Raw genomic sequence first — 72,089 nt, forward strand, 5'->3', positions numbered from 1 at the left:
ATTTGCGTGGTGTGAAACCAATTGAAATTCATCGACAGTTGAAGGAGACATGTGGTGATGGAGTTATGGATGTATCGAAAGTGCGTTCGTGGGTGCGACAGTTTAATGAAGGCAAAACATCGTGTGACTACAAACCGAAACAACCTCGGGCTCACATAAGCCGGTCTGACGACATGATCGAGAAAGTGGAGAGAATTATTTTGGGGGTTCGCCGAATGAATATTGAACAGATCGCCTCCAGAGTTGGCATTTCTGTGGGTTCTGTGCACACAATCCTGCATGACGACCTGAAAATGCGAAAAGTGTCATCCAGGTGGGTGCCACGAATGCTGACAGACGACCACACGGCTGCCTGTGTGGCATGTTGCCAAGCAATGTTGACGCGCAACGACAGCGTGAATGGGACTTTCTTTTCGTCGGTTGTGACAATGGATGAGACGTGGATGCCATATTTCAACCCAGAAACAAAGCGCCAGTCAGCTCAATGGAAGCCACCAAAAAAATTTCGTGTAACCGCCAGTGCTGAAAAAATGATGGTGTCCATGTTCTGGGACAGCGAGGGCGTAATCCTTACCAATCGCGTTCCAAAGGGCACTACGGTAACAGGTGCATCCCACGAAAATGTTTTGAAGAACAAATTCCTTCTTGCAATGCAACAGCAACGTCCGGGAAGGGCTGCGCGTGCTGTTTCACCAAGACAACGCACCCGCACATCGAGCTAACGTTACGCAACAGTTTCTTCGTGATAACAACTTTGAAGTGATTCCTCGTGCTCCCTACTCACCTGACCTGGCTCCAAGTGACTTTTGGCTTTTTCCAACAATGAAAGACTCTCTCCGTGGCCGCACATTCACCAGCCGTGCTGTCATTGCCTCAGCGATTTTCCAGTGGTCAAAACAGACTCCTAAAGAAGCCTTCGCCGCTGCCATGGAATCATGGCGTCAGCGTTGTGAAAAATGTATACGTCTGCAGGGCGATTACGTCGAGAAGTAACGCCAGTTTCATCGATTTCGGGTGAGTAGTTAACTAGAAAAAAAATCGGAGGCCTTAGAACTTGAATGCACCTCGTATGTCCACACACTACATTCGTAGTGTTCCTACCCAACACACTCATTCCTCGTGGATGACATTCTTACCAAGTCGCGTAAGAGTTCGGGTAATATGTGTGCATCCACACAGAAGAAGGTCATCGCCGGAATTGCCAGAACTATACACTTATATGGAGGTGTCCGAAAGTACAGACAGCATATCGATATATGTATATATTAGGAGTTATCGAAAGCTTTTGTCACCGCAGTGTATATCTTCCATTGCATCTTACTTTGCATGCTGTAAGTAGGAATGCTGTTCCACCGAGGTAGGGCGTTGCGGAGCTGTAAAGTCGGAGACAAGAGCAGTCTGAAGGCGGGTGGCGTACATTTATCGGAAGAAGACAAGGTTCCGATTTCGAATCTCTGTGAGGCACAGAGGATGCAAAATATTGGAAAACTGCGTGTTTTCTTCGCCGTTGGAAGACAGATTCACTCTAAAAGACACAAACATGCACCTTAGTCCCTGAAATATTACATAGGGCGACTGCCGGAGAGTCGGCAACATTGGCGACCGCCGGCTGGGGCTGACAGCTCTAATTAGATTCGCGTACCTCCCACCCAAATATGCGGGCTGCTCGCGAATACCTGGCTGGCGCCCGCGTCTCAAACGCTGCGCTCCGGGAGGCGCGCCCGCATGTTTGGACTCGATGCCCGCTGTTTGCGGAGCGAAGGCGGCCGCCGGTGAGCTGGGTTCACTAATGGGCCGCTGTTTGCGCAGCGGCAAGCGCGTGCGCGCAGAATGACTGCTCGTCGACCGCGGCCGTGGGTCAAACGGGGTCGCAGTGGACGCTTGCCCCGCATGTGGTCAGCTAGCGTCAGCACCGTGGAGGTAAGAATAAGGGGAGATGGCGCTACGTATCCCAGCCGTACTACGTTTCGAAGCCATGGGGGCGTGGCTCGCTGCCATGACACTCTGACTAAAACATTGCCAGTGTGCTATAGCGCTGCGTGTATTACAGTCGCTAATTGCACCATATACGCATGTAACGTCATCAGGTTGGTTCTTTCAAAGTTTTTGTTTAAAATAAAATCTCGTAAAGGCGAAATTCCGCGTTTCTTCTGATTAAAAATAGTTTTTAATGTAATATTACGAATAGCTAGCCTTCAATGTAAACGATACAATTTTGTTAATTCAGTAATAAACGTGTAGTTGTGGTCTTCAGTCCTGAGACTGGTTTGATGCAGCTCTCCATGCTACTCTATCCTGTGCAAGCTTCTTCATCTCCCAGTATCTACTGCAACCTACATCCTTCTGAATCTGCTTAGTGTATTCATCTCTTGGTCTCCCTCTACGATTTTTACCCTCCACACTGCCCTCCAATGCTAAATTTGTGATCCCTCGATGCCTCAGAACATGTCCTACCAACCGATCCCTTCTTCTAGTCAAGTTGTGCCACAAACTTCTCTTCTCCCCAATCCTATTCAATACCTCCTCATTAGTTACGTGATCTACCCACCTTATCTTCAGCATTCTTCTGTAGCACCACATTTCGAAAGCTTCTATTCTCTTCTTGTCCAAACTATTTACCGTCCATGTTTCACTTCCATACATGGCTACACTCCATACAAATACTTTCAGAAACGACTTCCTGACACCTAAATCTATATTCGATGTTAACAAATTTCTCTTCTTGAGAAACGCTTTCCTTGCCATTGCCAGTCTACATTTTATATCCTCTCTACTTCGACCATCATCGGTTATTTTACTCCCTAAATAGCAAAACTCCTTTACTACTTTAAGTGTCTCATTTCCTAATCTAATTCCCTCAGCATCACCCGACTTAATTTGACTACATTCCATTATCCTCGTTTTGCTTTTGTTGATGTTCATCTTATATCCTCCTTTCAAGACACTGTCCATTCCGTTCAACTGCTCTTCCAAGTCGTTTGCTGTCTCTGACAGGATTACGTGTATCACTAACTAAATAATAGAAACTGAAATCTAAGTTAGCTATACCCGCCCTCCAAAGCCCCATAAATACATCTTGTTTGTAATACGTACTGGGACATTGCAGTTACGTTACACTACTGGGAAACACTGTTCATTACCACCAATATTTACTGAAATGCGGTACATAGAATGGCAAATCTACACAGTGTCCTGTTTAGGCCTACACTTTACGCCAGTTAATGTAGTGTTAGCTTTTAATTTGGTGCATGATGAAGACAAAGTGAGTTACTCAACACTTCGATTATCGACGGTATGTACGTATTATACTGAAACGTGAACTTGAAAACTAAGAATTTAATTCTTTGAATTAACATACCTTTTGCAAATGTTTTGGGTGTGTAGGGAAAACTGATGGTACAGCATTTTCTCGGACCCTTACTGTTGAAAGGGAAGTTCGGTCTATGTCCTCTTCTCGGAAATGCTGAGAACATATTGTGCTCCATTTAGACGCACGCCAATTCTTCCTCCTCACGGCATTCTCCCACAGAGCTTTCCGACTTTCATTTTTAGGAAATCTAAAATCGTACAGGAGAAAAACACGCTATAGCACAAGTACCGATGTAGCACACGTTCATTCACAATGAAGTTGTACAATCACACTTAACGAGACAACTTACACATGTAATGTTATTCCCTTCGATTTCGCATCACAATCAGAACGATTCGTACATCCGAACACCACACAAGTCACCATAATAGCGCAAAATCCTTCCAAAAGCGAGCGACAAGCCTATGCACACAAGCTTACAGCAGCAATGTTTTGGTCGGATTGAGATGGCTCCCCTCGGCTTCACATAGCTTCACAACTGTGACGTCACGGCATCTCGCTCTATTCTTACCTCCATGGTCAGCACACACCTCAGGCTCGTGCATGACGTCAGTTCACACGTGACGACAAGCTTGACAAGCATGCGCGACCAAGTCTTTTGTGCAAAATGTACAGATGCCCGTCGCCTTCACATAGTGCAAGCATGCTATATACTGTTTTCACTGTGGCCAGGCGGCTCAAGGTCATTCGTCCCGCACTCCACAGCTCACGTGACCACTCCCTCCACAATAGGTTTTCCCCTTCGTCCCCGTGCAATATCAAACCCTTCTGCTATTATACAATCTCGAAGGCTGCATGGCGAATACAGGACGTGCTTGGATCAAGGAACAGTCGGAATTGTAGTTGTAAATTGTTGTAGTTGTGCTGGGAAAGTCCCTGAGCTTCAAGCGCTATAGAAAGCACAGAAGCTGAAATCGTTATAGGTATAGAAAGCTGGCTAAAGCCTGAAATAAGATCTGCAGAAATTTTTACGAAGTCTCAGACGGTGTTCAGGAAAGATTAGGCAGGATTGGTGGTGGAGTGTTTGTGTATGTTAGTAGTCGTTTATCTTGTAGTGAAATCGAAGTAGATACTCCGTGCGAATTGGTATGGGTGGAGGTTATACTTAACACCCGAACTAAATAATTGGCTCCTTCTACCGACCCCCAGACTCCGATAATATAGTTGCTGAACAGTTCAGAGAAAATTTGAGTCTCGTAACAAATAAATACCCCACTCATACGGTTATAGTTGGTGCGGACTTCAACCTTTCCTCGATATGTTGGCAAAAATACTTGTTCAGAACCGGTGGTAGGCAGAAAACATCTTCGTAAATGCTTTCTCCGAAAATTATTTCGAGCAGTTAGTCCACGAACCCACGCGAACTGTAAATGGTTGCGAAAACACACTTGACCTCTTATCCACAAACAATCCAGAGCTAATAGAGAGCATCACGACTGATACAGGGATTAGTGATCACAAGGTCGTTGTAGCTAGGCTCAATACCGTTTCTTCCAAATCCACCACAAACAAACGCAAAATAATTTTATTTAAAAAAGCGGATAAAGTGTCACTAGAAGCCTTCCTAAGAGACAATCTCCATTCCTTCCGAACTGACTATGCAAATGTAGACGTGATGTGGCTCAAATTCAAAGATATAGTAGCAACAGCAATTGAGAGGTTCATACCTCATAAATTGGTAAGAGATGGAACTGACCCCCCATGGTACACAAAACAGGTCCGAACGCTGTTGCAGAGGCAACGGAAAAAGTAAGCAAAGTTCAGAAGAACGCGAAATCTCGAAGATTGGCTAAAATTTACAGACGCGCGAAATTTGGCACGGACTTCAATGCGAGATGCCTTTAATAGGTTCCACAACGAAACATTGTCTCGAAATTTGGTAGAAAATCCGAAGAAATTCTGGTCGTATGTAAAGTACACAAGCGGCCAGACGCTGCGCAGTGCCGATGGTGCTGTTACCGACGACGGTGCCGCTAAAGCGGAGTTATTGAACGCAGTTTTCCGAAATTCCTTCACCAGGGAAGACGAATGGAATATCCGAGAATTTGAAACACGAACAGCTGCTAGCATGAGTTTCTTAGAAGTAGATACCTTAGGGGTTGCGAAGCAACTCAATCGCTTGATACGGTCAAGTCTTCAGGTCCAGATTGTATATCGATTAGATTCCTTTCACATTACGCTGATAAAATAGCTCCCAACTTAACAATCATATACAACCGCTCGCTCACCGATAGACCTGTACCTACAGATTGGAAAATTGCGCAGGTCGCACCAGTGTTTAAGAAGGGTAGTAGGAGTAATCCATCGAACTACAGACCTATATCATTCACGTCGGTTTGCAGTAGGGTTTTGGAGCATATACTGTATTCAAACATTATGAATCACCTCGAAGGGAACGATCTATTGATACGTAATCAGCATGGTTTCAGAAAACATCGTTCTTTATTCGCACGAAGTAATGGCCGCTATCGACAGGGGATCTCAAGTTGATTCTGTATTTCTAGATTTCCGGAAAGCTCTTGACACAGTTCCTCACAAGCGACTTCTCATTAAGCTGCAGGCCTATGGGGTATCGTCTCAGTTGTGCGACTGGATTCGTGATTTCCTGTCAGGAGGTCGCAGTTCGTAGTAATAGACGGCAAATCATCGAGTAAAACTGAGTGATATCAGGTGTTCTCCTGGGAAGCGTCCTGGGACCTCTGCTGTTCCTGATCTATATAAGTGACCTGGGTGACAATCTGAGCAGTTCTCTTAGACTGTTCGCAGATGATGCTGTAATTTACCGTATAGTAAGGTCATCCGAAGACCAGAATCAGTTGCAAAGCGATTTAGAAAAGATTGCTGTATGGTGTGGCAGGTGGCAGTTGTCGCTAAATAACGAAAAGTGTGAGGTAATCCACATGAGTTCCAAAAGAAATCCGTTGGAATTCGATTACTCGCTAAATAGTACAATTCTCAAAGCTGTCGATTCAACTAAGTACCTGGGTGTCAAAATTACGTTCAAATTCAGTTGGAAAGACCACATAGATAATATTGTGGGGAAGGCAAGCCAAAGGTTGCGTTTCATTGGCAGGACACTTAGAAGATGCAACAAGTCCACTAAAGAGACAGCTTACACTACACTCGTTCGTCCTCTGTTAGAATACTGCTGCGCGGTGTGGGATCCTTACCAGGTGGGATTGACGGAGGACATCGAAAGGGTGCAAAAAAGGGCAGCTCGTTTTGTATTATCACGTAATAGGGGAGAGAGTATGGCAGATATGATACGCGAGTTGGGATGTAAGTCATTAAAGCCACGTTTTTCGTCGAGGCGAGATCTATTTACGAAATTTCAGTCACCAACTTTCTCTTCCGAATGCGAAAATATATTGTTGAGCCCAACCTACATAGGAATGATCATCAAAATAAAATAAGAGAAATCAGAGCTCGAACAGAAAGATTTAGGTGTTCGTTTTTCCCGCGCGCTGTTCGGGAGTGGAATTGTAGAGAGATAGTATGATTGTGGTTCGATGAACCCTCTGCCAAGCACTTAAATGTGAATTGCAGAGTAATCATGTAGATGTAGATGTAGATGTAGAAGTGCGAGAGTGAGTCGATGCGTTTACGTTTTAATTCTGCATAATGTCGAACCTGAGTGGTATTAGGCGACAGTCTAAGGACGTTGTGTATAAAGTATATACTTCTTTTCCGGCCGGTGTGGCCGTGCGGTTCTAGGCTCGTCAGTCTGGAACCGCGAGACCGCTACGGTCGCAGGTTCGAATCCTGCCTCGGGCATGGATGTGTGTGATGTCCTTAGGTTAGTTAGGTTTAAGTAGTTCTAAGTTCTAGGGGACTGATGACCTCAGCTGTTAAGTCCCATAGTGCTCAGAGCCATTTGAACCATTTTGTATACTTCTTTCAAAGAGCTGAAAAACTCTCACGAAATGGCTTGTGATTTTTGTTTTCCGATATACTCACAGAAGCATGTCAGTTCTCCGTAAGAACGTTATACGATTTCCACAAAAACATATTGGGTGTACAACTTTCCTTCCGCCGTTTTGCAATAGACGGCAGTAGCGGCAACTGGCGTTCAGGTGGTTGGTCATAGGTGTAATACAATAACCTCAGGCATCTGTAAATATAATGCCATAAAAATATTAGTCGATTTGTGATTGCATCATAAGGTTATTCTCTGTGAAGTACGTCAACTTACGTACCCCTTTCTCGTCATTTGCGGTAAGTTTTAATTTTCTGCTTTAACATGAAGGAATCTGCGGCAGTGGCTCTTAAAATGCTGGGCAAGACCAATGGTGAGGGACTATTAGTAAAAGAACGTGCAGAGAATATTTTTATGTCGAACACCGGCATGGTGGTGAAGACGGAACGTTTTCATAGCTACTGAAACAGACGAAGGCAATCACAGGATATCATTATCGAAAGCAATTGATGCGTTCGAGCCCAGCACTTTTCGTTTGCATAAAATCTCAGGAAAACGTGGCTTCAAATATCAAAAAGCTAACGACGTTCGGAGATTTTTGCTAGAGAGATAAGATATTGTAGCCCCAAGAGCCTCATTTTTAAGAAGAATACCAGGGATAAGGAATGAGAATCATCCTCGTCCTATTATTTGCAACGACAACACTTGCGTCAGTCAAAACCACTTTAAAAGTCTTATCTGGCAGAATTCTAAAAGAAACGGTGGTCGAGAAATCCCGTCAGGTAAAGGATCACGTCTGATAATCTGTCATGCTGAATTGGCCAAATACGGTTTCATGGAGGGGGCGGTTCAAAAAATGGTTCAAATGGCTCTGAGCACTATGGGACTTAACGTCTATGGTCATCAGTCCTCTAGAACTTAGAACTACTTAAACCTAACTAACCTAAGGACGTCACACAACACCCAGTCATCACGAGGCAGAGAAGGAGGGGGCGGAATTGGCGTCTCAGTCTAAAAGCGATGTTGGTTATTGACAAGAGATGAATATCGTAGTGTTTAGGGAATGGTTTACACATCTCGTCCGAAACCTGGAACAAGGATGTGTGGTAGTCACAAAGAAGGCAGGCTGTCATTCCATGCTTAACAAAAAAGTTCCCAGCACAAATTCCAAGAAAGCCGACATTTTAGAATGGCTGCAAAGGAAAAGCATATTTCACGATTCCACACACACGATAGCCGAACTGCTTTACATTGTTAGGTAACGCAGCAGAAGTTATAGACGATATGGGCTTGATGATATAGCTGCAGAATTGGGACGGGAAGTAATGCGGCTTGCTTCACATAACTGTCAGCACAATCCCACTGAACTGATATGGGCTCAAGTAAAGCGAGAGGTAGCAGTCAAGAATTCTACAATTAAAATTAGAGACTTGAGAAAATTACTAGAGGACGCCATTAATCACGTGACAGTAGAAGATTGGCAGAAATGCGTTGCCCATGAGGAGCGAGCAGGAAGAAGACTTACGGAAGGAAGGCCTTCGATATGAACGCATTCAGGACATTGCAATAAATCTACGTGAAAACAGTGACGACATTTCCAGTCACAATAATAACGACTAAGGTATCGTTGATGACGTCTGCCCGCTATAATTTCTGTTTGGCAGCTTATATTTAAACTTTTCCTCTTCTTGCCCTTTATTAATTTAATTATTTTAGCATCATAATGTATAGAGTCGTGTATAAACTTACTGCAGCAATTTATGTTCTCTGAGTTGGGGACATTGTAGGTGTATTATATTGTAGTGACATTAGCACGTTTGTTGATTATAAATTCAGTTATTCAACATCTTTCCGTTATGTTTTGTACGAAATTGTTCTTCGTTACCTGCAAATTTTTGCCCTTTCACTCACATAATGTGATCTGCCCCTCGGCCTAAATACCGCGTAGGCTCTGGGACAGCACATTCACGATCCCCCAGTCGTTAGGTTACTGGCCCCATATCATCTTAAACTGCAGTGAACGTATGTGACAGTGGACGGCGGCAGGAATTCATGGTATGACCCTATGTTTATTAAGCCACTTGTACTAACAGGCAGTTACGAGGCAGCATTCTGAGGAAGGCTCTTGGTAATTTAAGAGACAAAATGCCGGCAATGTGCATTACTGTCCGACACGTAAGTGAGAGTTCATACCACAGTAGTGCGCTTATACCGACTAATACAGAAAAAGTGCTCCTGGTTTGTTTCCACAGAGCGGTTGCTAACGCAGGTCTGTGCGGTAGAGCTGTAGGCGAGTGTAGCTCATTCGACGATGAAGTCACTGCGTGCAGTTTACCAAGCGGTGAACACCCACTCATTGAAATTTGCTTCAAACAACCAGACAATGGACACAACACTCACAGTTGCGATCTGTCTAATTGTAATAATTGCTTCTGTGATTTGCAATAAGTTGCATTATTAATGTCACACAGACCATGTTTAGGACAAGGCAGCGGTATTTGACAGAGACTGCCTTTATTTTAAAGGCGTCATAATTTACACGTATAAAAAATCAGAATGAAAACTGCTCCTATCATAACAAAAAAAGACGAGTATGTAGTGAGCAGAGTTTGGGAGCTAGCTTTTCGACTTACCTGGCAGATATGAAGACATTTAAATCAAAACAGCTTGACATATTTGCAGTTTTTTACTTGTTAGTAAGCCGGCCGGAGTGGCCGTGCGGTTCTAGGCGCTACAGTCTGGAGCGGAGCGACCGCTACGGCCGCAGGTTCGAATCTTGCCTCGGGCATGGATGTGTGTGATGTCCTTAGGTTAGTTAGGTTTAATTAGTTCTAAGTTCTAGGCGACTGATGACCTCAGAAGTTAAGTCGCATAGTGCTCAGAGCCATTTGAACTTGTCAGTACTACTACCCATGGCATATAATATAATGCTTCGTGTCAAGTAAAGTAACATGATACGTGATGTTACGTCGTATAACACGACACGTGCCATCATGTCATCTAATGTATTTACTATGTCATATAATATGACACAAAGTGTCAAGTTTACGATACGTGCAACACCCCTCACCATAAATGTAACAGGGAGAGGCTTTGAAGAAGAAACGATCCCGCACGGAGAAAAAGTCAACTTCCCCAGACAGAAATCAAAAAATTGTTTAAGCGCCCCCCCCCCCCCCCCCCCAGGAACAAATCCACCCCTACAAAATTTTATCCTGCCAGAAACACTTTTTTAGCTATTACGTGTATGCTCTTCAGCCATATAATATTGTAAATTGTTTTCTATGGCGGGCGAATCTTTTGAAATTTGGTCACAGGGTCAGGGAATTCAGCCTATTAATCGCAAGATGCGGGTGCGTCAGCACCTTGCAGCTAATAGAGCTCACTGCGCTAGGTGAGTAGGTTGAAATCTTAAAAAAGAGGGAATATGTCAAGACGTCTACATTTAAATGTCTTTCAAGCTGCCAGATAAGTCGAATAGCTAGTTCTTTTCTTGTACATCTCTAACTCTGCCCAGAAGATGTTCGCCTTTTCTTGTGCTATGATAGGAGCATTTTTCATTCTGGTTCCCAGCTTCCACTCTACCATAATTTTGACATTAACCCGGGATACTTTGGCGACCGACGTACAGTTTTGTTGACTCAGGTGGTGACTGATCAGGTATACATTTTTAATTGACTTTCGAACCATGTTGCTTATGCCGTGGCAGCGTATAAAGCTTCCACAAAATAACATGACGATCATTAATTTCATGTATTTGTCTATCTTCTTAGAAAATTTGAACCGATTCACACAAATTTGAAACATAGAAGCGGCGCACGTTAGAAGAGGCACAAAAAGTGTTTTTTGCGCTTGAAATCTGAATTAAACTCTATTCTTGAAAGCGAAGTTTCAATTTTATCGTAACAATGAATTTTATTATTTGATACGTTTTAAACCGCTTCCGTTCGTTCAGTTCACATAAGATCGAATTTTCTGTGCTACATTTAACTTGCTGGAAACCATCGCAGATGTAACCGATGAAGATGGAGAACAAAAAATTTATTTTGACTTTATCCGTTTATCTGCCTCCGTTTAGATTGATTCGTACACGTTTAAAGTATAGAAGTTCCCAGAAAAACGCGTTTTTTCATATAAAATCAAAACGAAGCAAAATGTTTTTCACATCGTGAAAAGCAATCTTAAACCAAGGTCCGATACGCTGGTGGACCAAATCTGAACCATCAGTCTCGCTCCAGTCCGGAGTTATTTAAGGGTGACTGCTTTTGCACGTAAAATCCGAACGAGGATGATTATTGTTGCACTTTAAACCCGAAAGATGGACATAAAAATGGTGTCATTAGCGGAGCATTAGTTTCAGCCCAATTAAAACCTTTTGAAAATATAATTAATCGTTCTGCAGAATTTACCTGAACGCCAGCTCTTAAAACCTTTTGAAAATAGAATTAATCGTTCTGCAGAATTTACCTGAGCTCCAGCTCCGGTTCGCCAGCCAAACCTTGCTTAATATACCGTAGCAAGGCAGATGTTCGAATGGCTATACAAATGGCCACTGCTCTGGGCTAAACCAGAAACTCTTTACCCCATGTTCCTAGCTCAAATAGGCTCCGAGCAACCCCTCCCCCCCCCCCCCAAACCATGATACTGCGCGGGGCCCTTTCATACTTGTTACAACGCTTCCACGCTTTAACTATCGAAGTCCGCCGCCACTTTTTTCCGTCTGTATGTGAAGGCAACCTCAGGAACTACTGTGGCGATTTCAGTAACGGATAGACCGATTCACAACTAAAGATTGTGCATATAATTTACACTACTGGCAATTAAAATTGCTACACCAGCAAGATGACGTGCTACAGACGTGAAATTTAACCGACAGGAAGGAGATGCTGTGATATGTAAATTATTAGCTTTTCAGAGCATTCACACAAGGTTGGCGCCGGTGGCGACACCTAAAACGTGCTGACATGAGCAAAGTTTCCAACCAATTTCTCATACACAAACAGCAGTTGACCGGCGTTTCTTGGTGAAACGTTGTTGTGATGCCTCGTGTAAGGAGGAGAAATCCGTACCATCACGTTTTCGACTTTGATAAAGGTCGGATTGTAGCCTATCGAGATTGCGATTTATCGTATCACGACATTGCTGCTCGCGTTGGTCGAGATCCAACGACTGTTAGCAGAATATGGAATCGGTGGGTTCAGGAGGTAATACGGAACGCCGTGCTGGATCCCAACGGCCTTGTATTACTAGCAGTCGATGTGATAGGTATCTTATCCGCATGGCTGTAACGTATCGTGCAGCCACGTCTCGATCCCTGAGTCAACAGATGGGGACGTTTGCAACAACCATCTGCACGAACAGTTCGACGACGTTTGCAGCAGCATGGATTATCAGCTCGTCTCCGAGCTGATAGTCCATGCTGCGGTTACCCTTGACGCTGCATCACAGACAGGAGCGCCTACGATGGTGTACTCAACGACGTAGCTGGGTGCATGAATGGCAAAACGTCATTTTTTCGGATGAATCCAGGTTCTGTTTACAGCATCATGATGGTCGCATCCGTGTTTGGCGACATCGCGGTGAACGCACATTGGAAGCGTGTATTCGTCATCGCCATACTGGCGTATCACCCGGCTTGATGGTACGGGGTGCTATTGGTTACACGTCTCGGTCACCGCATTGACGGCGCTTTGAACAGTGGACGTTACATTTCAGATGTGTTACGACCCGTGGCTCTACCCTTCATTCGATCCCTGCGAAACCATACATTTCAGCAGTATAATGCACGACCACATGTTACAGGCCCTGTACGGGCCTTTCTGCATACAGAAAATATTCGAATGCTGCCCTGGCCAGCACATTCTCCAGATCTCTCACGAACTGAAAACGTCTGGTCAATGGTGGCCGAGCATCTGGCTCGTCACAATACGCCAGTCACTACTCTTGATGAACTGTAGTATCGTGTTGAAGCTGCATCGGCAGCTGTACCTGTACACGCCATCCACGCTCTGTTTGAATCAATGCCCAGGCCTTGAGGCCGTTATTACGGCCAGAGGTGGTTGTTCTGGGTACTGATTTCTCAGGATCTATGCACCCAAATTGTGTGAAAATGTAATTACATGTCAGTTCTAGTACAATATATTTGTCCAATGAATACTCGTTTACCATCTGGATTTCTTCTTGGTGTAGCAATTTTAAAGGCCAGTAGTGTATAATGACAGTAACGATGAGTATGTAATGCATGTATTGTTGTGTAGTCATATTTAATTGGCGTTTGGAGTAACATCTCGTGACAATGATGGTCAGCTAGAGAGCAGGCGGTATCTGGAAGGAAAAGCAGTAAAGTAAACACCAGGCAGCAGGAAACTTGAGTGGAGTCTGTAATATCTATCTGTACATACTAGAAAGTAAAATCCACCTGTGCTGTGTTCTGTCTGTTTGTGAAGGCTGATCTCTGGAATTACTGTAGGGATTTTGATACGGAAGGAACTGCTAACTGCTATCTGCTAACAGATAGTAGACTGATATGCGAGGAAGGTTTGTATGTACCATACAGCACCGATACGCCAGACAAGTCATCCGATCGTAGGTAGTGCTGGCCGTCCGAAGCCGGAAGACCGATAGCGGCTAGTCAGTCGACACTATTTACTAATTGGCTCTGGTTGATTTTCAGTTCCTTTTTTAAAATATTCCTACTTTCGTGTGTGGTACTGAAGAATAGCAGTCTGCATGTAGCACGGGATGGTTCGTAAAGCCACCGTTCGTGAACTAAAATTACATGTTCTAAACGTTCATACTTGGGAGTTGTCTGGTTCTAACACATTCAAAATAACTTTAAATTTCATCACACCTTTCTAATATGTAAGTTAATTGATACAGAGAAGCGATACCTCCAAGAGATGCACATATATCATTTTCACAACCTACTGGGTATTCTCCCTCCGCTTATGGTGTGTCATCAGAAAAACGTTTGGTGGCCAGCGTTATGGGATGCCATGTGATATACTGCGCCAAGAAAATCGAATTGCAACGCCGTGCAATATGTTAATTATATGTCATATGTTAGAAAAATTAATTAAATTATCTTCGTAACAACTTTCCTGCTGGCTGTTTGTGCGAGATCGAACAGAACACAAAGTCATGAATGACATTTTTCGTCACACAGGCAAAATAATTTCATCCCTCTTGTAGTTTTTTATTTTTTCGTGAAAGAGTTTTATCTACTCGCAGTGAAGTACGCATTACACTTATCTTTAAAGTTTCAGGATGTTCGAAGTTTTTTGTGTCAAATTCGTTAGTGCGTCTAGCTTCTTCCACGGCATATTTCCACGATTTGCTTCTAACACTTGTTTTTATTTTTTTCATAACCAATTAAGAATTTGCTTTTGAAAACTAGTCCATATATTATATCCAAAAATACTGAACTCCGGATTATTTTCTGGTTTATTATCAATATTTGCTATTTTCTCAGAAGCCGATGTGACTTTGACATGACAAGCACTATAATTATGTTGTTTAGAGAATTCTTTAAAGTAAATCCTCAGACTGGCAGTGATAAAGCAAGTGAGAGAGAGGAAAGGAATCAAACTTGTATTGAAAGGAGAGTTTAAGTGAGTGTCTTAGATAGGCACCGCGGAGTTCTACATATTAGAAAAATTTACTGTTATTGGATTGTCTTTCAAATGTATATCCTCGGATCTCGCACACACTTTAGATGACAACTATCAGAAGAACAGGCAAATATTTGTTTATTCATTACAGCCGATTGTCTTGAAACGACAAAGGACTTTTACAAATCTGACAATATTTATGGAAATCATTAAGACAATAATTTTAATGAACTTTTTTCTTTACTAAATATTGATTTACATTTACAGTATTTCTCACATTACTTTCCCTTTTTTATTTGATTCTGCTTCTATCACTCTAACATGTTTTTCTATTGCAGCTTTCTCTACTCTCAATCAGGTATTCCTTTCGTGTCACAGGAAAAGAGCCATAGGATCTGATCCTTCTCACGAGGACAGAATGGTTGCCGGATGTTTTTGACTTTTCTTCTGGCAGTATCATCTAGGACGAATATGAAGTAGTACAGACCTACGGCAAGTGATTACTTAATTGCTCTTGCTAAGTAGGAAGTGAAAGATAGAGAATAATAATAATGGCTGACAGTACGGAAAGTGTGGGAAATGGCGAGACGGCCCACATGCCTCTCCCTCGACACGGACGACCGGAAGTGGCCGCAATTAGACCGCAGCCAGCAGACCGCACAGAACGTACTCAGCGCGGCGTCTGTCTGGTCGCGTGAATAGATAAGGGGATAATTGCCCTTCAGTGACATCTGTCGCTAGACCTTACCGAGTCTACCAATTACACGTAATTCGCCTGCAATCGATGTGTAGGTCGCTTCCATATTCGCCAGAAGTTCATGAAGCGTCTTCCACACGTGCTCGAGATCTTACCATTCTCGAATGGTGTGCTGCTAAACATTAAGCAGATGAGGGCAATTGGTGTGAGAATAGTTACCTCCTGAGTTACATTTAAAAAGTAAAGACTGTTTAAAAATAAGTGCATTGTTCTATTTCAATGCCTCGGGGACACATTGCAGTGGAGATGATGCTGGTTTCAATGAAATTTTACGGTGATGACCGAAAACGCTATGATCACTCGCTTCATACCGCTTTTGCCGACCTTTGGAATGCAGTACATCAGTGATACGGCGTGTCATGGATTCAAATAGTCCTCGGTAGGTTTCCGGAGCCGTGTGGCACGAGATGCCATTGCACAGGTAACGCAATACCGATGCCGCCCGGTATACTCCCAGATGTGTTGCATCTGGTTCAGATCAGGCGCATTTAGTGGCCAATGCATCTAACAAGGGAACCTCCTCATCGCACCCCCCTCAGATTTAGTTATACGTTGGCACAGTGGATAGGCCTTGGAAAACTGAACACAGATCTATCGAGAAAACAGGAAGAAGTTGTGTGGAACTATGAAAAAATAAACAAAATATACAAACTGAGTAGTCCATGTGCAAGATAAGCAATATCAAAGATATAGTGCAGTGGTCCCGTGGTTAGCGTGAGCAGTTCCGGAACGGGAGGTCTTTGGTTCAAATCTCCCCACCAGTGAAAAATTTATTTTCTTTATTTTCGCAAAGTTATGATCTGTCCGTTCGTTCATTGACGTCTCTGTTCACTGTAATAAGTTTAGTGTCTGTGTTTTGCGACCGCACCGCAAAACCGTGCGATTAGTAGACGAAAGGACGTGCCTCTCCAATGGGAACAAAAAACATTTGATCGCAAGGTCATAGGTCAACCGATTCCTCAACAGGAAAACACGTCTGATATATTCTATACGACACTGGTGACGGCATGTGCGTCACATGACAGGAATATGTTGTCGACCCACCTAACTTGTACACTTGTCCAATGGGTAAAAAGATTCTTCTACCTTGCCCGATTTAGGTTTTCTTGTGGATATGATAATCACTTCCAAAAAAAAGTGATGAAAACATAAGAGTTTGTCACATAAACTAAAAATAAAAAAAACTAAATTTTCATTTGCGGGAAGACTTGAACCAAGGACCTCTCGTTCCGGAGCTGCTCACGCTAACCACGGGACCACGGCGCTCCTCAGCTAGCATTATCCATGATATTGCATATCTTGCGCATGGACTACTCAGTTTGAAGATTTTGCTTATTTTTTTATAATTCCACACAACTTCTTCCTGTTTTCTCGATTGATCTGTGTTCAGTTTTTCAAGGCCTATCCACTGTGCCAACTTATAACTAAATCTGAGGGGGGTGCGATGGGGAGGTTCCCTTGTAAGTAACATACTTACATGGATATGGTGTCTGTTCTTTCGGACATTGATGACCTGCAGCTGTATAGAACGAAATTAGAATTATATTAGTACCTTCAGCTGTTGACGGGCGTTGATATATATCACCGGGGACAGGTGCAAATGTGTGCCCCGACCGGGACTCGAACCCAGGATTTCCTGCGTATATGGTAGACGCTCTATCCATCTGAGCCACCGAGCACACGCCTCCCGCGAGACCCACATTCTCACCTTATATGTCCACACACTACATTAGTAGTGTCCTACCCCAACACACTCATTACTCGTGGAAGACATTCTTCCCAAGTCCCGTAAGAGATCGGGGAATATGTGTGCATCCGCACAGAAGAAGAAGGTCATGGCCGGTATTGCCAGAATATATATATGGTGTCTGTTCTTCCGAACTCATACGGGACTTGGAAAGAATGTTTTCCACGAGTAATGAGTGTGTTTGGGTGGGACACTACGAATGTAGTGCGTGGACACACAAGGTGGGAATGTGGGTCTCGCGAGAGGCGTGCGCGAGATAGTCCCTGCAGTCGCACTATCCTCTGTGCCCTCGGTGACTCGGATGGATAGAGCGTCTGCCATGTAAGCAGGAGATCCCAGGTTCGAGTCCCGGTCGGGGCACACATTTTCACCTGTACCCGTTGATATATATCAACGACCGTCAACAGATGAAGGTATTAATACACATCTAAGTAAGTCGACTATCATGCTCCTGAAACCACTGTAGCCCGATCCCTGTCACCTGACACGGACAGTTATCCCGCTGGTAGATGCCATCGTGATAGCAGAAGACATAAACTTTGGAAGGATACAAGTGGACCACAATAATGTTACAACAGTCCACAGATATCATGGTGCTTTCGATTGCTGCCACAGATCCTATGGAAACAAAGGCTGATGTCCCCCACAGCGTAATTCAGCTCACAACGTGACGCAGTGAATGTTTCGAGCAACCGATCGTCTGGATGACGACGTAACCGAGCACGACCATCGATCTGGTGTAACAAGAAACGAGATTCATAGACCAGACTACATGTTTCCATTGATCCATGGGTCCAGTCTGAATGGTCCCGCGCCCAATGAAATCGCAATTCACGATGTCGTTGGGTCGACAGGAAAAGACCTAGGTGTCGTCTGCTGCGGAGACCCATGGTCAACAATGTTCACTAAACAGTGTTCTCCAAAACACTTGCGCGTCCACGAGAATTGTCCTCCGTCGTCATATCTGCCACAGAACGCCGCCTAACCTTCTATACAGAGCGGGAAAGACTTCTGTCTCCATGTTCAGACTGGTGGAGTGGCCGTTCGACACCTTGTCACATACTCCTAGTGCCATAGTTTTTCAACCCATTATTGAATTTTCTGATTTTGAGAAGGCACAAGGAGCGATCTGTTTTACTACGTAAAAACATTCAAAATGGTTCAAATGGCTTTGAGAACTATGAGACTTAACATCTGAGGTCGTCAGTCCCCTACAACTTACAACTACTTAAATCTCACTAACCTATGGACATCACACACATCCATGTCCGAGGCGGGATTCGAACCTGCGACCGTTACGGTCGCGCGGCCCCAGACTGTAGCGTCTAGAGCCACACCGGCCGGCAAAAACATTCAAAAGCCAAGATCGTATACATATTTCTTACACCAACTGCGACATAGTCGCGTATAAAAACAGTGATCCAATACTGTCAAATGTTTTTTATTCCAGTCTTTGATCACAATAGCAATTCTTTAGACGATGACTATGTCGCAGTTAGTGAAACTAGTGCCATGTCTGGCTTACGATAGAGTCAAAAGGCTCTGTAAACTGACGCAGATTGTAGATCTGAGGATGGTTCAAATGGCTTTGAGCACTATGGGACTTAACATCTGAGGTCATCAGTCCCCTAGAACTTAGAACTACTGAAACCTAACTAACATAAGGACATCACACACATCCATGTCCGAGGCAGGATTCGAACCTGCGACCGTAGTGGTCGCTCGGCTCCAGACTGTAGCGCCTAGAACCGCATGGCCATTCCGGCCGGCGATCTGAGGATGGTCATTACGGACTGAAACCGGTCATCGTCTAAAGAATTGATATTGTGATCAAAGACTGGAATATAAAACATTTGACATATTTCTTTATTTAAAACAACCGGTTTCGACAGGCTTTACTATCATCTTCAGGTTTTAAAATCTTTTTGTTATCGAACGTGTTTATTTTAAGTTTGTCCTCACATGACGACTTGACGTGAGGTCCAGCTTAAGATGAACTCATTTCATAAAAAAAGATTTTGTGAGACCTGAAGATGACGGCAAACTCTGTCGTAATCGGTTGCTTTAAATAAACAAATGTGTATACGACCTTGGCTTTTGAATGTTTTTAGATCTTCCAATAAATGCTCACGACAACAAGACGTGACCAGCCGATCAGCTTCGACGATTCCGGATGCTCGTTCCCAGGGGTCGGGACGTAAAAATCTGCCGTTTGTCGAAGTCGCTTATGTCAATGGATTTCCACATTTGCGGTCGTATCGCCCCCAGAATGGCTCCTCGCTCGTCTCTGGTCCACTTACAAACTTCCCTCATAGCGTCACCAGGCGGCATTCAATTTCTGGGAACGCAGTGGTCATAGAGTTTTGGCTCGTTTGTGTATTTTTGTCGTGTTGGTGTATGTTTCAAACTAACGGAAAGTAAATGACAAGTCGAACTGCAGAAGCTTTTTAAAGCAATCATATTTGCTCGTACTTTGATCAGATTGTACCATCATGAAACTGTCAAGTAATAGAATCCCAGTATGTTGTCCTCGACGGCAAGTGTCCATCAGAGACAAGGGTATCGCCAGGAGTGTTCCAGGGAAGTGTGGTACGGCCGATGTTGTTCTCTACAGGGTGACAATCATTGAACTAACGTAAATTACTTACAAATTACGGCGTGCACACACTTTATTCAGAATGTAAACGTCACTACAGATATTCGGATTTAGGTTATGAAATGTGTTATCATTGGCGACGACGTACCGCAGACGAATAGCGAAATTCTGCATGACCCATTGAAGTATCGGAACATTGATGCTGTTCATGACCTCCTGAATGGCTATTTTCAGCTCAGGAGTGGTTTTGAGGGTTTTTGTCTATAATGTAGTCCCACAAAAAGGACGGAGAATATGGCGGCCAATCGAGACCCAAGCCAGTGGCCCCGGGGTACCCCAGAGCCAGAACGTGTTCCCCAAGCATTATTGTATCTATATTTCCGAACCGGGGTAACAACTTGTAAGTGGCTCCCCCCCGCCCCCCGCCCCCCCCCCCTCTCGAGCGTTTGAGATAGGAAGTAAAAAAATTTAAAAAACTCGATTTTTCGAAAATATTTTCATTTTGTGGCGAACATTTTTCTAAAGAATATATATATCTTCGAGGAAATGTAAGACATGTTATTTGGTCTTAAGTGTGCCAAAGTGCAGTGCCTCGCCTCTTCACACAGCATTCTTCTATCGCAAGTCACAATATTTCGCTCTGTGGAATTCAAACGTGTATATTTTGTTATAAAAGCCATAAACCTATATTCAGGCCAATGGAAATTAAAATTTCTTGTGGTGCCTCTCCTGCTTCCAGTCGGCCGGTTTGACATCCTGCTCTCCCTTAAAAAGCTCACAGTTAATACTGGATGGGTTCATTTGTAAGTAGGGGAGTAAGAACTCATCAGAAAATTTGCAATCTTTATTGGCTATTAGATAATAACATTCTCTTTTGCGTGACATAAAATTAAATGTAGGAAACGCCAAAGGTTGGTTGGTTGGTTTGGGGAAGGAGACCAGACAGCGTGGTCATCGGTCTCATCGGGTTAGGGAAGGATTGGGAAGAAAGTCGGCCGTGCCCTTTCAGAGGAACCATCCCGGAATTTGCCTGGAGTGATTTAGGGAAATCACGGAAAACCTAAATCAGGATGGCCGGACGCGGGATTGAACCGTCGTCCTCCCGAATGCGAGTCCAGTGTCTAACCACTGCGCCACCCCGCTCGGTCGAAACGCCAAAGCAGTACAGACAAGAGGCAAGCAAGATAGTACACATTTCTTCAATGCTTAGGCCACAGCATTTTTTTTTATCTTGCTACAGCTTTACACGGCGTGCTTTCCTTTCTGCGAAAGAATTTTTTTTTTACGTCGTCAAAGTTCGTCAAACGTTTTGCTACATTAGAAATCAAAATGTCGTTCTCTAATACTGAAAAAGCTGTTAATACAAGTCGTACCCAAGACTGGTGTGGTTTATCGATTTGATGACGACTGTTTTCTCACTGTCTGCCAAATAAAACGAAATAGGCCTTACTAATATTGCAGCAATTGTAACACACTCCAAATAAGCGAGACTGTTGTTACACAAATGCTCATTTTTATCTACCTCATTTACATAAATAACACGGGAGAATATAATTCACGCAGTACCTATATCAAATGTCCGTTAGGCCTACTACAAGCAAAAAGCTTTATCTCAGGAAATAGCTTCACATTTCATTCAAGTGCTGCAGTTTCTCAAGAGATTTATGATTATTAGTACGAAATTTTTATATAAATTTAGAATCGTCATATTCTTTCATATAATTTGTGTGATGTCCCCGTTTTTTCTTCTTCCTAGTTCCTCGTTCCTCGTTCACTAGTTCTGTAACTATTCCTGCCATTGTCAAGACTTATTCTCCGGTTAACTTCACTAAGCCTGCCAGAATCAGCAGTTTAGTTATACCGCGTTTATTCTCCGGTTAGGCATTATTACGTGTTCGGACAACGTTTTCCTCGCTATTCCGAGAACAGAACTTGATTGGTTGCTAACCGGGGACTGTACAACTGGCCCTTAGTAGCGTAGAGATCCGGCAAAAATTTTCCTGTCAAAATGTCATTTTCTTGGATACACCGAGGAGATTAATATGTAAATTTTCTTACTTCTTATTCCTGTTAGTCGTTTATTTCCACTCTGGTAATCTGAATCTATGGATTTCGCTAGAAATTATAACAACGCTGATCATTCGCATGCCCAATCATCCATATAAACAAACAGTGATTGACATTACCCGTTAGGGTTAATTCGGCTCAGCTCGTATAACTGCGTACCCTTTTGTCTGCAGAAAGTTTTTGTCATTTCTAGATGCGACGGGTATTCCCCTGACAGAGACATCACATACACTATGCACTCATTCAAAAATCAACTTATGATTCGTTCGGAAATCAACTTAGAGTGTGTTCAAAAATGAACACGGATGCTCTTCAAAATCATATGAATAATCGATAGACCAAAGGCGCTGGGCGCTGAATGCTAGACACTTTGTGAAAAAAGGTTTTTTGATTCGAGAATATGAATCTGGCGCCCCCTGAAACCTGAAATTTCCGCCTGCGGCAGGTACCCCGGTTTTCGCCCCCCCCCCCCCCTCTGCCCTAGATCCGGGTCCCTGCCCCAAAGTGATCCTCCAGGACATCAAACACCCTCCTCCTTCCATGGGGTCGAGTTCCGTCATTGTCATTTTTGACAATGGGGACGCAATCATATTCCAAAACCTTCACGTACCGTTCCGTAATCACCGCGCCATCACAGAATATCGTATTGATTATTCCATGACTGGACGTTGCATAGCACAGAGTCACCCGTTGAGGGTGAAGAGACTTCTCGATTGCGAAATGCGGACTCTCAGTCCCCCAAATGCGCCAATTTTGCTTATTGACGAACCCATCCAAATGAAAGTGGGATTCATCGCTAAACCGAGCCATGCGCTTACTAATTACCATCATGCCCCACGCTGAACTGTGCAGTTTGAACGTCCTAACGCTAACCGTTCAGAAGTTATGACGATTTCGTTTCATATAGTTCAATAATTGCCAACTTTTATTTACAAAAATGATTTGGCAGACAGGGTGAGGCGCATCCTGCGGTTGTTTGCTGATGATACTGCGGTGTACGGCATGGTGTGAAAGTTGAGTGACTGTAGAATCATACAAGACGAGTTAGACTAAATTTATAGTTGGCAGCTACTTCTAAATGTAGAAAAATGTAAGTTAATGCTGATGAATAAGGAAAACAAACGTATAATGTACGGATGCAGCAGTAGTAGTGTCTTGCTTGACACATTCACATAGATTAAATATCTGGGCGATACGTTACAAAGTTACATCAAATAGAACGGAGAGTGGTCGACTTCACTTGGGAGACTTTTAGGAAAATGTTACTTGTCTGTAAAGCAGACTGCATATAGGATGTTAGTGCGGCCTGTTATTGAGTATGCCCAAGTGTGTAGGATCCGCCTTGAGTTGGATTAAAGGGAGACATTGAAGCAATTCAGAGGCGAGCTGCTAGACTTGTTACCGGTAGGTTCGAACAAGACGCAAGTGTTGCGGAAATGCTTCGGGAATTCAAATGAGAATTCCTGGAGGTTATGAGACGTTGCTTCCGAGAAATACTATGGAGAAAGTTTAGAGAACTGGCATTTGAAGCTGACTGCCAACGATTCTACTGTCGCCAACGTACATTGCGAGTAAGGACCACGAAGATAAAGGACCACGAAGATGAGAAATTAGGGCTCGCTATATTTGCGAGTGGAGCAGGAAAGGAAATAACCAATAGTAGTGCAGGATACTCCCTACCACACGCCATACGGTGTATATGTAGAACTCTTTGTATCGAACAATTTGTCGTCGATGGAAAAATCAGTCGAAGTTGGTCACTGTTGATTAGGAGTCTGCACTTCGATTGTTATCATTTAAGAAACTGTTGGCCGAATTAAAAGGCGGATTAAAACAACAAAAGTTGTAAACATGGTGTTCTTGCGTGAATGGCTGACGCTAGAGATGTATCAGAAGAAAGAATGCGAAACGTTACACATGCCGATTTAAGTGTGATAAAATGAGAGGGGTACCGTGTTTGTTGAACAGAGCCTAAATGCGGAACGTATTTCAAGGTTTTGGCGGCTTTAAAATGGAGCAACGTAAATTTCATGTCCGATATTACTGTGCACGATACATATGTCTGCCATTGTGAAGGACGAAATCGATAACTTAGAGCAGTTTAAAATTTTAATTTTGCTGGCGTCCACTGGCTCAACGTGTTTTGAGAATGAAAACATGGTCCAAGTAGGCTGTATTCTTTTCATTATCTACGCGGTCTGCCAATTTCAACCCTGAGTCATTTTCAAGCTTCCAGCTTTATTTCTGTCCACATGTACCAGCGATATACACTCCTGGAAATTGAAATAAGAACACCGTGAATTCATTGTCCCAGGAAGGGGAAACTTTATTGACACATTCCTGGGGTCGAATACATCACATGATCACACTGACAGAACCACAGGCACATAGACACAGGCAACAGAGCATGCACAATGTCGGCACTAGTACAGTGTATTTCCACCTTTCGCAGCAATGCAGGCTGCTATTCTCCCATGGAGACGATCGCAGAGATGCTGGATGTAGTCCTGTGGAACGGCTTGCCATGCCATTTCCACCTGGCGCCTCAGTTGGACCAGCGTTCGTGCTGGACGTGCAGACCGCGTGAGACGACGCTTCATCCAGTCCCAAACATGCTCAATGGGGGACAGATCCGGAGATCTTGCTGGCCAGGGTAGTTGACTTACACCTTCTAGAGCACGTTGGGTGGCACGGGATACATGCGGACGTGCATTGTCCTGTTGGAACAGCAAGTTCCCTTGCCGGTCTAGGAATGGTAGAACGATGGGTTCGATGACGGTTTGGATGTACCGTGCACTATTCAGTGTCTCCTCGACGATCACCAGTGGTGTACGGCCAGTGTGGGAGATCGCTCCCCACACCATGATGCCGGGTGTTGGCCCTGTGTGCCTCGGTCGTATGCAGTCCTGATTGTGGCGCTCACCTGCACGGCGCCAAACACGCATACGACCATCATTGGCACCAAGGCAGAAGCGACTCTCATCGCTGAAGACGACACGTCTCCATTCGTCCCTCCATTCACGCCTGTCGCGACACCACTGGAGGCGGGCTGCACGATGTTGGGGCGTGAGCGGAAGACGGCCTAACGGTGTGCGGGACCGTAGCCCAGCTTCATGGAGACGGTTGCGAATGGTCCTCGCCGATACCCCAGGAGCAACAGTGTCCCTAATTTGCTGGGAAGTGGCGGTGCGGTCCCCTACGGCACTGCGTAGGATTCTACGGTCTTGGCGTGCATCCGTGCGTCGCTGCGGTCCGGTCCCAGGTCGACGGGCACGTGCACCTTCCGCCGACCACTGGCGACAACATCGATGTACTGTGGAGACCTCACGCCCCACGTGTTGAGCAATTCGGCGGTACGTCCACCCGGCCTCCCGCATGCCCACTATACGCCCTCGCTCAAAGTCCGTCAACTGCACATACGGTTCACGTCCACGCTGTCGCGGCATGCTACCAGTGTTAAAGACTGCGATGGAGCTCCGTATGCCACGGCAAACTGGCTGACACTGACGGCGGCGGTGCACAAATGCTGCGCAGCTAGCGCCATTCGACGGCCAACACCGCGGTTCCTGGTGTGTCCGCTGTGCCGTGCGTGTGATCATTGCTTGTACAGCCCTCTCGCAGTGTCCGGAGCAAGTATGGTGGGTCTGACACACCGGTGTCAATGTGTTCTTTTTTCCATTTCCAGGAGTGTATTACAATGTAAAATGAAGCTGGAAGCTTAAGATACGTCCTTGAAAATGACCCAAGATTGAAAATGGTCTATCGCACAGATAATAAAAAGAATACTGCCTACTTGGAGCAAGTTTCCATTCTCGTAACTTAGAGCAGTGGTCGTCAGACTTCTGTGCTCAAGAGCCAATACTAACACTGTGGGGCGATACCACACATGTACCGATTAGCGTGTCATGAACTCCTAATTGTCTATCTGTAGACAACTGGGTGCGATAATTCAATGGCCGGCCCGAAGTACTAAACGTTAAAAGTCGGCTTAATTCGGTACACATAGTGTCAACTGCGCCCTGTTTCAGATTTCTGCTACCCTCAGCGACCCCAAAGTTGTGACAATGTAATTGTGTGACGAAGTGTTAGTGTGTTGTCTGTGTGATTAATTGATTATAACAGTAACAGTATTTATACTTAAATGTATTATGCAGTAAGAGACAAGGTCAGAAATGTTTACTAAATATTTCGGGTGCCATTTTTCTTCTAATGACAATGTTGTGTTACAACAGCCTTAATTTAATTTCATACTCTTTGCTACAAATATGTACCGTATTTGAAGATGGCTGCCTCCACTACGGGCATTCACGAATTCATGTTAATTCCGTGTCAAGACTTATACCATAGCAGCAGATCGGTACGAGTCGCGCATGTCTGACTTAGAGGATTCTTATCCTTGTTTTCGAAAATCAAAACGGATAGAATATATATGCTGTACTAGAGACGGTGAAAGAAGGACCCTTACAGTTGCAGTGGGCTAGGCTTTTTTCCGCGTTTACCTCAACCAATCAAGTAGCTTTATGGAACACCACTGCTTTCATCTGCAAGCGTTTGCGCTGTCGAGAGTACAGCCTAGGTGCTAGGGGCAACGTACGCTTCAGACACGTAGCAGCCACCTGTACTCGTAAGAACTCGTCGATTCTCGAATATTTATCTAGCGTACCTGTGTCCGTAATGTGAGATTTCACGTTATCTGCTGCGTTTTTAAAGACAATCTTTATGCTACTGTATTTTCATAGCCATTTTTAAAGTAAAGCAACAGTTCTAGTGGAAATTATGTGAAGTTGCTTTAAGGCAAATATGAAGTACGAATGACCCAATATATCATTTAACAATACGTCTTTCAATTCAGCGTTCTTTCTGTATAAAAAGTGAACAGTTGGAAGCTGTTGTCAGAATTCCCGTAGTGTAAGGCAGCTGGAAAAATGTGGAAAAAGAATACACATCCGAGAACTGCAAACTTTTACGAGAACAACCAACAAACGTTCTGGTCTCTAGTGCCGCTGACACGAGCCAGTACACAAGATCACACAGGTGGCCTTATTCTCTGATGTTGTATTCGAATATTCGACGCCAGTCGATTCCAGTTCTCAAAAACACCTTGGAACCAAGAACTTCTCAGTTCTCGGATTACCCAGTACGAATTCAGCTCTTACCGTGATGTACGAAACAGCATTAAAAGCAATGGTTGAACCTCATCTAGCTTGCATCAGCGAAAACGAAGTCGATTACATTTGCTGGGAAAGTTATGGTGAATGTTCTCTGGGACACTGAAAAGATTCTTGCTATTGATTACATTCCAAAGAGTGAATGAATAAATGTCAAATATTTCGCATATCTTCTAGGCTAACTGGGTAAATAAATTCATCCAGAAGGCAAAAGTTTCTTTCGAATGGGAAAAACTGAGTGATTTGAAGTAGTTAATTTCGGAGAAAACGTGTTATCCACCTCTGAGTCCCATCTACCTTCAAACCTAAACAAATTTGCAGAGAAATTTGAGCCCAATGATGTAATTACTGTGCTGGTGATGGCAAGTGCATGGACTTAAAATGGAACTATGTTGATAACTCTCTCTGAAAAAAGTGAAAACTATGCACTGACAGTGAGATGAAATGCTTCAGGAAAACGTACTTGGCATGAGTTCTGCGATGGCAGTTTAGAAGTAGATAACAGTGCGTCCTCCAGTAACTAAGCCGCCCTCACAAGGTATGTGTTCCTCATCGTGAAACACGCCCCACTTGGTTTCCATCGTCACTGCTGCACGCTTGGAACCGAACGGGTACATCACATTCAAACTCTCCGGAACGTGAAATTCCATATTACGACGTCACAAAATTCGACGAACGCCTCGTCCACGTTCGCTATACGAGGTGCATTCAAGTTCTAAGGCCTCCAATTTTTTTCCCCGGACTGCAAAGAGAGCATTGTTTTAAAATGAGGCCTCGTTCATTGTCAATACGTCCAAGAGATGGCAACACCGTATGGCAGGTGGAATTTTACCGCCAGTGGCGAGAATGAGAACTGTTTTAAATACTTAAAATGGCGACGTTTTCCTTACTCGAACAGTGTGCAATCATTCGTTTTCTGAATTTGCGTGGTGTGAAACCAATTGAAATTCATCGACAGTTGAAGGAGACATGTGGTGATGGAGTTATGGATGTGTCGAAAGTGCGTTCGTGGGTGCGACAGTTTAATGAAGGCAGAACATCGTGTGACAACAAACCGAAACAACCTCGGGCCAGCACAAGCCGGTCTGACGACCTGATCGAGAAAGTGGAGAGAATTGTTTTGGGGGATCGCCGAATGACTGTTGAACAGATCGCCTCCAGAGTTGGCATTTCTGTGGGTTCTGTGCACACAATTCTGCATGACGACCTGAAAATGCGACAAGTGTCATCCAGGTGGGTGCCACAAATGCTGACGGACGACCACACGGCTGCCCGTGTGGCATGTTGCCAAGCAATGTTGACGCGCAACGACAGCACGAATGGGACTTTCTTTTCGTTGGTTGTGACAATGGATGAGACGTGGATGCCATTTTTCAATCCAGAAACAAAGCGCCAGTCAGTTCAATGGAAGCACATAGATTCACCGCCACCAAAAAAATTTCGGGTAACCGCCAGTGCTGAAAAAATGATGGCGTCCATGTTCTGGGACAGCGAGGGCGTAATCCTTACCCATTGCGTTCCAAAGGGCACTACGGTAACAGGTGCATCCTACGAAAATGTTTTGAAGAACAAATTCCTTCCTGCAATGCAACAGAAACGTCCGGGAAGGGCTGCGCGTGCTGTTTCACCAAGACAACGCACCCGCACATCGAGCTAACGTTACGCAAAAGTTTCTTCGTAATAACAACTTTGAAGTGATTCCTCATGCTCCCTACTCACCTGACCTGGCTCCTAGTGACTTTTGGCTTTTTCCAACAATGAAAGACAGTCTCCGTGGCCGCACATTCACCAGCCGTGCTGCTATTGCCTCAGCGATTTTTCAGTGGTCAAAACAGACTCGTATAGAAGCCTTCGCCGCTGCCATGGAATCATGGCGTCAGTGTTGTGAGAAATGTGTACGTCTGCAGGGCGATTACGTGGAGAAGTAACGCCAGTTTCATCGCTTTCGGGTGAGTAGTTAATTAGAAAAAAAATCGGAGGCCTTAGAACTTGAATGCACCTCGTAACGTTCGACGTGAGGAGAGCGTTAGCGCCAGTGACGGAAATTAAAGACCGCGAGAGTAACCTGCTGCTGATGCGTGATACCTGTGACAGTGGCCGACCACAGCGGGCGAGCCCAAAAGGACGCGGCCCCAACTGCGGGATGGACACGTTTCGCACGATCGCTGGCGTCGTCAGCAGCTCTCCCGGAAGGAGTGCGATTGGTGCGGATTGCAGAGCCGCGCCGCGCGTTTCGGTGCGTCGCTTTGTCGCCGCGGCAGCTCTGCCGGGGATCAATCGCGCTCTTCCTGTAATTATTCGCAACAGCGAGGCGCGGCACATTCCTCAGAAGCCCGTGACATCGCGCCGGGCTCTGCCGATGATTACAGGCGCGCGGTCAGCGTAAACCGAGCCGGTCCGAGCTCAGCGCGCCGGGGGATTACTGGTGCTCAGCGCCGGCCGCATTGTCTTACCAGCGTCCACCTGGCGCTGCCGCCGGCGGGCTCAATTCTCTTTGAATCACAAGCGGCCAAATCCACGGCTAATTGTAGTGGCGAGCCCGCGTCGCATCTGAGGGCGTTACGCTGACGGGGCATGTTCGCTTACCTTGCGAGGGCGGTAAGTACCCGTGTTCGAAGTTGGAAGCTGATGCCAGCCGCAACTATTAGACGATACGCTAAAACAAAAAGAGAAATTCGCAGCACCTTCCGCTCTTGAGCTAGTCATTCGTACAACTAAAAACACGTGCAATGTTCAGCCAGAACATTACGACCACCGAACTATTATCGACGTGAACCCTGCCAGGTGGTAGAAGCGCCACCGGCGATGTAGTTGTTAATAAAAAAGAAAAAGGAGAAGAAAAGAAAAGAAAAGTTTGTAAATGTGGGAAGAAATCATGAATAAAAAGTGGGTTTTAAAAATCGTTAATGACCGTGAAAAAGGGAAAGAATGAAATGCAAATCGGACTTCGTATTACAGAAAAGCTATCGGACTTCGTGATTCGGAAAAGCTGTTGTTGGGATGGTCCTTGTGGCGTTTTTGAGCAAAAGTTAAACCAATTTCCACTACAAAAATTATTGAAAAAGAACAGAGAATAACAAAATGTAACTGACAGGGGAAAATGGCGTAGATAAGAGTTCATCCTTTACCATGTTAACATGTCTTCTTTCGTGCAGCGTCCAGATCTTCAAAAATCTCCTACTTCATTTCTGCGTGAAAAGTCTGCTCCGAAAACTTGCAATAAGTTTCATTGTCGAGGAATTTCTAATGTATACAAAACCGTCTTGATATTAAATGCAATTTATTTTACGTTGCTTCCCTCCCCCAAATGTCATAACAACTTCCACAATATGTCTACACATTAACAAGTTTTTTTCGTCTTCATCAGATCACGTCTGCATTAAGCATCCGCTCTCGAGAGACAATAGATAGAAAAAAAGAGTTACAATTTTAGTATTTTCTTTGCCGTCGAGCGCTCATACCGCTGCGACGGTATAATTTATGTCTTAGGGAACGAGTGTAGCGCGGCGAAATTCAAAGTCCCGCTACAGCGAGGAATGATATAATGAGAAACACGCACGGCTCATCTATATATAGTTGCAGTCACGAACGATGGCGGTCGAGCTAAGGCTTGTTCCGCGCACCTTCGTCACGCATTCTCCGAAAGGCAATGAGCGTTAAGAAGCATTGTTAGCGCTCTGCTGTTAATGCCGTAACTAATGCCAGCATTAAACGTGATCGTAGCGAATTGTTTAGTGCATTTATATTCCATTAGTTGCGAGTGAAAGTCAGTGAGCATTCAGTAGCATTGTTAGCGCACTGCTGTTAATGCCGTAACTAATGCCAGCATTAAACGTGATCGTAGCGAATTGTTTAGTGCATTTATATTCCATTAGTTGCGAGTGAAAGTCAGTGAGCATTCAGTAGCATTGTTAGCGCACTGCTGTTAATGCCGTAACTAATGCCAGCATTAAACGTGATCGTAGCGAATTGTTTAGTGCATTTATATTCCATTAGATGCGAGTGAAAGTCAGTGAGCATTCAGTAGCATTGTTAGCGCACTGCTGTTAATGCCGTAACTAATGCCAGCATTAAACGTGATCGTAGCGAATTGTTTAGTGCATTTATATTCCATTAGTTGCGAGTGAAAGTCAGTGAGCATTCAGTAGCATTGTTAGCGCACTGCTGTTAATGCCGTAACTAATGCCAGCATTAAACGTGATCGTAGCGAATTGTTTAGTGCATTTATATTCCATTAGTTGCGAGTGAAAGTCAGTGAGCATTCAGTAGCATTGTTAGCGCACTGCTGTTAATGCCGTAACTAATGCCAGCATTAAACGTGATCGTAGCGAGTTGTTTAGTGAATTTGTATTCCAATAGTTGCGAGTGAAAGCCAATGAGCGTCCAGTAGCATTGTGAGCGCTCTGCTGTTAATGCCGTAACTAATGCCAGCGTTAAACGTGATAGTAGCGAGTATTTTGTGAATTTGTATTCCATTAGTTGCAAGTGAAAGCCAATGAGCGTTCAGTAGCATTGTGAGCGCTCTGCTGTTAATGCCGTCACTAATGCCACCATTAAACGTGATCGTAGCGAGTTGTTTAGTGCATTTATATTCCATTAGTTGCAAGTGAAAGTCAATGAGCGTTCAGTAGCCTTGTTAGCGCTCTGTTGTTAATCCTGTAACTAATGCCAGCATTAAACGTGATCGTAGCGAGCATTTTGTGAATTTCTATTCCATTAGTTACAAGTGAAAGCCAATGAGCGTTCTGTCATTGTTAGTGGTCTGATGTTAATGCCGTAACTAATCCCAGCATTAAACGTAATCGTAGCGAGTTGTTTAGTGTATTTCTATTCCATTTGTTTCGAGTTGTCATCGCTGATAGTGGTGGTAAGTCATAAATTCTGCAGAAGCAAGCCAAAGACAATTTGCAGGGTATACACTTTCTTCAACAGGAAAGCACGCGCTTGCGCGTACCGGATCTGTCATTTGGAATCGTCAATAATGTAGTCCCCGTCCCCGTCTACGGTCAGAAATCTCGGCATCCCTTAGGCTGACCGATTTTTCGTCAAGCGTTTATGTTAAAAAAAATTAATTAGCGTTGTTGCGAACGCACGTGTCGCCTCTGCCATTTCGCGCACTTTTGTTCGATAATCAGCGGTAGACATCCTTGGAGACCACCACCAAAAAAATGGATAAACCACCATGGTTAAATGCGTTCCTGAATATGTAACTGTTGTCACTGATTCCAGAAATCAGCATCCAGATCAATTTCAACTCTTCACACTTTTTCCCTCTGGCAGTAAAAGCGTCCAGTTTCGATTTCAACTCTTCACACGTTTTATATCCACAGCAAAATGTGAATCATTTAACGATACTGTAGTTTCTTCCATCTCAGAGGAAAACATGTAGCGCAAATCAGTGAAACGTCTACTACAGGAGTACAACAGCCCAGTGTATCCCCTATCCTTGAGAGCTTTGGCACGATCCCATGTTTCTATAAGGACGTCCCACCTTCCTTACATGTCAACAAACTTCAAATGCCTTTCAAGGGTAATTTAAACCGATTTCCCGTCCCAGACCTTGAGATTATTCCTGATCACCCTACCAATTTTAACCAGTTACACATCTTCATTTCGCAGTGAAGTTTCTACCCAACCCTTCCCTTAATAGCTGCAATTTGTCCTCCTCCTACCACCTTCTAGACCTTTCTCAGTACTCATCACATACCTTTTCTCATACCACATTCTCTCCAGTTTCATCTGGAACCGCCATTCTTGCAGATCTTGAAAACGGCACATATCATCTTATTAAACTCTGATAATCGATTATATTTCCGCCAGTATATATACAGGGTGAGTTATACGTAAAGTCGAAAACTAACGCAGATGAATTTATGCAAATGTATTTAAAGAGTACATTTTCTTATGTAGTTCCCAGGGCTATCGCGAAATGGAAACGACTGTAAAATAATTTTTTTGCAACATTTAGTTACATCTTCCACCTACTTCGCTACATAGCCGCCGTTCCGACTTTGACATTTATCGTAGCGTGGTACTTTCCCTCCAGTACTCTCGTCATAGATGGCAGCCAATGTAATTTCCGCCAATTCCCTACGCTGGTCTGCATCTCGTCTGTGCCAAAACGTTGTTCTCATAGCCAGCTGTTCATGTGAGCGAAAACGTGAAAAGCAGACGGAGCCAAGTCCGTGCTGTACGGTGAGTGATCAAACAGTTCCAAATGAAAACGCTGCGGGAGCAGTTTCGTTGCATTTGCAATATGCGGTCGAAATTTGTCATGAAGAAGGAAAAGCGTGGCGGTTACGTTATGTGGACTGCATGAAATCAGACGAAATCCCTCAACGAGATTTCACACTTTGCAGCGGGGCCGCTATTTTGAAGACACCTTTACGCGCTCGCTGTGAACTTAGAACTGAAAAGTGTGACGTGACGCGATAGATTGGCGTCCTAGAGACACTGTGCAACACTTCTACACAAAGCTTCACCGGATTTTAATATTACAACCAATCTAAAATTAAAAAAAAAAAAAAAAACAGAGTTCCTAATTGAGTTTGACTTTCACATAGAGAGTACTTCAACAATAAATTAAAGACTTCGGCCCGTCACAATTTACTAAGTGTACCTGTTATAGGCGTTCCGGTTGTCATCGTCGCATCTGAATGCTGCATCGGACGAAAAAGAGTTCTGTAACATTGCCAGACCATTTTGCAATCCTTCACAGCATTGTAAAAGTTGCTGCTCCAGCTTTGGATCATATCTGTGCCGGTGCTGTACACTTCACTTTTGGTGTGAACATAGACAGAAGTATGCAGAGGTCAGATAGACGCCAAAGAACAGGCCACACTCGACATACCCATCTCTGAACATACTGCCTCCTTAAATGTCGTCTTACATCAGCAGCAAAATGCGTCAATGCCCCACCAAACACGTAGGGGGGAGTGGTGTATCTGGACGATAGTGTACCACGGAAAACATTGCTCCCTGGTTGGTTCTTCAATGCCGTGACTAATTTTAGAAAAAAAATGTTCAAATTTGTGTGAAATCTTATGGGACTTAACTGCTAAGGTCATCAGTCCCTAATCTTATACACACACTACTTAACCTAAATTATCCTAAGGACAAACACACACACACCGAGGGAGGACTCGAACCCCCGCCGGAACCAGCCGCACAGTCCATGGCTGCAGCGCCTTAGACCGCTCGGCTAATGCCGCGCGGTGACTAATTTTAGAATCAGATGACGGAATCCGCACTAGAAACAGCCATAAGCAGTTTTCAGTATTTTATATTATTTGTTGTAATGATGATGTGCTTCGTGCAGCTTTCGTAAATATTTTGGTTTCTGCTGTATAATATACATTGGTGGAAGAAATAACTCAACACCAAAAATAATTAATGTAGAGTAATGAAATTTAGGGAATACATTTGTCTAGGCAACATATTTAAGTGATTAACATTGCAGGATCACAGGCTATTGTAACCGCGAAATAAACCATTGTAGATGTGAAATGCTGGTACAATAATAACCGGTGTAATCGCAAGTATAGTGCCTACATTCCTGCCGACTCTTTCTGCAATACCGCAGAAGGAACATCCAGCTTTTCGTAGCCGTATTACACGATCTCGTTCAAACTCAGTGAGATGCTGACAGTGGTGTCTTTGTCGTCTTAAAGGCTTAGTCTTGACTAACATCAACTCACGACGTCCAATACCAAAGGAAACTAACGCTCACGACAGTTACAGAGAGTATTTAAAAGCGGAACATCTTCTGTAACAAGTGCCGGTAGTAAATTGTAACATGCTGAAGTCATTAATGTCTTGTTAAAGTAATCAATGGATGAGAGCTGAGCTCAGTTACCGCCTTGAAAATCTGGCTAAGTTTTGCACAGATGTGTTGCACAGTGTATTTAGGATGCCCGTTTATGGTGTCACGTCACACTTTCCTGTTCTAAACGCACAATGAGCACATAAAGATATCCAGCAAATAGTGCCTCCTACCAAGTGTGAAATCCTGCTGAGGAGTCCCGCCTGATTTCGCGCGGCCCACGTAACGTAACTGTCACGTCTTTCCTTTTGCATGTCAATTGTCAGCCGCACACTGCAGGTCCAACAAAGACACTCCTGCAGCGTTTTCGATGGGAAGTGTTCGCTCACCAACCATACAGTCCTGAATTGACTTCTTCAGGTTTTCTTATGTACCCTCAATGAACCGATGTCTACTAGGACAGCATTTTGGCACAGACAACGAGCTGCAGACCGGCGTAGGGAATTGGCGGAAACCTCAGAAGGCTGCCTTCCGTGAGTGGGTATTGGAAAGTTGGTACCACACTACAACTAATGTCTAAGTCGGATGGCGACTATGTAGAGAAACAGGTGGAGAGGGTAGCTAAATGTTGCAAACAAAACGTTTTTGATTTTCATTGTGGTTTCCGTTTCGCTAGCGATCGCAGGTTAAAAAAATAAATAGTCCTCGTAGATGAGGACTTCATCACAAAGTATACTCTTCATTCTGTACTAACTAGAAAAAAATTTCATACCGAAGTCAACAGCGGCTCGAAAACCACATTCGCAGTTAAGTAGTGAAGGTTTTTGATGGCGCTGACCCACATTCATACAGTACTTTGTGGAAGAATACACCACATTTGACAGTACATTACTGTAATTTTCTTCTGTACAATTTAGATTTCGGCTTTGACGCCTTTATCGAGTACAATGCCAATAGCAGGAATATGTGAATAGTAAGAAACATAGTAAAACATTGAATTTTTTTAATATAAGATGCAAACTGATATAAAATTACTAGATATGCACTTCCTTCTTAGACCATTTACATCATTTTGCTGTGTACTGTACATGATAACTAATACACAGTTCCGCTTAACCTTGAAATAAATAGAACAAAATTAAAGTGTTGTAGCTTATTGACGATGACGTTGGTTTCTGGGGCGCTCAACATCGTGGTCATCAGTACCCGTACAAGTTCCCAATCTCTCCATTGCCGTCTCGTCACGTCTCGAATGATGAGATGATGATGAGGACAACACAAACAACCAGTCCCCGGGCGTAGAATACCCCTAGTCGGCCGGGAATCGAACGCAGCACATTATCGTAAAAGCACTTCGTGTCTGGTAAAGTCAGCCCAAAGCAGCTAAATACAAGACTAACACATGCCTTTAAGGTGTAACAATTAAAGTGATGCCAAAGAATGTAGAGTCTGAAATAGGAAAACGTAGAAGTATCAAAGATGTAAGCTTACTAGGATAAGGTGCGTCATCTGACATGCCTTTAAGAGGTAACAAAGACACGTCAAAGAATGTAGAGTCTAGAAGACCTGACATAGTAAAATGTAGAAGTATCAAAGATATAAGCTTACCAGGATTAGGTGTGTCATCTGACCATATGTGATTACCTTCGGAGGCGGCATTGTGAATCATCATCTTGGTAGTTACTTGTAAACAACAGTTCGTTAATAATATGAAGTGAACATACGTTATGTAGCATGAAGTAATCGAAGTCTGTCAGCAACATACTGAATAAGTACAGAAGCCAATGAATCGCACTTAGCGATATAGTAAGTACCAGTAATAATATAAAAAAGAGACTAAATATGACAATATGAGTGAAAACTCGGCAGGTTGGTGAGGGGGAAGGCGGGGTGGAGGGAAGGGTGTGGCGGGAGAAGGAATAAGAGTAGACATTATAGATACTATTGTTTGAAGGTCGTATAAGATGAAAAAAAGAGGAACAGAAAAGTGTGATTGCAACATCTATCCTTGCCAAGGCTATATGTGTCATCTTGAGAACCTACAGTGATCAGGCAGAACATTATGACCACCTACATAACAGCCGGTATATCCACCTTTGGCACGGATAACAATGTCGTGGCATGGAAGCAACGACACCTTCGTAGGTCGCTAGAGGGAGTTGGCACCGCATCTTCACACACAAAGTCACCTAATTCCCCTACATTACGGGGAGGAAGGCGACGAACTCTCACTTCAGGTTCAGTCACATGCCACATGCGTTGGATCGGGTTCAGATCTGGCGAGTTACACATCAACTGGAACTCGCCACTGTGTTCCTCGAACCTCTCCATCACACTCCTGGCCTTGTGACAAAGCACATGGCGTATTATATTGCTGAAAAAAGCCGCTTACGTCGGGATACAAGATCGTCATGAAGGATTGTACGTCGTCTGCAACCAGTTTATGATACTCCTTGGCCGTCATGGTGCCTTACACGAGCTCCACTGGACCCATGGATGCCCACATGAATGTTTCCCCGAGTGTAATGGAGTCGCAGCCAGCTTGTCACCATCCCACAGTACAGGTGTCAAGCAGCTGTTCCCCTGGAAGACGACGGATTCGCGACCTCCCATCGGCATGATGAAGATTTCGTGGCTCATCAGACCATGCAATGCTCTGCCACTGCGCCAATGTCCAGTGCCGGTGGTTACATGCTCATTTCAGGCGTAGTTGCCGATGTAATGTTAACATTGGAATATGCATGGGTCGTCCGCTGCGGAGGCTGTTCGTTAGGAGTGTTCGGTGCTCTGTGTTTTCAGACACACTTGTACTCTGCCCAGCATTAAAGTCTGATGTTAGTTCCGAAAGGAGACCGCTTATAAAACACTAATACAACCTATTCTTGAGTACTGCTCGAGCGTTTGGGATCCCTGTCAGGTCGGATTGAGGGAGGACATAGAAGCAAATCAGAGGCGGCCTGCTAGATTTGTTACTGGTAGGTTTGATCATCACGCGAGTGTTTCGGAAATGCTTCAGGAACTCGGGCGGGAGTCTCTGGAGGAAAGGAGGCGTTCTTTTCATGAATCGCTACTGAGGAAATTTAGAGAACCAGCATTTGAGGCTGACTGCAGTACAATTTTACTGCCGCCAACTTATATTTCGCGGAAAGACCACAGTGGAACATGCAGAGAAGATGCTAGTTGTGGTACGATGTAGCCTCCGCCATGCACCGTATGGTGGATTGCGGAGTATGTTTGTAGATATAGATGTAGGTGATGAAATCTGGGTGGCCAATTTGAACTACGAAAACAAGAGAGCATTATGGAGTCCCGACACAAAAGATAACTGAAGTCAAAAAAGTTCAAGACCATGCCATCAGCAGGCAAAGTCATGTTCACAGTGTTCTGAGATATTCAAGGTGTGATGAATTCGAAATTCATGCCTAAAGGCATTACCACGAACTCTGCAAGGTGCCGCGAGACTTTCGGAAAACTGAAAGCACGAATTCGAAGAGTTCGTCCACACATGGATCTCTCTTTCCTTCAGCATGTCAGTGCCAGACCACACACGAGTGCCGCGACATCTGCAACAATTCGCAGTTATGCCGACTTGGCCCCCTCTGATTTCATCTGTTTCCAGAACTTAAAGATCACCTTCGTGAACTTCACACTGATGATGAAGCAGAGGTGAGGTTGTAGCTCTATCAACAAACATTTTACAGTGATGGTATCAACAAACTGGTCTCACGGTGAGAAAAATGTGTGACAATGTCAGTAAGTAGAGACGTAGACATGCAGAATAAATATGTAGAGTGTTAATAACGGCTGTTTAAAAAAAATGTTTCACATTAAATATTAGAAGCCGTTACTTTGTCAGCACGTGTACTAGGTATTTAGCAAGAAAATTGTGTGAAACAACAATGGTTACCATGTGAAACGAATACAGGAATTTTTCAGAAGCCTTGCAGTATGTAGCACGTCGGTACATATCGACAGGCAAAGTTCCTGCTGTTTACTAAAATTACGCCTTTGTGAACGTTTCAGCACTTTCAAGGTTCTTTACCTCATATTCGTCGTTCTAAATGTGGTACTCTTCCGCTGCACTGTATAGTCGAATTTCCAAATTACGTGTTGTGTAAATACTTCGCATCAACCGTGACAATGCCAAGCGCGATATTCGGAACAAAGGGTTCTTATTATTTCTCGCACCGAGTGCTGGCATTAATCAGCTTAAAACTGTAATGGAAAAAAAAATCTGTCATTTTTGTGGAGTCGTTTTTTTCAGCAATTCACACTTGCAAATTAATCCGCGGTGCTCTATTGTGCGTTCTGTTCTAGGGAATAAGCGGCCGCGTCGCGGGCCAGCCGAAATAACAAGGGAGCGCTCGCTACGAGCGCGCCACCATCGATTCCGCCTTTCTGAACCGCGCCACGGTTCCGCGTCGTCGCCGTTCGGAAACAGGGGGGAAAAACCGTTGCGAAAGCTACCAATGGAAGGATTTTGTTTTTAATTATGCTGCAGCTGCGAGCATATTTAAATGTGGTTTGGCTATGGCTCGGGAAATGTACACTAAAGTGCCAAAGAAACTGGTATAGGCTTCCGTATTCAAATACAGAGATAGGTAAACAAGCAAAATACGGCGCTGCGGTCAGCAACCCCTATATAAGACAACAAGTGTCTGCCGCAGTTGCTAGAGACGCTGCTACAATGGCAGTTTATCAAGATCTAAGTGAGTTTGACCGTCGTGTTGTAGTCGGCGCACGAGCGATGGGATACAGCTCCTCCGAAGTAGCGATGAAGTGGTGTTTTTCCCGTACGACCATTTCACGAGTGTACATCTACATCAACATCTACATTTATACTTCGCAAGCCACCCAACGGTGTGTGGCGGAGGGCACTTTACGTGCCACGGTCATTACCTCCCTTTCCTGTTCCAGTCGCGTATGGTTCGCGGGAAAAACGACTGTCTGAAAGCCTCCGTGCGCGCTCTAATCTCTCCAATTTTACATTCGTGATCTACTCGGGAGGTATAAGTAGGGGGAAGCAATATATTCGGTACCTCATCCAGAATCGCACCCTCTCGAAACCTGGCGAGCAAGCTACACCGCGATACAGAGCGCCTCTCTTGCAGAGTCTGCCACTTGAGTTTGTTAAACATCTCCGTAACGCTATCACGGTTACGAAATAACCCTGTGACGAAACGCGCCGCTCTTCTTTGGATCTTCTCTATCTCCTCCGTCAACCCGATCTGGTACGGATCCAACACTGATGAGCAATACTTAAGTATAGGTCGAACGAGTGTTTTGTAAGCCACCTCCTTTGTTGATGGACTACATTTTCTAAGGACTCTCCCAATGAATCTCAACCTGGTACCCGCCTTACCAACAATTAATTTTATATGATCATTCCACTTCAAATCGTTCCGCACGCATACTCCCAGATATTTTACAGAAGTAACTGCTACCAGTGTCTGTTCCGCTATCATATAATCATACAATAAAGGATCCTTATTTCTATGTATTCGCAATACATTACATTTGTCTATGTTAAGGGTCAGTTGCCATTCCCTGCACCAAGTGTCTATCCGCTACAGATGTTCCTGCATTTCGCTACAATTTTCTAATGCTGCAACTTCTCTGTATATTACAGCATCATCCGCGACAAGCCGCATGGAACTTCCGACACTATCTACTAGGTCATTTATATATATTGTGAAAAGCAATGGTCCCATAACACTCCCCTGTGGCACGCCAGAGGTTACTTCAACGTCTGTAGACGTCTCTCCATTGATAACAACATGCTGTGTTCTGTTTGCTAAAAACTCTTCAATCCAGCCACACAGCTGGTCTGATATTCCGTAGGCTCTTACTTTGTTTATCAGGCGACAGTGCGGAACTGTATCGAACGCCTTCCGATAGTCAAGAAAAATAGTTTCTACCTGGGAGCCTGTATCTAATATTTTGTGGGTCTCATGAACAAATAAAGCGAGATGAGTCTCACACGATCGCTCTTTCCGGAATTCATGTTGATTCCTACATAGTAGATCCTGGGTTTCCAGAAACGACATGATACGCGAGCAAAAAACATGTTCTAAAATTCTACAACAGATCGACGTCAGAGATATAGGTCTATAGTTTTGCGCATCTGCTCGACGGCACTTCTTGAAGACTGGAACTACCTGTGCTCTTTTCCAATCATTTGGAACCTTCCGTTCCTCTAGAGACTTGCGGTACACGGCTGTTAGAAGGGGGGCAAGTTCTTTCGCGTACTCTGTGTAGAATCGAATTGGTATCCCGTCAGGTCCAGTGGACTTTCCTCTGTTGAGTGATTCCAGTTGCTTTTCTATTCCTTGGACACTTATTCGGATGTCAGCCATTTTTTCGTTTGTGCGAGGATTTAGAGAAGGAACTGCAAAGGACAAACCCACCTTTTACATCGCACCATGCCACTTTCGTTGCCGAGGGGTTTCCCTACAGCGTTTACGTGTTACAAATACAAGTGCCCTAAGTATGAAGCAGCTTTTAGCAAACATACTTCTTTCGGAAACATATTCATATTATAATAATTTAAAATTTGAACATACTCTTTTGATTTTTTTCATATATACATTACAAAACTCTAATTTTCTTGCCATACATCAAGGAGTTCAAACAACACAGAATGCACACTTCAGTTACTTAAAATAAACCTACTGCTAATCGATATATGTTACAAACCCTTTCGCAAATTGATGCAGATTTCAATGCTGGGCCATCAACAAGTGTCAGCGTGCGAACCATTCAACGAAACATCATTGATATGGGCTTCCGGAGCCGAAGGCCCACTTGTGTACCCTTCATGACTGCACGACACAAAGCTTTACGTCTCGCCTGGGCCCGTCAACACCGACATTGGACTGTTTATGACTGGAAACATTTTGCCTGGTCGGACGAGTCTCATTTCAAATTGTGTCGAGCGGATGGAAGTTTATGGGTATGGAGGCAACCTCATGAATCTATGGATCTTCCCTGTCAGCAGGGGGCTGTTCAAACTGATTGAAGCTCTATAATGGTGTGGGGCGTGTGCAGTTGGAGTGATATGGGACCATTTCTAGTCTAGATACGAATCTGACAGGTGACACGGACGTAAGCATTCTGTCTGATCACCTGAATCCATTCATGTCCATAGCGCATTACGACGGGCAATTCCAGCAGGACAGTGCCACACCCCACACGCCCAGAATTGCTACAGAGTGGCTCCAGGAACACTCTTCTGAGTTTAAACACTTTCGCTGCCCACCCAACTCCCCAGACATGAACATTATTGAGCATATCTGGGATGCCTTGCAGTGTGATGTTCGGAAGAGATCTGCACCCCTCCGCAATCTTACGGATTTATGGACAGTCCTGCAGGATTCATGTTGTTAGTTCCCCCTGGAACTATTCACACATCAGTCGAGTACTTGCCGCGTCGTGTTGCGGCACTTCTGCGTGCTAGCGGGAGGTCTTATGCGTTATTAGGCAGATGTACCAGTTTCTTTGGCTCTTCAGTGTATAAGCGTCAGTGGCGACTGGAAATATTCTCGTAGCTTGCTACCAAAAAATAGAATGTCTTTGCACCAGGCTATATTTGCAATCGCCATCATGCGTGTGAACGAATCCCGAAATGACAGTCAATCTTTTCCTGAGAAAACTTTCAAGTTTATTAGTTGCGCAAAGAGGAAAGACGAAATGGCGGCTCTTAAATGGGATAAAATAATCCTACGTAGCATACCAGTCTACGAGCGTCTTGTGAAGAGTTTTCGATGTGGCAGTGAAACAGAGGCCATCTCGTAGAAAAATCAGCTGTCCTCTTTTAGGTGAAGAGACTTGATGTAACGTTATGCACTGAGTAGAGTCTATACAGAAGTGTGATTCTGAAAAGTCTACGAGGGGTAGTCGTTAAGTTTTAATTTCACGTCAAAACAATAAACTTCCATAATTATTATTGCTTGTTTCCAGGTAAGTGTCTTCAGCTCTGGTGCACATTACTGTCTCCGCCTCACAGTACCATATCACTCCGCTAGAGGAACGAAAACAAGAGCGTCCGGTCCATTCATAAATTGCAGTATCGTGTGGTGTTTTCTGCTTTAGAAGCGGAACAACGATGGGCAATCTTTGCTCGGTTGTTGGAAGTATTAGGCAACAATGCACCACCGTATGACTTAATGGCAGGACAATACAGACCGAGGCAACAGGACAAGTGTTGCAGCTGCCTCAGATCACTCTATATACATACTACTTAACAAAGTGAATGAAGTACCCAGAAGACGCGGTGGACGGCAGCGTACAGACCATAGGTGGGTATGTAAATGGTTCAAATGGCTCTGAGCACTATGGGACTTAACTTCTGTGGTCATCAGTCTCCTAGAACTCAGAACTACTTAAAGCTAACTAACCTAAAGACATCACACACATCCGTGCCCGAGGCAGGATTCGAACCTGCGACCGTAGCGGTCGTGCGGTTCCAGACTGTAGTGCCTAGACCCGCTCGGCCACCCCGGCCGACGGGTATGTAAATGATTAAAGTTGCAATTCTCTGTGACAGGCAGAACGGCCACCAGACTGCATTAGTGATATACGTGATTATTTTTGACAGGGTATACTCATAAGAAACGTGAACATCCTCAGATAATGAGCGACCACTGTGAAGCACAAGGAGATGCCGCGTAGGTATGGGAGACCAGAGGCTCGTTGTGGGTCGCTGTTATCCAGACTTCTGGGGCACTCATATGTGACAATGGTCCGATGTTGGACTCGTCGTCGAATTCCCTGTCGATCGCATCTGAGCATCAAAACGATGAATCGTCGATTTGAGCACAAATTACATCGTAACCTCTTCACTTCTGCGCCTGCAATCCAAGTACATGTAATGGACTCCTCGCAACTTTCTGTGTCATCCGGCATCAGTGATCGGGGACTATCAGCACACGGACCAGGGAATTACTGTCCCATGTGTAAGCTGCCGTAAACACCACAGTCCAAACGGTTGCGTTTGGGCTGGTGCCGCGACCTGGAACCGTGGACAGCTGATGAATGGCGTCGCATTGTGTTCAGCAGTGACTCATGTTTCTGTGCTACCCCGGATGACCAACGTCGGCGGGTATGGTGGCGAGCTGGGGAGAGGTCCGATTCTTTCAGTGTTTTGGAGAGGCACCGCGGTGTTACTTCTGTCGCCAGGGTATGGGAAGCCATCGGGTATCATTTCAGGACTCGGCTGCTAGTGATTGAGGGAACTACGACGTCACAGACATCCTGTGTCCTGGTGCGCAGTCTCATGCGATGATATCATAGTGCCATAAACACGTATGCCTCTGACTGCGTGACGTTGAAGTACTCCAATAGCCAACTGGCTCACTATATCTGTCTTTGCGATTGAGGGAACTATGACGTCGCGGACATCCTGCGTCCTGGTGCTTGGAGTCTCATGCGACGGTATGATAGTGCCATTTTTCAGCAGGATAATGCTGAAAAACACGTACCTCTATTAATGCGTGATATTGAGGTACTCCAATGGTCAACAGGCTCACCAGATCTGTCTCTGATAAAAGGTGTATGGACCTAGCTCGAAGTGATGCACCTTTGATTTCAATCAAGACAGCGTAACAGAACTCGGATATCAAATTCGTTCCAGAGATAGTATCCAAGATATCAAGGCCCATTTACAACACTTTGACCAGGCGTACCTTGGAAAAAGATACAGAGGCTTTATGACGCCACGAGGCGGTGCAGTGTCACCCTGATGCTCTCATGTTGTAAACTGTAAATGTGAGTCCATATTGTAATCACTGAAATAATGCACGTACCCCCTTACACCGTGAAGTTTCATTTCGTTACCTCCTCATGCCTCACATTTTTTTGGCAGACACTGTATTCATGTACCATATTTACCGTGGACGAATGAAGGTGTATCACAAAGAAAAGAATAAAGAATGCAATCATCGGCGACGTGACTCCTAAAAGGGCTAATTTGAGGATGCTAACATTAGAGAAGAACTGGGAGCGAAAAACTTAAATGACTAGCTTATGTAATACAGCTACAACTGGAGAGACCAAGTCACAGAAATGGAAGACGACAGAATGATGAATCAGTAGTCAGTGGCCAGAAAATCTTCTGAAGGATCGAGGAAAAGTTGGAAAGATCAATAATTTCAAATAAGAGAATTTAACTGATAATTGTCTAACACATACAGAAAGAAGACAGTGACGGAATGAAGAGCAGACTGTAACTCTCAAGTAAAATACATGTGTCATCTAAGCACACTGGAATCGCATGGATGATCGTTCAAACCTCCGTTCCGGCACACAGATTTAGTCTTCCAAATCGCTTACAGTGGAACTGTGACGTTTCTTTTAAGAATGGCACCGTCGGTTTTCCTCTTTTATCATTCATCGACTGTACGTTAAAACCTAATCTTTCCCCCATCCTTACATTTCGACCATGACAAATCTCCGTACCTGTGCTCATCTTAAAATAGCTACCTTATTCATGCATGGACATTATAACGTGACTGCTTGCGCAAAAGGAGATATAAAACATTGTGCGAATTATGTTATTCAGTGACTTATAAGGTTATCCAGTAACCTTGACGCGCGATACCTCAAATAGTTGTAACAGACAGATTGTACGACAGGAAAGAAGAATTCTGTGGATAATATTCCTTAGGTACACCGAAAGACAATAACATAAGCAGATCAGTTAAAATGTATATACACGAAACCCTGTCGTGTAACGCCATCTCCGGGAGAAACCGAAAATTTTAAGATGAACATTGGACTGTGAGAATGAGATGACATTTCATCTATTTTATTTAACCTCGTCTTAGAGATGATCGATGGGAATTTACTAAACTAATTAATTACTAGACTTGCCTATGCAGATGACGTAACATTAATTAGTATATCCAAAACGGAATTAACCAGGATGATGCAAAATTATTACAAAAATTGCTGAGAAACTGGGATTACGTGTGAATGAAGAGAGGACTAAATATCTCGTCGTGTGCAAGAAAATCTGAAGCGATGCACCTTTTACTATAGATGTATTCATTTTTATGACAGCTGACCGCTTCAAGCACTTAGGGTGTTCCTTCAGAAACAACATCAGAGCTGATATAGAAATAGAGCGCCGTGTAGCAGCAGCAAACAAAATACTTACTAATTGTGTCAGTATCTTAAGAGAAAGACCACTTAGCATTCACTACAACATCTGCTTGTAGTAATCTATTTTGTGCCAGTAACATTACACGGATGTGAAACACTAAAATTCAGAAAAAAAGATGAAGGACGAGTGTTCGAAACGAAAATACTATCACTTTAGACGTGTAATTGATTAAAAAAACCATGAAATGGAGGATAAGGAAAAGTGAACAACTGCGAGAGCTGTACAAACAATATGATCGTTGAAGTTGACGGTTGAAGACTGAGCTGGACAGGAATGTAGCAAGAATGACAGAGAATAGATTACCAAGAATAGCATTCTGCAAGACGGTAAGTGGGATACACGAAGAGAAAGACACATAATCGGGTAGCGAGATAACAGTATTGTGGACACATCCAGGATTAACATCTGTAACGTCCCCTTTGAACAATTTATACATGACTGTGCTTAAACTGACACAATATTTTTTAGCGCAACGCAATCTGACTATCAAAGATCCCTGCAAAAGAATGACCCTGAGTAACATTAAACTGTACCTTTCACAAATCACTTACCTCACCAAAAATCTTCGTTACTCGAACTACTGCAATACAGCGAGCGCCACTACTGCCAGCTAAATAAAAGATTCAAATTACAGGAGGCACTAACTACTGATAGGGATAGTTAGCAAATGAAAGATATTAATAGAGAACAAACAATGTATTTACCTTAATAGTCACAATATATATAGCAGTTCATGACAAATTTCAAAACTCCGCCATCTCTCTTCCCACATCCACCACTGCTGGCGGCTCACCTCCAACTGCGCAACGCTACGCGCTGTTCACATCCAGCTGCCGCTGCCCAACACTGCAATGGCAGACAACAATGCAAACTAGCCACAGACTGCACACAGCACAGCCAATGATTTTCGTACAGAGCGCTACGTAACGTTGCCAATAAGAAAACATAAACAGCCTACTTACACATCAACTTCAGATGAACAAACAGTCCACTCGACAGAAAGAAACGGGAGAGGTTCGTAGAGTAGAGTATGGCCAATAAGACCCTGGCCACATACCGTAAGTCAGTGTGTTTTAATGGCTATAAAGATTCACACATCTCATTACACACACTACGTAACCGTAAAACTACCCATCAATGCCTGCCACATAGGAATCCGTGTCTCTGTTTTCCAATAACTGTTCAAAGTGGCGACCATTTGCCTCGATACGCAAATCGCATTCGCGTGCGACAGCAACCGCGGCAGTGATGGCAGCTTCCACATTTTGGCGAGTCGCCTGCGTTATCGTAACGATTCCGAGCTCACAACTTGATGGGGCAACAGTGACGCGTCCCAGCGTCTCCTCGTACTTGACTTTGCGCTACTCGCCGGTGCTGCTCCTGTTCGCTATTAATGTTCCTCTCCTGCGCAAACGCCTATACACATGCGTGCACTTCTGACGGCCTGGATGGCGTCTGTATGCAGATGACTGCGCTGTTCTGCTGCTCTTGCAGTACCTCACTCGGCACCGTACACGGGAACTGCGATTTTGGCGTACTGTATTTCTCTGCATTGCGAAACGGGGAGCAACACCACATTTCCACTCATGCAAAATGTATCAACGCAACGATGCACGTATCACGATCTACACTGAAACTGTAGGGAGCTTGGTTCTGAGAGTGGTAAGATGCTGAGACAAAATTTATTAAAAAAACAAAAAGCCTTTAATAATATTTATTTGCCTCAACGGCGTTTCAACATCGAGAAAGCAAACAAGTCAAAACAGGCGTTCAACAGCCACTATAAGATCGTTAATAATAGCGACAGTGACACTTACACGACATTCACCGAAAACGTTGCGTTTGTGCACGCGAATTTCATAGAAGATAAACACTAAAAGTGACGCCACTAAAAGTGCCCATGGGGGACAATATAATAGATATGGAGAAAGGCATCCGTCTGTTATCACTGAAATTGGGACAGAAACAGCCAGAATATCACGCAAAAAGAAGACACCTAACAGTAATTTGTCTAAGGCGGAAAGGAAGGCGCTGAGGGAAATCAGTTCGAATAAGAGTATCAATGTACTTTCAGCTGACCAGGGTAATGCCACAGTTTGATGAAGAGCTAAGATTACCACAAGAAGATTGGTAGCCGTTTGGATTCCGCTACGCATAAGATGCTTCAGAAGGATGCTACAACGAACGTTTTCAGAACCATCAATCAAAAGGTGAAACAGTCTTCCGACAGCAAAAAAGACCGCAGAACAGAAAGTTTCCACCCAGCCTACATCGCCTAACAAAGGTGCATAACGTTTCTCTGAGACCGACTGTGAGTACCGTAGGATCTCAAAAATGGTTCAAATGGCTCTGAGCACTATGGAACTCAACATCTTAGGTCATAAGTCCCCTAGAACTTAGAACTACTTAAACCTAACTAACTTAAGGACATCACACACACCCATGCCCGAGGCAGGATTCGAACCTGCGACCGTAGCAGTCCCGCGGTTCCGGACTGCAGCGCCAGAACCGCACGGCCACCGCGGCCGGCACCGTAGGATCTCCCATCCATGAGGTGGTCCGATATCTCGCCTCTTTGCTGCAGCCGTATGTAGATAGAACTCACTGTTACATTGAAAACTACTTGACTTTTACTGAAAAACTGGAAATTTACGTCAGCGGAAGTCATATTCTTATCAACTTTGATGTAGTGACCCTGTTTCGAAATGGTTCAGATGGCTCTAAGCTCTCTGGGACTTAACACCTGATGTCATCAGTCCCCTACATTTAGAACTACTTAAACCTAACTAACCTAAGAACATCACATGAATCCATGCCCGAGGCATGATTCGAACCTGCGACCGTAGCAGCAGCGCGATTCCGGACTGAAGCGCATAGAACCGCTCGGTTACAGCAGCCGGCGTCCCTGTTTACCATGATTCCTGTAAACGGAGCTATTTCATACATAGCAAACATTTAGCCGGCTGACGTAGTGGCTTCATTTAGACACGGCCATACTACAACGTATTTTCAGTACAACAATGAATTTTACCAACAAATCATCTGGTTGGCCAAGGGCAGCCCTCTTAGTGCAGTTGTTGCCGATTTATGTATGGAGTTCTTCGAACGATGGGCGCTGCAGACGGCCAATAAAAGACCAGCTAAATAGTTCCGCTATAATGACAATACTTTTGTAGTATGGGCTCACGATGTAGAGGAGTTGGAATTCTTCTCGGCGCATCTCAATGGTATTCATCCAAAGATACGGTTTTACGATGGAGAAAGAGAGCAATGGTCAATTTCAATTTTCTGGATGCATCTATAATCAAACGGATGGACGGAACACCGGGTATACGGAAAGGACACACGCAATCATCGATACCTACACAAGGAACCAAACCATCAACCCAGACAAAAAAAGGGTGTCAATGAAATCTTGGTGGACAGAGCCAACAAAATCTGTGAGTCAGTTTATCAGCAAGATGAATTAAATCACTTACTGTCGGCTTTCAAGAAAAATGTATATTCTAGTAAAGAAGAGCGATCGAACTCCCCATCAAAGAAGAGAAGAAGCCGGAAATACTGAGCAACAACGACCGTCATCGGTAAAAGTTTTTCTCCCGTTCATTTATAAAATTACGGATCGCCTAGGGAAAGTTTTCGCCAAGTTGCCATCGAAACGATCTTTAGACCCAACCACAAGATTAAAGAATGTTTCAGATGTACGGTGCTCCCTAACAACACCTGGCGTATATAAAATTCCGCGCAGGTGCGAACAAGTATATATTGGAACCACGAAAAGAAGCGTAAACACACGCCTAGGTGAACGCAAAAGGAACTGTCGTCTGGGACATACCGAAAAATCGGCCGTACCAGAACATGTTTTTCGATGTGGGAACCATGAAATAAAATTCAGTAAGACGAACGTTTTAGCAAGTACATCGTATTATCAGCCACGCTTATATAGAGAAGCAATTGAGATTCATAAGCACCATAATAATGTTAATAGAAAAGAAGAAGGTTTGAAGTTAGATATAATATGGATATCGACTTTGCGCCGAAAGAATGAAAATCGATTATTTTTAATCGAGAATGATGAGGGCATCACGTGACGTGTGGTGATGCCGTCTGTGCGAGAGTCCTTCAAGCATTAGTGGCAGTAGCAAGCTTCAGCTTGCTCAGACGTCGCTCAGTCCCTTCAAATCTAAAACAAACACAGACTAACATTAAAACCAAATAACCACAAATCGCACACCAGTACGTCTTAGAAGGCCCTTACGACTTTCTAAACAACTCAAGTTTGCATACCTCGCCACTGTAGTCTTGATTTAAAGAAACTACTGTAGGAATTCACAGGAAAACAAACAAAACAAAAGGTTGGCGTTTTAACAGTTGGGCCGTGAAACGAAAGCACACAACTCAAAAATTAATATATTGTAAATGGACGAATTTATAAAAAGAATTCCACAAAACAATCAAAATTGTAGTATAAATTTATGTTTGCCTTTACAGGTAGGCTCAAAATAATTCGGGCTTGAACTGTTAACACGGAATGCTGATTCACATAAAAATCAAAGGCAAATTTAACTGTCACTGAGGAGAGGTGAGCGGCGTTGTACGAGAGAACCCAAACCGAATTTTGCTCAACGAACACCGGATTTCGCCAATGTCAACTGCCCTTTAGCCCCTTTAACTATAAGTAACAGAGGTGCTCACCGTTTTCTTGATACGCCTGTGTTTTTCTGTAAGTTAATACCGACAGCATAGTATCTACAACTAAGGCAGGAGAAATAGGAAACTTGTTGACTACGAACGCACCAATTCACGACCATACAAGCAGAGGCAAGGAATAATTCTTCAGCTGTCGTATGCACACCGTTTCCACATCCAAAAAGAATACGACGAATCGGACTTCCGTCCTCGGTGAGTGGCCCCTGTTACTAAATCGAACGTCAGGCAAATATTAGGCCAGGGATGAGCGGGCATGTTCAATGAGTTTGGTGAGCGATTCCGCTCCCTCTCGAAAGACGCCGACCAACACGTCACGCAGAGCAAACAAGTTTCATGACGCGCATAGCAATAGTGTTAAAGGTTTCGGAGAAAGAGCTTGGAAGCATAAACATCAACGAATTGTACCTGCCACTGCCTTGCGTATGTTGTATCATGCAGTACTTTATTAGAACAAGGGGCCTTTGTCTTAAAAAGTAAAAAACAAAATTAAATTAGAAAAAATCTTCACGGGATCAGATAGTTAACCGTTGCACCTATCCCATATATTTAATAAACAAACGGATGTGGTGGCACTCACTGGTTCTGTAAAGGAAACGTACACTGAAGAGCCAAAGAAACTGGTACGCCAGCCTAATATCGTATAGGGCCCCCGCGAGCACGCAGAAGTGCCCCAACACGACGTGGGATGAAATCGACTAGTGTCTGAAGTAGTGCTGGAGGGAACAGGAATCGTGCAGGGTTTTCCATAAATCCGTAAGAGTACGAGGGTTGAAGATCTCTTCTGAACAGCACGTTGCTAGGCATCCAAGATATGCTTAATAATGTTCATGTCTGGGGAGTTTCGTGGTCAGATGAAATGTTTAAACTCAGAAGAGTGTTACTGGAGCCACTCTGTAGCAATTCGGGACGTGTGGGGTGTAGCATTGTCCTGCTAGAATTGCCCAAGTCAGTCGGAATTCACAATGGACGTGAACGGATGCAGGTGATCAGACATGTTGCTTACGTAGGTGTTACCTCTATCTAGACTACCAGGAGACCTATAGCACTCCAACTGCATACGCCCTACGCCATTACAGAGTCTCCATCAGCTTGAACAGTCCCCTGCTTACATGTAGGATCCACGGATTCATTAAGTTGTCTCCATACCCGTACACGTCCGTTTGTTCGATACAATTTGAAACGAGACTCGTCCGACCAGGCAAAAATGTTTCCAGTCTACAGGCCAATCTTGCTGTTGACAGTCACAGGCGAGACGTAAAGCTTTGTATCATGCAGTCGTCAAGGCTACACTTGTGGGCCATCGGCTCCGAAAACCCATGTCGATGATGTTTCGTTAAATGGTTCACACGCTGGCACTTGCTGACGGCCCAGCATTGAAATCTGCAGCAATGTGCGGAAGGGTTGCACTTCTGACACGTTGAACGTGTCTCTTCAGCCGTTGTTGATCCCGTTCTTGCAGGATCTTTTTTCTGCCGCAGCGATGTCGGAAATTGGATGTTTTACCGCATTCCTGATATTCACGGTACACTCGTGGAATGATTTTACTGGAAAATTCCCACTTCATCACAACCTCGGAGGAGCTATGTACAATCGCTCGTGCGCCGATTGTAACACCACGATCAAACTTGATAACCTGCATTTGTAGCAGCAATAACCGATCTAACAGCTGCGCCAGACACTTGTTGTTTTAGACATGTGTTGCCGACTGCAGCGCCTTGTTACGCCTGTTTACATATCTCTGTATTTGAATACGCATGCCTGTACCAGTTTCTTTGGTGCTTCAGTGTATAAAGAATGGTGGGTGATTACGGGAAGCAGAATAGGGAACAAGAACAAATTGCAGCAGGTTTCTGGCCACTTTGGAAACAGGTAGGAGAATACATCGTCTGCTTCCGGACATCAAGGGCAGAAATAACGACTGTTCCACTTTATAATGGAGTAGCCATCCTAATTACACGCAACTGCAAGAAATCTGTTCCGAAACAAGGTAATACGTGTCTTGTCTATAGGTACTTTTGAACGTGCAGTGTACGGATTAAGGGGAGCAAGGAAGTCGACATGGCGGAAATAATAAGTGTGTGCGATGAACGTAAAAATAAGAATGCAAGTGCAGCTTTGAAAAAAAAATAGGTGCTTCAATAAAAATCAGTTTTTAGTACACCACGATCTTAAGTCGGACTAAGAACTGTAAAATAATTTCTCATAGTCCACAGAGGCTGCTAACCCCACACAAATAATCCTCAAAATTTGTGATTGTGTATTTTTAATGGTTATAAAAATTCTTGTGATGTTTAAAAACCTGGGCGCTTGCAATATATAATTGAGTATTTCCTCCCTAGCATTATCTACTGCATGAGCCCACCGTTTTTAGTTTTAATTCCTACAGGAATTTTCATAACTATTAAGAATTCACAGCACAATTTTTCACCGTTTGCTCGTATTGGGATCAGAAATCTATATGTGACTCGGAGAAATTATTTTATACTTTTCAGTCCGATTTAGAAATACGGTATATCAAAAATTGATTTTTATCCAAACAATTATTTTTTGGTTTTTAGTCATGCGTGTGGAAAATTTTTCATCGATTTCAAACATTTCAGTGAGATTATGACAGAGGCATGGGATAAATTTTAGGGTTATTTCCGTTTCTCTTCATCCGAGTTATCCAGTATATTTCTACCTCCTGCGTACACATCGCGAAAAGACAGTGAAGGTAAAAATTACATAGACTATAGAGCTCATACAGAGGATTACCAGCAATCATTCTCCCCACTAACCATTTGGGACTGGAACAGGAAAAGGGGGAAACGGCAGTGGAACACAAAGTAGCCTCAGTCATACACGAGACAAGAAAGTGAGTTAATACTGCATTGTCATCCAGTTCAGAGTTACGTTTGAAGTTTCAATTCCCTAGCTCATCGGGGACTTGGTGTAAGATCAGTTTTAAAATTTCTGCAGAGCAGACAGGCAGAAGAAAAAAAGGAAAGCACCTACTCATCAGATTAATATGGACTTGCTGGAACGAAGAGAGGATACGAATTGCAATATGTTAATAATACCTCTGAACAAATATTAAAAATTACACTATAGAGGTAATTTGATATTAGTATTCCTTTTGGTTCTTGTCATGCCCTTTCTTTCTCCCCAGCTCCTTTTTCAAGCTTACGTATTATAGGCAGAGGAAAAATCTTTGTTGCAATCGCAGATGTGGCTTTCAGTGCCACGAAACCGGTAATGGTACAGTAATAAAAGGACCAAATACAGCTGAAGCGGTTACTAATACCCAAGATGAAATGTACTAGGTATGTGCCTTCTACTAGTATTCATTTGTTACTAAAATTTCAAGATCAGTTTTACCATCTATTTGTTTTTCGTAGTTCAGTACCATATTTTTTACACAAAATATCAACGAGTCTGAATGAAACTTTTGCAGAAAGCACTCTCGAAGTATTTGCACACTTCTGTGCATTAACGTAATGAAAAATAGAGTTTGTCCATTTTAGTACCACATTTACGTGCCGATTATTAAAGAAAAATTAAGTTTGAGACTTGAAACAATGAAAGTAAATTAATAATATCTGTCATAAAATGAATGCATAGAACTGTTGAGCAACGTCTTGTGTTTGTACAAAAAAAAAAAAAAAAAAAAAAAAAATCCGGAATGTGAAAACTGAGGTATCAGTAGCAAAAGCTGTTTTTCAGAAATACCATCAATATCATATCAAATATTCAAAACTCAAAAACCAGCGAAGTTCTGCACTTCAAAGTTTGGGTATTGCTACATCTTTACGTGACACACATGATTTTAAAATTCGGTTGAAATCGGCAAATAAGAAGGAAAGTTATAATTTGGGGTGGACTCTCCACTTCATCTACATCTGTGTGGCTACTCTGCAAATCACACTTAGGTGTCTGGCAGAGGGTTCATTGAATCCTTACGATAATTCTGTGTTGTTCTCTTTCTCAAACAGCGCGCGGAAAAAATGAACACCTATATCTCTCTGTACGAGCTCTGATTTTGTTTATTTCTGCCTATCTAAGTCGGCGACAACAAAATATCTTCGCATTCGGAGGAAACGTTATTGATAGTAATTTCGTGAGAAGAAACGCCTTCTTTTAAAGATGTACACCCCAAATCCTGTATCAGTCCATGACACTCACTGCCCTGCTCCCCGATAATGGAAAACATGCTGCCCTTCTTTGACGTTTCTCGATGTACTTACTATGTGGTAAGGAGACCGCGCAGCAGTACTCCAAAAGAGGACGGACAAGCGTAATGTAGGCAGTTAGTTTAGTAGATCTGTCTGCATTTTCTAAGTGTTCTGCCAGTAAACCGCAGTCTTTGTTTTGCCTTCCCCACAACATTTACAATGTGTACTTTGCAATTTAAGTTGTTAGTATTTGACAAGAGAATGGATGGAAATGGATTTGCGAAATATGAAGCCTTTATAAACAGATGGAAGAAGAGATCCTAGAAGACGGAGGAAAAATGCGAACAACTACACTACTGACCACTAAAATTGCTACACCACGAAGATGACGTGCTACAGACGTGAAATTGAACCGACAGGAAGAAGATTCTGTGATATGCAAATGATTAACTTTTCAGAGCATTCACACAAGGTTGGCGCCGGTGGCGACACCTACAACGTGCTGACATGAGGAAAGCTTCCAACCGATTTCTCATACACAAACAGCAGTTGACCGGCGTTGCCTGGTGAAACGTTGTTGTGATGCCTCGTGTAAGAAGGAGAAATGCGTACCATCACGTTTCCGACTTTGATCAAGGTCGGATTGTAGCCTATCGCGATTGCGGTTTATCGTATCGCGACATTGCTGCTCGCGTTGGTTGAAATCCAATGGTTGTTAGCAGAATATGGAATCGGTGGGTTCAGGAGGGTAATACGGAACGCCGTGCTGGATCCCAAGGGCCTCGTATCACACTAGCAGTCGAGATGACAGGCATCTTATCCGCATGGCTGTAACGGATCGTGCAGCCACGTCTCGATCCCTGAGTCAACAGATGGGAACGTTTGCAAGACAACAACCATCTGCACGAACAGTTCGACGAAGTTTGCAGCAGCATGGACTATCAGCTCGGAGCCCATGGCTGCGGTTACCCTTGACGTTGCATCACAGACAGGAGCGCCTGCGATGGTGTACTCAACGACGAACCTGGATGCACGAATGGCAAAACGTCATTTTTTTTGGACGAATCCAGGTTGTGTTTACAGCAACAAGATGATCGCATCCGCGTTTTGCGACATCGCGGTGAACGCACATTGGGAGCGTGTATTCGTCATCGCTATACTGGCGTATCACCCGGCGTGATGGTATGGGGTGCCATTCGTTACGCCGGCCGCGGTGGCCGTTCGGTTCTAGCGCTGCAGTCCGGAACCACGCGACTGCTACGGTCGTAGGTTCGAATCCTGCCTCGGGCATGGATGTGTGTGATGTCCTTAGGTTAGTTAGGTTTAAGTAGTTCTAAGTTCTAGGGGACTGATGACCTCACATGTTAAGCCACATAGTGCTCAGAGCCATTTGAACCATTGGAACCATTCGTTACACGTCTCGGTCACCTCTTGTTCGTCTTGACGGCACTTCGAACAGTGGACGTTACATTTCAGATGTGTTACAACCCGTGGCTCTACCCTTCATTCGATCCCTGCGAAACAATATATTTCAGCAGGATAATGCACGACCGCATGTTGCAGGTCCAGTACGGGCCTTTCTGGATACAGAAAATGTTCGACTACTGCCCTGGCCAGCACATTCTCCAGATCTCTCACCAGTTGAAAACGTCTGGTCAGTGGTGGCCGAGCAACTGGCTCGTGACAATACGCCAGTCACTACTCTTGATGAACTGTGGTATCGTGTTGAAGCTGCATGGGCAGCTGTACCTGTACACTCCATGCAAGCTCTGTTTGACAATGCCCAGGCGTATCAAGGCCGTTATTACGGTCAGAGGTGGTTGTTCTGGGTACTGATTTCTCAGGATCTATGCACCCAAATTGCGTGAAAAGGTAATGTCAGTTCTAGTATATTTGTCGAATGAATATCCGTTTATCATCTGTATTTGTTCTTGGTGTAGCAATTTTAGTGGCCAGTAGCGTATGAATGTGAAGTCGGAACAGGCTTTCTGTCTTGATCATCGAGTGCAGAAAAAGTCTCCTGGGAGTGACTATAGTTTTTTGTCTGGCGTGCTGATTTCTGCAGTGTCGTACATTATGCGCGCTTTGGATAGTAGATAATAATATTCGCCGTGCGCTGCCGAGTCTGCTGTACTCGCGTGAGGCACACGGGCGTGGCGCTGGCAGCAGCAGGTACCTTAGCACGGCTGCCGGACAGAGCCCGGCGCCTCCGCCCACCGGCTCGGCCGTGTTCCGCCTCGTAAGACGCTGGCACGCCGGCCGCTGTACATCTTGGCGGAGGAGCCGTCACGGGCAGCCGCGGCTGTGGCGGCGGGGGAGGCGAGAGCCGCGCCGACAATGGCCGCCTCTACAATGCCCGCCGGCATTGTCTCACCGGAAATAAAGACGAGCCCGCCGGACAATGGCGCTCCCTCAGACTTGCCGTGACGTCACGAGTATCAATTGTTCGGCTGGCGCGGTGACCGGCGCGCTGCCGCAGCTTCCGGCCGATACGTAGCGGCTCTGCTCTGCTCTGCCGACACCCCCCTCCCCTCCTCTCCCCTCTCCCCTCCCCCTCCCCCTGAGGAGGGCCTAATGAGCCGCTGCACACCGCCCTGTCTCTGCTCCCCACAGCAGGAGGGTCTCGCTGAGGGATTACGTCAAGCAGCACTGGCTGGTCATCTTGCCCCTCGACAAGTTTATTGGTAAACATCGGCGCATTGTTAAGACTGGTGAATTCCATGGGAATACAATGGCGATAACAAATAGCAGTGTTAGGACTGAAGACAAAGTTTATTAAAAAACATCTGTTACTGTAGGTTAGGCCGGTATTACACTATCAAATTTCTTTGTCAAAGATTTGATCAAAGATGTGATCAAATATCCCGTCAAATATATTTGACAAAGATCATTGACGTAGCGCTAGAAGGGGTGTTACACTATCATCAAATTTTTCGTTAAAGTTCAAGATGGCTGACAACAACTTGTTATTAACCGCAGCAGTTGCACGTACCGCAATTGCATTGCATGCACATGCGGAAAAGAAGTGGGTAAAAAAGGGAACCATACATACGATGTTGACAGTCTTAAATTCCTGGGATTACAACTTGATAATAAATTCAGTTGGGGGGGGGGGGGGCGGGGAGCACACCACAGAACTGCAGAAACGCCTTAAGAAATCTGTATTTGCAATTCGAGTGTTAGCAGACAGAGGCCACATAAAAATGAAAACGCTTGCATACTTTGCCTACTTTCATTCCGTAATGTTATATGGTATAATAATTTGCGGTAACTCCTCTAGTCAAACAAAAGTTTTCAGAGTCCAAAAGCGTGTAATACGTATTATTTGTGGAGTAAATTCACGGGCGGCCTGCAGAAACCTCTTCAAAGAACTGGGTATACTAACTACTGCCTCTCAGTATATTTACTCCTTAATGAAATTTGTCCTAAATAATATATCTCTTTTTCCAACAAACAACTCAGTTCATACATACAATTCCAGGAACACAAATTATCTGCACAAGGACTTAAAAGCGCTTACTTTAGTTCAAAAAGGGGTCCACTATTCAGGAACACTCATCTTCAATAATTTGCCAGCAAACATAAAAAATTTAGTTACAAATAAAGATCAGTTTAAAAGGAGCCTGAAAGACATACTAGTGGCCAACTCCTTCTACTCCATTGACGAAATTTTTAATAGAAACAAATGATGTATTGTATTTATTCATACTATTAGTATTGTTATTTCAGCTTTTAAAAAATGACATGTTCTACATCCACGAGGATCTCCTCAACACGGATCTATGGAACGAAAAACTAATCTAATCTGGGTGGAGCCGTGGGAGTTACGACGACACGATAAATGCATTCATCAAAACTTGTTAGGTGAGCTTACAGTGGAAGACGTCAAGTCGTACAACAATTACTTAAGAATGGATGAGCATACATATCTGTATGTGCTCAGTGAAGTGTATCCTCATATTATAAAAGCACAACATTCACTTAAGAACTGCTACATCTTCAGAAGACAGGCTCATTGTAACACTCAGATTCCTTGCTACAGGAGAAGGTTATGTTATGTTATGTTAGGTTAGGTTAGGTTAGGTTAGGTTAGGTCAGGTCAGGTCAGGTCTCCAATCTTCTTAATCTATTTTCGTATTCAGGGTGCCTCACGTTGTAAAGCGCCTCATCAGCTTCATACATCTCTATTAATTTTGTAGTTGTCGTCACACACCAATTGCATTTACCGGCTATGTTTATAAAAACACTACTGACGACAGAACGTTGCAGCGATGCTAGCGCTCCATGTGGTAACATGTCACATTGCAGTGAACAGAAGACAAGAGATTTCTTTGATCAAATCTACAGCGAGGCCCTAGATTTTATCAAATATTGGACGACATTTGTCAAAGTTTCTATTACATCATCAAATATCTTTGACAAAGATTTTTGGTAAAGATATTTGACAAAGAAATTTGATAGTATAATACCGGCCTTATCCGTCTTGAGATGACTACAAAATAATTAAAAATAATTTTAATTGGAGACTATAACACCTCTTCTTTTTGATGATTTGGTTTGATTTGTACTTGGCCTCGGCTAAAGCTCGGCGACCGTCGGTAGAGTGTTGAGATCGTTACCAAGTTACGAAGACGACGTTACACAAAATAACAGTGCTGAAGTGAAATGTCGACGTAAGTGAGATATTTACTTCACCAAGAATCGTAATTAATCGTTCGTAATCCATATTTAACTGATTAATGATGAAATATTAATGATAAAACCAGTCCAGTCACATCCACAACAAATTCCCTAGAAGCTGGTCGTAATTTCAAGTATCTAAGAAATCGTAACAGTGGGCTTGTTTGTTGAGTCAAAGATTCTACACAAGCGCCGAGCGATGCAGTCAAATATTATCGCTGCGCGTAATGATTACTCGGGAGTTTCATGTCAATAATTTGATAGAATTTTAAATCACAAGTGCACGACTTGGCACGAGAGGGTGTTTTATTGCACAATATCAGTCACTTCCTAACCGAGCCTTGAGAAGAAAACATTCCCAGGTGTTGGGGGAATTTAAATTATATGCTTCGGACCTATCACTGAAGTTCCATAAACCACAGGCTATTATGAATGAAAATTGTCTATCAGTGTTCGTTGCCTAAATCACTGTCTAAGTAATGTTTAGTTCAATTATCTAGTTAAAAGTTCACTTTGTTCTTGTAGGTAAAAGTCCTCCGTTCGAATTCTAATGCCGTGATATTTGAAGTCAGAAGATCGTATTACTGCCTCATAATAGATCGCAATTATTCAATCTCAAAAACAATCTAAGCGCGCCTACATGTACGAGCATTCAAATATATGACCTGCTTCGGCTAACTCTCGTAAGGTAGAGATAATCCATTGTCATTACTCACGATTCCCAAACAGTACTCACACGGAGTATTCTTTGGGATCGTTGGTTCTACTTTGCGTATGTTAATTTATGCTAATTTTGCGGTTTATTATGATTCTGATTTTAATTTTACTGAAATTTAATCTTTCTTTCGTAGATTGATAAATTGTCAAGTCTTAGATTCCTGATTTAATTACTTGTTATTGTCCTAATAATAGTGATAAATGGAACTTCGTTCGCTTATTCACTTTTCTGGGAATTTGGGACTTGGGGGTATGTCATATATTGGTCAGACAATCAGGACTGTGAAGACCGGTTATTGAACATAAGCCTCACACACGCTTACAACAGCCGAGCAAATCCGCTATTGCAGGACATTGCCTTGACCCCGGTCATCCTATGGAATACAACAACACTGAGATTATGGCTTGCACGTTCAGCTATTGGGATAGTGTTATTAAGGAAGCTGTTGAAATCAAACTATCAAGCAACCTTATAAACAGAGATAGTGGATTTTTTTAAAATGCTGCTTGGAATCCAGCTCTGCCTCTCATCAAAAAACAGAGGGACGGAATTAGTGCTACCTCTTTTATTTTTTATTTTTTTTTTTTTTTTTTTTTTTTTTTTTTTTTTTTTTTTTTTTTTTTTTTTTTTTTTTGTAATCAGTCTACTGACTGATTTGATGCGGCCCGCCACGAATTCCTTTCCTGTGCTAACCTCTTCATCTCAGAGTAGCACTTGCAACCTACGTCCTCAATTATTTGCTTGACGTATTCCAATCTCTGTCTTCCTCTACAGTTTTTGCCCTCTACAGCTCCCTCTAGTACCATGGAAGTCATTCCCTCATGTCTTAGCAGATGTCCTATCATCCTGTCCCTTCTCCTTATCAGTGTTTTCCACATATTCCTTTCCTCTCCGACTCTGCGTAGAACCTCCTCATTCCTTACCTTATCAGTCCACCTTATTTTCAACATTCGTCTATAGCACCACATCTCGAATGCTTCGATTCTCCTCTGTTTAGGTTTTCCCACAGTCCATGTTTCACTACCATACAATGCTGTACTCCAGACGTACATCCTCAGAAATTTCTTCCTCAAATTAAGGCCGGTATTTGATATTAGTAGACTTCTCTTGGCCAGAAATGCCTTTTTTGCCATAGCGAGTCTGCTTTTGATGTCCTCCTTGCTCCGTCCGTCATTGGTTATTTTACTGCCTAGGTAGCAGAATTCCTTAACTTCATTGACTTCGTGACCATCAATCCTGATGTTAAGTTCCTCGCAGTTCTCATTTCTACTACTTCTCATTACCTTCGTCTTTCTCCGATTTACTCTCAAACCGTACTGTGTACTCATTAGACTGTTCTTTCCGTTCAGCAGATCATTTAATTCTTCTTCACTTTCACTCAGGATAGCAATGTCATCAGCGAATCGTATCATTGATATCCTTTCACCTTGTATTTTAGTTCCACTCCTGAACCTTTCTTTTATTTCCATCATTGCTTCCTCGATGTACAGATTGAAGAGTAGGGGCGAAAGGCTACAGCCTTGTCTTACACCCTTCTTAATACGAGCACTTCGTTCTTGATCGTCCACTCTTATTATTCCCTCTTGGTTGTTGTACATATTGTATATGACCCGTCTCTCCCTATAGCTTCCCCCTAGTTTTTTCAGAATCTCGAACTGCTTGCACCATTTTATATTGTCGAACGCTTTTTCCAGGTCGACAAATCCTATGAAAGTGTCTTGATTTTTCTTTAGCCTTGCTTCCATTATTAGCCGTAACGTCAGAATTGCCTCTCTCGTCCCTTTACTTTTCCTAAAGCCAAACTGTTCGTCACCTAGCGCATTCTCAATTTTTTTTCCATTCTTCTTGTGCTACCTCACCTGCTGATTAATAGTCACTATCGATATTTCTGATCTTGGTTATCTTTGGTTGTGTGTGTTGACTCTGCGGTTACTTGTTCTGTGTGTGGTATCTTCCTTGTTTCTCCTCCGTGAACCGAGGTATTCAATTCCCTTGCACATTGCTTCCTCCTTGCAGTTGTGCCTTGAGAATGGCAGGGTGTGCTTCTGTCGAAATATCGGCGGTGGTCGACGACGTCACCCGGCAGCAATCCGTAAGTTATTTGAATTTTAATTAGGTTGCAGCCAGCTGAAGACGAATAACCTATACTAACAGATTTTAACAGCTGCTGCGAAAGATGGCCACGCAAACAAACGTATTAAAAAACAGTTTTCTGGAATATACCGCTTTCACCTGTATATGAACTTTTATAGGAACACGATCGGCTTCGTGATTTCAAAACACATCTTCGGGTGTACATCTATAACATAGGAAACGTAAAATCGTCATTATGATAAAAAACAGAGACCTATCCCAATAATCTATGCTCATGACAACCAATTTGAAATACTCCCGTGTCAGTAAAACATTCAACCCCTGATACGGGAAGGAGGAGCGCCCAACCTTCTCAAAATAAAATACTGTTAACAGCAACAAACAGGGCGCCTAGTTCAAATTGACCAGTTGGGAAACTGGCATGTTAAAAGCGCGATTACCTGCAATGAAAAGAACAAAATAAAACAAGAAAGGTAAAAAAAAACCAGCTAGCAACATTGAAAGCCCATGGTTAAGAAAACTCACTTCAGCGAAGAGGCGGACTCCAACCCTCTAAACGCCTTGCCGTGAAGGGGTTCACTGGTAGTCAATGTGCTCACGTGGATCATGGAAGGCATTAGCGCTACCATGCATATAGCGGGGAGGGTTACAGACATTTTCACGCGTATCCTGATACCATGGGAACGATTGGGGTCTCCGTTACACAGCATATAACAACAATTCCTGGCTCAATAACAAAGCAGTCGAACAACTACGACATTATGCCCTTCAAAGGTAATCAAAATTCGATAGTATATTCTAACGTTCTAACTCCACCTGATTAAAAAACAAATTAACTTAGTGCTTTAACCCTTTGTCTACCATTACGACTTATGTCTCCCACGATAAGGCAACAGAGAACTGATGGGTATTTGATGCATTAATTGCTATTTATCAGTGTCCCTATGGTAAAGGGAATACCGTTAATAGTTTGAAGAATTTTTACAATTACAGCTTGCACATGCAGGCTGTGTTTTCTTTCCGTTTTTTTTGTAAGTCCTCTGCTTGGCTTCGTTCCGTTTTTAGCATACTGGTTATCATTTTAGCATACTGATTATCGCTGGAACAACCGGTTTTCGATTATGTCGTTTTTTTTCCAACGCCAGTCTAACCAGACTATCAAAATTGCTCGAAATAATCTGTTTATGAAATACCTGATTTAGATTTCCCATTGCTATTCCTGTAACAGACGAAGAAATCGAACAAAGACTCCCTCGGTTCCAAGATACACAGAATCAAAATATTAAATTAAATAGCAAATAAAAGAAAACTTAGTCCTTCCACCATTTGCTGTTTTTCCCGAAAATTGATAAGTGGATGATTACTACAAAAAATCAACAGTATTGTGTCCGCCTGGCAACGTGCTTGCCTACCACGCAGCGGACCCGGGTTCCATTCCCGGCCGGGTTGGAGATTTTCCAAGCCCGTGGACTGGGCGTTGTGTTGTCATTGTCACCGAAGCGCAAGCCGCCCAATGTGGCGTCGACTGAAGTAAGACACTCGGCGGTCGAATTTCCCCGGACGGAGCCTCCCGGCCAACAACGCCACCCATCATTTCATTTCATTTTTTACCAGTATTGTCCTACTGCTTGTAATTTTTTGAAATGAATAGGAGGCTGAAGACCTTAGGTGTTTTGTCTCCTTAAAAGCATGAATGTCAGCAGCACCAGCGTACTGTCGCATACAATTATTTCGTCACTGCAGATAGGCAACCCCATAAACAGCTTTGCAAAGCGAGCCGCCGTCGCACCTTTCCACAAAATTCGTTTCAACGAAATACACACACGTATAGACATACGCCGCGTCAGAAACGGTGCCTTCACTGATCAACCGTAATATGAGTTAAACTACTTGGAGAGACGCCCTATCTACTGACGTGTGTGTTTTCTGTATGTCTTGTTTTTGCGTTCTTTCGAGCCACTTATTCAGTAACCTTTTATCACCCACTCTTCCCCTCTGCCCTCCCCTAGGAAAGCGTAATGGTGGGATTTTTTCCCGTATTTTATTTCTTACTACGTCATTAATTAAAATAACATACATTAATCTGTTTCACTTCGAAAGAGAAATTTATTACATGAATATGTGGTGTCTGTTCTTCCGGGCATTTCCGAAAGATCAGACACGGAGCGGCATCCACAGCTGTGATACGTATCATCTGAGTTGGAGGTGGAGACGAGAGAAAGGAAAGGAAAGGAAACCAACTAATGATGTCAGCTGCATCAGGACTTTATACGGAATCAGCGGCGACGAGTGAAGATGTGTGCTGGACTGGGACTCGAACCCACGATCTCCTGCTTACTAAGCAGTTGCGTTCATCTAGATCTACATCTATATGGATACTCCGCAACTCACACTTAAACGGCTGGCAGCGGGTTCATCGAAACACCTTCACAATATTATTCTATTAGTCCAAACTGGAACAGCACGGGGAAAAAATGAACACCTACATATTTCCATGGTAGCTCTGATTTTCCTTATTTTATGATGATGATCACTTCTCCATATGTAGGTCGGCGTCAACGAAACATTTTCGCATTCGAAGGAGAAAGTTAGTGATAGAAATTTGGTGAGAAGATTCCGCAGCAACGAGAAACGCCTTTGTTTAAATGATGTGCAATCCAAATCCTGTATCATGTCTGTCACACTCCCGCCCCTATTTCGCGATAATGCAAAGCGTGCTGCTCTTCTTTGAACTTTCGCGACGTACGCCGTTAATCCCATCTGGTAAGGATCCCAGACCGTGCGGCATTAATCCAAAAGAGGACGTACAAGCGTAGTGTAGGCAGTCTCTTTAGTAGATCCGTTACATATTCTTTCTTTCAAAAAATCGCAGCCTTCGGTTTGCCTTTCCCATAACATTTTCTGTGTGTTCTTACCAATTTAAGTTGTCGTAATTATAATTCCTAGGTATTTAGTTGAATTTGCGGCCTTTAGATTTGACTTATTTATCGTCCACTCATGTGAATGACCTCACATTTTTCATTATTTAGAGTCAATTGCCAGTTTTTGCACCATTCAGATATCTTTCTAAATCGTTTTGCAATTTGTTTTGATCTTCTGATGAGTTTACTAGACGATAAACAACAGCATCATCTGCAAACAATCTATATCGTTGATATAGATAGGAACAGCAGACGGCCTATAACACTACTTCGGGGAACGCCAGAAATCACTTCTGTTTTACTCGATAACGTCCCAACAATTACTACGAACTGTCACGTCTCTGATAGGAAATCACGAATCCAGTCCCATAACTGAGACGATATTCCTTAACCACGCAATTTCACTACAAGCCGCTTTTGTTGTACGGTACCAAAAGCCTTCTGGAAATGTAGAAATACGGAATTAATTTGAAATTCTTTGCCGATGGAACTCAACACTTCGTGTGTGTAGATAGCTAGTTGTGTTTTAAAAGAACGATGTTTTCTAAATCTCTGTTGACTGTGTGTCATTGGACCGTTCTCTTCGAGATAATTCATAATGTTCGAACACAATTTATGCTCCAGATTCCTGCTGCATATCAACGTTAATAATATAGGCTTGTAATTTAGTGGATTACTCCTACTACCTTTCTTGAATATTGGTATAACTTGTGCAGCTTTCTAGTCTTTCTGTACGGATCTTTCGTCGAGCGAGCGGTCGTGTAAGATCGTTAAGTACGGAGCTATTGCATCAGCATACTCTGAAAGGAACTTAATTGGTTTACAGTCTTGACCGGAAGACTTGCTTTTACTAAATGATTGAAGTTGCTTCACTACTCTGAGTAGACAAGGAGCAAGACGCAGTCAATACCTTCGCTGCGCAGTGCCGATGGTACTGTTACCGACGACTGTGCCGCTAAAGCGGAGTTATTGAACGCAGTTTTCCGAAATTCCTTCACCAGGGAAGACGAAAGGAATATCCCAGAATTTGAAACACGAACAGATGCTAGCATGAGTTTCTTAGAAGTAGATACCTTAGGGGTTGCGAAGCAACTCAAATCGCTTGATACGGGCAAGTCTTCAGGTCCAGATTGTATACCGATTAGGTTCCTTTCAGATTACGTTGATACAATAGCTCCCTACTTAGCAATCATACACAACCGCTCGCTCACCGATAGATCTCTATCTACAGATTGGAAAATTGCGCAGGTCGCACCAGTGTTTAAGAAGGGTAGAAGGAGTAATCCATCGAACTACACACCTATATCATTGACGTCGGTTTGCAGTAGGGTTTTGGAGCATATACTGTATTCAAACATTATGAATCACCTCGAAGGGAACGATCTATTGATACGTAATCAGCATTGTTTCAGAAAACATCGTTCTTTATTCGCACGAAGTAATGGCCGCTATCGACAGGGGATCTCAAGTTGATTGCGTATTTCTAGATTTCCGGAAAGCTTTTGACACAGTTCCTCACAAGCGACTTCTCATCAAGCTACAGGCCTATGGGGTATCGTCTCAGTTGTGCGACTCGATTCGTGATTTACTGTCAGGAAGGTCGCAGTTCGTAGTAATAGACGGCAAATCATCGAGTAAAACTGAGTGATATCAGGTGTTCCCCAGGGAAGCGTCCTGGGACCTCTGCTGTTCCTGATCTATATAAATGACCTGGGTGACAATCTGAGCAGTTCTCTTAGGTTGTTCGCAGATGATGCTGTAATTTACCGTCTGGTAAGGTCATCCGAAGACCAGTATCAGTTGGAAAGCGATTTAGAAAAGATTGCTGTATTGTGTGGCAGGTGGCAGTTGACGCTAAATAACGAAAAGTGTGAGGTGATCCACATGAGTTCCAAAAGAAATCCGTGTGAATTCGATTACTCGATAAATAGTACAACCCTCAAGGCTGTCAATTCAACTAAGTACCTGGGTATTAAAATTACGAACAACTTCAGTTGGAAAGACCACATAGATAATATTGTGGGGAAGGCGAGCCAAAGGTTACGTTTCATTGGCAGGACACTTAGAAAATGCAACAAGTCTACTGAAGAGACAGCTTACACTACACTCGTTCGTCCTCTGTTAGAATACTGCTGCGCGGTGTGGGATCCTTACCAGGTGGGATTGACGGAGGACATCGAAAGAGTGCAGAAAAGGGCAGCTCGTTTTGTATTATCACGTAATAGGGGAGAGAGTGTGGCAGATATGATACGCGAGTTGGGATGGAAGTCATTAAAGCAAAGACGTTTTTCGTCGGGGCGAGATCTATTTACGAAGTTTCAGTCACCAACTTTCTCTCGAATGCGAAAATATATTGTTGAGCCCAACCTAAATAGGTAGGAATGATCATCAAAATTTATTTTATTTAGCGTATGGCTATACATGCAACATTAATACATCAAGTGTTAGACATTAAAATCTTATAACAATCATGAATATAATTTATGTTTACATTAGTCAGTTAAAAGATTATATCGAGGTTTGAGATCCATTCTAGCGCCGATGGGGATGCCTCCAGGAAGTCGGACCAGTTCCCTGCATATGCTCGCAAGGAGCATTCACCATGGATGTGTTGGATCGTCTGTCTAGGGGCACCGCAGTCGCATTCTGGTGACATCGCTCTTCCCCATTTGTGTAGTGAATCCGCACACCTGCCATGTCCAGTACGTATTCGATTTAATGCGGACCATGTTTTCCGTGTTAGTTCCATTCGAAAGATGTTGCAGTTATAGCTCTCAAACCAGGTCTGTAGTTGGTCATTTGTCTTTTGGTTCCAATCTAGTCTCCATTGTTTCATGTGGTCATAGTTATTATTTTGAAGCTGCTCAGCTGTGCGTATGGGTGGCTTTCTTGATTTCAATCGAGTGTGTCGCAGTTGTGAGAATTCTTCTTTAATTGGTAGTTCTGGTTTTGTCTCAATCTTTCTGAATTCGTGCAGTAGTGCCGCTTTTCTACGCATGTCCGGGGGCAGGATATTACATAGCACCGGTAGCCAGTACGTGGGCGTTGATTTAACGGTTCCAGAAATCAACCTCATTGTGTTATTTAATTGCCTGTCAATAAGTTTGGTGTGACAGCTATTAATCCAGACTGGAGCGCAGTACTCAGCCACAGAGAGCACTAAGGCGATAGGTGAGGTGCGTAATGTTTTTGCGTTAGCTCCCCAAGTAGTACCGCTAAGTTTCTGAATGATGTTATTCCGTGTTCCAATTTTTGCAGTGGTGTTCTCCAGATGTTTTCGGTAAGAAAGAGTGCGATCCAATGTTGTACCTAAGTACTTTGGAAACTTATTATGTTTGAGGTTGGTGTTTCCGAGTTTTATTTTAATAATTTCATTTGCCATTTTGTTATTAAGATGAAATGTAGATACTTCAGTTTTGTTAGGGTTTGGCTTGAGTCTCCATTTCTTGAAATAATTGTATAGTATTTCGACGTCATTATTAAGGACTTCCTCTGTATGGAAGAGATACTTGTCTCTGGTAGCCAGTGCTATGTCATCCGCATAGCAAAATTTTCTTGACTTTGTGTTTGGGAGAACTGCTGTATAGAGGTTAAACAGAAGAGGGGCCAATACGGAGCCTTGCGGAAGCCTGTTGTTAATAAGTTTTGTTTTGCTTGTCTTTCCGTTTAGGGTGACCTGGAAGGTTCTGTTTCTCAGCATATTATGTATTAAGGATGTTAAAATCTGGCAAGGAATCACTCTTAAGAGTTTGTAAATTATTCCATCTCTCCAAACAGTATCATATGCATTTTTTTAAGTCTAGAAATACAGCACTTGTTTTCAATTTCTGTTGAAAGCCAGCCTCTATGTAGGATGTTAATGCCAAAACTTGGTCACAGCAACTACGGCCAGGTCTGAAGCCTGCCTGTTCTCTGGGTAAGTTCTCCATAATGATGCCGCTAATTCGATTATGGACAAGTCGTTCGAGAAGTTTGTATGTACAGCTAAGAAGTGCTATTGGTCTGTAGCTTAGCGGTTGGTCTGCTGGTTTCCCTGGTTTCAGCAAAGCTATTATTCTTGCCTTTTTGAATTCCCTAGGGAGATGGTTTGTAGTCAAAATGTTCGAAAAGTAATTTGCCAGCCATTTGACTACGTTCTTTCCAGCGTAGGTTAGAAATTCTGGATGTATGTTGTCAAAATCTGGGGCTTTGCCTGGTTTCATATCCTTGAGGGCAGTAATGACATCATCCTCAGTGAATGGTCTGGAAAGCTCTGATATATTTGGAGTATTCTTTTTTAGTGTTCTGAGTTCGCGCTTAATCATCCTGGTATGTGGTTTGTCTCTCGGAGCTCTTGACATTTCGACAATGCTATTTGCAACTTTCTCTGGTGTTATGGTTGGATTTTTCTGGGCTGGTCTTGTTGTACCTCCTGCTTGATTGAGTGAAATTCATTCTTTCAGTTGCTTCAGTCCATCGTTGTCTTCTTGCGGAATCTAGATTGTGGAGGAGGTCATCAGCTATTTCTTGGTCATCAAAATAAAATAAGAGAAGTCAGAGCTCGAACAGTAAGGTTTAGGTGTTCGTTTCTCCCGCGCGCTGTTCGGGAGTGGAATTGTAGAGAGATAGTATGATTGTGGTTCGATGAACCCTCTGCCAAGCACTTAAATGTGAATTGCAGAGTAATCATGTAGATGTAGATGTAGATCTGCTTCTAAGGTACTCATGTTGGGAGCTGTTCTGTTGACCACTGTACCATCCATACTCCGCGTTTATCACAGATGTGCAGACTATCTCGGCACGCTCGCTGGCCAACCCACACTCCCACCCAGCGTCAGCTATCCACAGCCCTCCTCCATGCCCTCCATGCTGGCTGCTGTGAGATTCCCACTGGAGTCGAATGCAAATGTGCATCCGCGCTGAGGGTTGTGGATTCACTGCCCATCGAGATGAATCTGTTATATGAATAATATGCGCGCATCGAGACGAATCAATTATGTGAATTTCCGCCCCGGTAACTGAGTGGTCAGCGTGACGATCGTCAATCCTCTGGGCCCGGGTTCAATTCCCGGATCGGTCGGGGAATTTTCTCCACCAAGGACTGGGTGCTGTCCTCATCATCATCTATCATCCTCATCGACTGCAGGTCGCCGCAGTGGCGTCAAATTGAAAGACCGGCACCCGGCGAACGGCCTGCCCGACGGGGGGGCCCTAGCCGTACGATTAAATAAATAAAATTATGTGAATTACATAATCGATTCGTCTCGATGGGCAATGAATCCGAAACCTTCAGTGCGGATGCACATTTACGTTTGTGGAAATCTAAAATTAGCGAGCATGTAGAAGATGGAGAGGGACTGCGGTTCGGGGGGGTGGGGGGTGGGGGGGCTAGGTGGGAGCGTGGCTTGGCCGAGCAGTGTGCGGAGATATTCCGCGCATTTGCGACGAACACTGTGCCCGGTTGGTGCAGTCGTTAACGCAACTGCCCCGTAAGCAGGAGATCCTGGCTTCGAGTCCCAATCCGGCAGACATTTTCACTCGATATTGGTGATTCAGCATGAAGTTCCGATGCAGCTGACAACAATAATTCCTTCCCTTCCCTTTCCTGTATCTCCCCTCCACCTACAATTTACATAATAAGAAAAGGCTATACTGGAAGGCTTAAAGAAGCGATGATTTACAGCTGTTAACTATTTTTGAAAAATCATGTTTTTGAACAACGGCCATATTACACTTTATGCGAACTACCATTTCATCCTCACATGTCTTCAAGCAATGACAAAGAGAATAATTAGGCGCAGATGATCACATGCAATACACAATCACGATATATTCGTAAAAAATTCGGCTACATATAGAAGAAGACACTGATTACAACTCATGCGACCAGTCAGGATCTTTTGTTTCTAGCTGAACGTTATGCATTAACTGCATCAAAATATTAGAAGGCATAGAAGTACCAGTAAGTATGCAGCACATGGCCAAACTTTAGTGCCATATGCCCTTGTCTTACAAACATTTTGATGAAGTTAACATACAACATTGATCGAAGTAGGGCCTACGAGAACAGCAGTTCTGTTATCTTCCAGACAGGAGATTTTATTTTTTTTCTCTGTGGAAATAGTCGATAAAACTCGCGGTGCGGTATGACGATGCAAGTCCGTCACTTTGTTGAGAGGGTATGCATCCCCATTTCAAGGACATAGATCGCCACGAAACAAGCAGTTACTCTTTCGTTTGAGCCCCGCAAGTTTAGAATGGCGAAGAGTCACGTATCTCTTCCTTCTGCATGGGCAGTGGAGTGTAATTCGAACGGCCGCAGGAAATATCCTGGTATTCCCACTTTCAGTCTATTTTTACTCCGCAGTTTTTTGTCAAACCCACCCACAAGATTCCTGTCACTGAATTTATTTAACCAATATCAATTTTTCTGGTGCCAGAAAAGGATATTTATGTCACTGTTCGTCTAGATAAAAACACATAACAGTATCAGCTAGATACTGTTTTGCCACGTCTTCCGCAAAACCAGACTTAGCGTCACGAAAACTGCCCGGAAACTACGGATGTCTTTCGTGTCGTTCTTAATATACGCTTACTGCCACATGGTCTGTAAATAATATTTTACACGACAGCCCTAATATAATGCTGAAATCAGTGAAAGTAAATCATCTCGCTTATTGAT

Source organism: Schistocerca cancellata, chromosome 8 (assembly GCF_023864275.1).
Source record: "Schistocerca cancellata isolate TAMUIC-IGC-003103 chromosome 8, iqSchCanc2.1, whole genome shotgun sequence".
Classification (NCBI taxonomy): Eukaryota; Metazoa; Arthropoda; class Insecta; order Orthoptera; family Acrididae; genus Schistocerca; species Schistocerca cancellata.